This window comes from Calypte anna, chromosome 20 (assembly GCF_003957555.1).
Source record: "Calypte anna isolate BGI_N300 chromosome 20, bCalAnn1_v1.p, whole genome shotgun sequence".
Taxonomy (NCBI): Eukaryota; Metazoa; Chordata; class Aves; order Apodiformes; family Trochilidae; genus Calypte; species Calypte anna.
In genome coordinates this window covers 12,156,100-12,217,047 of record NC_044265.1, presented here as the reverse complement: position 1 = coordinate 12,217,047, position 60,948 = coordinate 12,156,100, and the positions used below count along the sequence as shown (strand labels likewise).

Here is a 60,948-nt window from a genome sequence, read left to right as displayed (position 1 = left end):
TGAACTGCTTCGTTTTTCCCGTGTTAAATGAGACTGAAAAAAAAAAAAAAAAAAAGGAAAAGCCTCAGAAAAGAGAAACAGAACTGGACTGGGTGACTTAAAAGCATAAACTCAGTTTATTTGCAGTTGCAAACTGATTTATACTGGTTGGGCACCTGGGACTTCAACCAGGCTCACAAATGCTCTACAAATTTCTATTTTCTTTCATTTGAAAAACTGATGGGTTTGTGTCTACCTGCCAGCCCTCTCTGGGGAGGATGCTCATTCTCTAGGCAAGGGAGTTAATCACTCTGTTTACCTTACTGTGCTGTCATCAGTGACCAGGTTAAAAATCCCTGAACCCTTTCCTTGTCCTAACCCAGATCAAGCCCTGAGGTTGGGCTCAAGTTCTGAGTCAGGAAACACCACTGGTTACACACAGGGCAGGGTCACAATAAATCTAATTTCATACTTGTGTTGATGGTAAAGGGGAATTCATCTTACCCCAGTTGCCAGACTGAAGGCAGTAAAAAAAAATGATTTAATGCAGTGATATGGAACTTTGTAAGCATTCAAGCTCTGTGTGGGAGCTGTGCTAAAGATTCTGTTGACAGTCTCAGCTGCTTTTCAAGTGGACAGACAACAGCACTGAAAATGTCAGGTGTCACAGCTTTCATTACAGCTCTCCGTGGCACTGCTGAGGTTATTCCCACCTAATGGGCTTTGTTGCTGCTTGGGTGTATTTTAAATTCCAAACACAATGCTTCACCTCCTCCTGCAACCTGTATGAAGCAGCCAGCAAGGATAACACCACCACCAGGAACACTTTGAAAGCTGCCAAGTGCCACGCCGAGGTTGTTGGTGTTGCTGAGAACCAGTGAGAAGCTGGTTTGAAATGGTTGAATGCTGGCATGTTGTGCTGATACATGTGTTAGGACAGAGGGTAAAATAGCTCAGGGACTACCTCCTGAATGAAGGGAAAGATGAATCAGAACTGACTGGGCTGGAAAGATTTTCAGCTCTCCAAGATTTGATGACACTTCTTGAGTGGGTCCCTTGAGTTCTCTGGAGCTCCCAGGACATGAGCACCCATGGAGGGAGGGAGGGAGCATGTTGGGTTAATAGTAATGTAGTAATGCTGTTAAATCTTGGTAATGCTGGCTGGGACATCTCAGTTGTGTTCATGTTGGGGTGCTGTGAAGGTAGAGGATGGCAGAAGTGGCTGAGGTCAGAGCAGCAAATCCACAAAAAAATGTGATTTCAGAGGTGGTGCAACCCCCATTCCAGTTATTCCATGTACCCACAGCATTAACCAGGCTGTGCAGCTGCTTTCCCTTCACCTGATTCTGGAAAAAAAAAACAAACCCAAGAATCTGACAAATGTCCCATGTAGCTTTGGGTGTTTATTTTTATTAAACACTCCCTTTGGGTGTTTATTTTTGGCAGGGAGATGAAGTGCAGAGATGTGTGACCTGCTGGGGGTACCTGCTCAGCCCCAAGACATTTATACAGAAAAAGTGATCCGTGGATGTTTTCATTGGAGATGACATTGTTAAGGAGTAGAGATGAGCTACAGAGTAATCAGACATCCTGACTAATTATGATGTGCTTCAGTGGGGCCTGAGGCTAAAAGCTGCATTGCACAAGTCCCCTTCCTACTGAGCATTTTCCAAAGACAGGAGAAAGGGAAAGGACAGGCAGAAGAAAAGAACAAAGACATCCCAGGCTAAGTAGCTCAGCCTTTCATGTGACTGAAGCTGATGCAATGGCAAAAGATGCTATATTCATATTTTCATATTTTATTGTTCATATTCTAATGCCCTTTCATTTTCATGCTGCATTTCAGCAAGCTGAGAGAGGGGGGAATGGTGCAGCCCAGGTGCTCACCAGAGGAGTTCTTTATTCCCTCCACACCTTTGCAGATTTCCCAGGCTATGTGTTCAGAATCCTTCCCTTATATATAAAAGTCCTCAAGAAGGAAACAATTCTGTTTTCTCTCTTCAATACCTATGGTCAGGGCTCAGTTGACCTGTCTGAAACTTTCCATCTCCATCCTTCCCCCTGGCCTTGGGCTGGTGGGGACTGGGCAGGCTGCTGCTTTCTCTTTTTCTGTTTTGGTTTTTTTTTTTTTCCTTAGGAAGCAACCCCAGCACTTTGGTTTGGCCACCCCTCAGCACTCAGGGCTGTGTCTGTTCAGGTGCTTGTGGAGGGGTTTGGCACTCGAGTACCCAAAGTTGTTTCATGCTCTGTTTCCTCCTGCACAGCCCCCAGAAGAGATGGAATAATAACGAGGATGCTCTGCCTTATTGCTTAAATACCCTCATGAATATACTCCAACCTCATCTACAGCTCAACCAAATTCAATAAGGCAGAGGAGGATTTAAAGACATCTTAAATAAATTAACTTCTGGGTGGATGTTTATTAAGTTTTAGGCAGCCATTTACTAAAATGTTGCATTTGTTTCAAAAGGCGCCTGAAATTTCCCTCCTGTGAGCTATGGAAATTACTTTTATAGCTGCAGTGAGAGGCAGGGGCCCAATTGAAAGCATCCCTCAAAGCTCCAGGCACAGTCCTGGTGCCTCCCTAAAGGAAAAAAAAAGAAATTAATTGATGGTCCCCAGCCTTTTCCTTTCCTTTGCACTGGTGGGGGCTGATGTGATGCTGGACTGTGGGACACTGGGTGGGAGGGTTGGATGGGAAGAGCTCTGCTTCCCAGGAATTTTGCTTTTTCCTAGAGCCAGCCCTGAGCTGGAGGAGTCAGGAGCAGAGGGCACCATGGGCAGGGGCTCTGCATATGCAGTGGAGACTCCACTTGGAGCATCCTGCCCTGCACAACCATCTCCTGCATCCAGAAAACAAGGGTATTGCTACACACTGAGGATTTTCCTTCCTGAAGACACCAGCTGCAGATCCTCAAGGCAGTGGACTCAAAAGATACCTTTTAGGAGAGCAGGGCTGAATGCCAAGGAAAAAGGATCCATGAAATAAATGATTGGATTCTTAAATAATTGATGGTGTAAAGGCAACAGAGGCTCCTGCTCTTCTCATCTACAAGCAGCACCAAAACTCTTCCAGAGAGGCAATGCACTTCAGCTGGGTTTTAGAAAATGGATTTTCTAGGCATGGATGATTCCAAATATTTAGATAGGTTGGTGGGATTGCAGTGGTTCAGACCCTGTGCCCATAAACAGGCAAAGCCACTGCTGCCACTTCAAGCATAACCAGCCCGAGCCTTAAATTTGGATATTTATTTCTTAGGATCAATAAATGAGAAAATAAAATAAAATTCCATACAGTACAAAGGCTATATCAGGAAGCAACCGTTTCATTGCAGTTTGATCAGTATCAATAATAGCATGTTACACTGATAGAGTGTTTCCCATTGATACACAAAAGGATTTCACACCCTTTTCCTTCCCTTTGTCACAGAAAATATCACAAAGGAGACGTTGAGACACTTTTAACATTCATTTTTTTTCCCATTGCGTGACAGGCCACAGAAAATAAAGCACATCAACAGTTTGTACTTCAGAAAAAAGAAGAATAATAACAAAAAGGTGCACTGTAAAAAAATAGTTGCCATAAATACAATATGTGCAGGGCTGTCAGGTGGCATGGCTGGGGAAGGACTCTTGACCACAAAGCCAGGACACAGCATCATGAAGTTTTGGATGAACAATTCCTGTTTGTCTATGAAAAAAAAATCCAGACTGTGGACAGAAGAATTTGTTGAGCTGGAATGTGAAGAACCAGACAGAGCTCTAGGCAGATACAGCTTTAAACAGCCACCAAACACCACAGCTGGGAAGGTACCAGATTAACACTCAAGGCATTGCAGAGGAAAGCTCCAGCACTCCCATTCCAGGGGATGTCCAGCCCTCTGGGAGGGCTGGCAGTGGTGGCACCCATGGGTGGTGGGCTCAGAGCTGCCCCATGAGCTGTCAACAGCATCAACATTGCTGTGGTTGGATGCTGGAAATGCAAAAATCCTGATTTTCTGTTTGCAACACATCCTGCTCAAGCTCCTCACCAGCTTCTCCATTGAGTTCTCTCCTTTAGGGGTGCAGCTGAAGTGAGGTCTTGTGCACTTTACCAAAAAAAACAACCCCAAGCTCAGCAAAATGTTCCAACACTGATGGGTGCTGAGATTTTGGGGAGAAACTCCTGCCTGGGAGAAAGGTCCAAATAGCCTATTGACTTTGGGATCTTGGTGGATTCAGGTGGCCCTGACAAGAGCACTGTGCTGAGAGACAAAACCTCAGGATGATCTCTGAAGAGCTCACTTGGTCCTCACTCTTTCAGCTGGGAATTTCTCTGGATCCATCTGGCAGTACTTCTCATCTGTGGCTTCAACAGATTTATTTTTTTTTCTTCAGTCAAAACAAACAATTCCAAACCCTTAGAGGAATTGCTGAGGAGGATGCTGCCCCAGCCCCTGCCCAGGGTCTGGACAAGGCAGGAATCAAGAGGACAGGAGGACACCTTGTGTCTAATGGCAAAAAGCTACTTATACCCAATCAGGTTCAAAGCTAAACCTTGCCAAGTTCAACCATTATTTAAAAGCATGGAAAGAGCCATTTTTCCAGGCTATACCAGGCAGTTTGTACCTTTTCCTTCCCTACCATGCTTTCCTACACAGAACTCAGGGTCTGGCAGAGAGCAATCCTCACTGCTTTGAGCTCTGGGGAACTAAAACCCCAGGTTGAATGTAGCAAAAGCAGGTGAGGGAGGGGAAAGAGGATGAAATCAGATTTATCTTCCACTTCTCAGCTCAAGCAGTCAGATTGGATCAGTGGAGGAGGCAGCTTTGAGCTGTGATCTCTGCTTAAGGCCATGGGCTCAGCTCTGCTCCTGTTGCAGGACCAGAGCTGTAGAAGCCAGCAAACCACTTGGATAAACCCCTCAAATAGCTCTCCAGGCTTCAAGCAGCCCAACAAACATTCAGGAAAGAGTTTTTGATGAGTTTGTTTTTACTCCAGCTTGTTCCTGTTTTCATGTCAAGCCAAAAATAACCCTGCCACTTTCTCTGAGCTGTGATCAAGTGTTCCGTGAGCTGCCAGTGGGTCTCAGTAAGGAAAACCTAAGCCAAGCATCTTCTGTGCAACAGCAATTTTTTTTTTCCTACAGTGTTTTCTAAGATAATCAAGCACATTTCAGCAGGTTGGTGTTGAACAAGAATATTAATAATGCTTAACATTTCCAAAGCAACACGCAGGGTGTTAAATCTTAATGAGACTCAGCAGCACAGTTCCAGCTTCTGTGGGAGGTTTCAGAAACCACCTCCCAACCCCTGACTTTATTTAGAGGGGCTGTTAAAAAATTTGGGTCCTCTCCAGAAACATTTCAAGTGTCTTGGCTGGGAGGCCAATGTTAAGTGTGTGGCATTCAGCCTCCTCTTCCTCTGCTCATTTTACCTGGAATTTCCCACAAGGTGATGTGTACAGGTCCTCTAGAACTTCTTCTTCCAACCTGCCCAAGCCATTTCTAACACACAAACTCTGGTCAGGTTTGCTGAGATTTCCTCTCAGAGAGAAGCCAGACTCCTTTTTGTTTATTTTTGGGTGTGCTGTCACCTGCTTTTCTTGCCAAAGAGGAGTCAGCTGTGCATGAGCAACCAAAGTGCTTTGTCAGATACAATCTCTGCCCTCTGCTTGGTACAACCAGGGCAAGGGACTAAAGAAGGCATGACAGGGCAGAGCCTGTGGTTTGGCTGAATCAGATGAAACCAAAGCCCCACTGATTTCTATTTTGAGCCCTTTCTTTTGGAGTGGTTCTGTAATAGGCATTAAAATAATCTCCCAACCCTGGCAGGTGTGGTTGGAGGTTGTGGCTGATGGTAGCCAGGACTGCCCTGGTTGTTAGCCAGGCTCTGAATGCCTCAGAAGCAGAAAGCTATCACAATTCACACCTCATTTGTGTTTCTTCCATGTCCTCAGCCCAGGAAGACCTAAACCACAAGTCCAGGCATTTGGAGTCCATGATCCTTATGGGTTCCATCCAACTTAAGATGATTCTGTGACCCCATGATACCACAGCTGGTACCCAGTGGATCAGTACCTGGTCTCATTTATTGTCTGATGCTTCACTGAGGCCAGAGATCCACATCTCCAGCATTAAGACTTCTGTCATGTACCAAGAGTGCTCATAAGTGACATGGGATTGACAAAGCCCAGAATGCTGAAAATTGAGCCAAGTGACACTTGTAGGTCACTGTGATAAAGAGGCAATTCCTGCTCTCCTGACAAAGTGTGATGTGAAAGGGGACACAAGGTCCCCACCAGCAAAATGAGATGCCAGCATCTGAAAATGCTGAGGAAACAAGTAAAACCAGAATAAGAATGGGAAAAATCTGAAGGTCCCACAGAACTGGGACAGGTTGCTCTCATCTCAGCAGCCTGGAGCTCTCATGAGCCTTGGGTTTTCTCACCTCTTCCTGCAGGCCAGCTCAGTGTTCTCCCTGGTGGACAAATAGGATTTAGCTGTATGGCAAAAGTAAATTTTTCCCTTTCTGTTTGTTTTCAGCACCCCAGCTGGGCACAATTTCTGCATTGCTGACTTTTCCAGAGACTCTGTTATTTGTTGGTGTTGCAGTAGCAATAGCAGTGAGAGAGGGGGGTCACTGGGCCAGGCACTATAAATGCCCTAAAGTGAAAGATGACCCATTCCCCCAGGCCACAGCCACCCCACTCTAGGTAAGGCATCATCTGTTGTTATTTAATTTTAAGGAGCCAGAGTGGCTCTGTTGAGCACCTAGGTCACATTAATCATCATTTAGATACATTTCTAAAATAACCACCTGGCTCCCTGAGTTTTCACTCCTCATTCCTTGAACATCCCATAGATGAGCACGTCCCTTCTCCAAACCCTTCCCTTTCTGGTCAGAACTGCTTTCTCCTCATCAGACTCTGTGCCACCACGAGAGGGGATCTCAGCCCTGGGATGTGAACGTGGCATCTCTGCATGGAGAAAAGGATGGGATGCAGTAGGATTTTGCTGAAGTTTAACACATTTTGGCTTCCCAGTTAACACCGTGCCTGGATTCACACCAGACTGGAGTTACAAAACGTGTAGACATCACTCACAAAGAGGCAAGGCCAATGCTTGAAAATAACCTCAAGGTTACTAGCAGGACGAAGCCTATTTCCCCCCACAACAATGACTTGGCTAAAGACATTTGTGTGATGTGAATTTGGAGACCATGAGGCCTCTCACAAGTTTTGACTCCACGATGAAATTCATTCCCCTTCCTCCTTTGGCTTCAGTATGTAGTTTCCCTCGTGACCTGGCTGGAAAACGTGTGGTTGCTGGAGATGCTGTTGGATTTCCTGGTGAAAGCCAAACGTTTCTTCTTCTTCCTCCATGGCAGGCACAGGATTGTGAGTGTGGAGAGGAAGATCTGTCTGAAGTTTGCAGACACCAGGTTGTAGAGGATGGGGTTGATTGCTGAGCTGACGTAGAAGAGGACGTTTGTCAGCATGTAGAAGTAGTGGTAGAAGTTGAAAAGGAAACTGGAAGAACAGATGAACATAAAAGTCTAAGCAGAGTGTGGAGAGCTGAAATAATTCAAAGGGTGAGATAAACATGAGCTGGTGGGTTTTTTTCAGCTAACTTTTCTTGGCTGGGGGACATGAGCTTAGGAATGGTGCATGAGCCACCAGGAAAATATTTATGTTTTTATCTGGGACTGGACAAGTGTAGGTCAAAGGGCTCTACAGAGCTCTTACCCCAATCCCTAGCAGTCAGAAGCTTATATATGCCCTGGGTCTGGATGTGAGAATCATCCCATGCATTCATTTTGCCTTTGAAAATAGACATGCTTGGAGCTGAGAAGCCAGATGGCAATTTGTTTCTGTGTCATGCATATACATTAACTTGACTTTTCTGGCTGCAGTTCTGGTCTACAGAGCTTGCAGAAGAGCCAAGTTCCAGGAGCAGATTCAGCTTTCTCCTTCTCCTCCCTGCACCAAGAGCTGCAGCACCCCATGCAATGGGGCTGTTCTGTCACCCGGGATAGCATCCTGGTTTGGGACATCCTCTGATGGTAGCATCCATGTGAGGTATTTCCTGATCACAACTGTAGTGATGAAAATGCTCTGTTTGTTTGCTTGTTTGCTTGGGTTTTTTGTCTTTTGGAAATCTCTTTCTTTGGGACAACAGAGATCAACAGCTTGGAGCTGGTAAAGTGTTTCTGAGCACCGTGGGTCTCATTTTCAGGAAGATGCTCCCCAGGATCATTTATCTGTGGGAACTTCAGACCTTTTTGTTAGTCTGAGCACTGCCTACCAGAAGATAAATTGAGGTGTGCTGGAGAACATCACCAATCCCTCCACACCCCCTCAGTGCTGCCGAGCACCACTCAGCCCATCCAGTTCCTCTGTGTAGCTGTGAAGAATTAATACAGCCAAAATGTTTCTTTTTCTGGGGCAGACACATGCATTTATAAATGAAGCCATCAAGTTGCTGTGAGGTCTTTATTAGCTCCCACACTGCTAGACCACCATTCATAATATGGCTGTGGATTCAGTGTTTTCCTAAAATTGCTCGTGGCTTTTGAAAGGAGGAAAAAAAACATGTGAATGGAGGCACAGTGCATAAATTCACACTAACTGCAGACAGACTTCTCTGCCCCTCAAAGGAAATGCAGTCATTCCAGAAATGATTGCTGCTTTAAGTGCTTTTCATATAGGAAAGCAAACAAGAAACAACAGTTTAGCCCAGTGTGTGCCTAGAGCTCTGTTCTCATGACAAGTTTGGGCTTTTACTACGCATGGATGTACAATTCCATTCAGTAGGCTGTTAGATCAGAAATTATTATTTTTCCTACTCAGAGCTTATGAATTTTTAATGTCTCCTGTTGCTTTTCTTTTTGGTATTGCAGATTATTTTTTTTCCTGTTCATTGCAGGAAACAGATCCAGTCCTGGAGAGATGTGACACCACAGAAGCAAGGACATGTTTTTAACTGAGCCCATCTCATGGCATCTCAGGCTATTTGGGTGAACATCCTCAGACACCATCAATGCTTAATTGTGTATTTAAAATTAATAATCAGTCCCATGGCTGCTTTGCTGAGGAACCTGACCTGACAGGGCAGAAAGGCCATGGAACAGCTCAGGTGTGTTCAGTGTGGGTGAGCAATTATCCCCAAATTTCTGAGAATCTGGACATTTTCTGGGCAGTGGCAACTGCTAGGATTTCAGTTTGATCCACAGCCTGCAAAACCTGTAAATAATCTGCCCCAGACCCAGTGTAATCTCTGCTGTCACTAAGGAAATGTGGTGCTGTAGAGCTGCTCCATCTTAGGGCCAGTGATTGATGTCTCCACCGTGGAGACAAAGATTCTCTTTGGGTGCACAACCCCCCTGTCCCTGTGTCACCTCATCAAGGGTGGTCAGAGGTGAATATCCATCACCTCTGTTACCATGGTCACAGCTCCAGGAGAAGGGGAGGGGTTGATGATGCATTTTGGATCAAGTTAATCCTTGCTTCACCCACCCCTGGAAGATGTAGATGAGTAAACTTGGTCTCTTCATTTCTTTGATAGAGAATCCAAACCAACAGGTTTTTTAACCCCTCTCATGGACAATCATAGAATCATAGAATCATAGAATTGGCTGGGTTGGAAGGGACCTCAGAGATCATCAAGTCCAACCCTTGATCCACCATTGCGATTGCTAGACCATGGCACTCAGTGCCACATCCAGGCTCTTTGGAAATATCTCCAGACACGGAGAATCCACTACTTCCCTGGGCAGCCCATTCCAATGCCTGATCACCCTCTCCAGAAAGAAATTCTTTCTAATCTCCAACCTAAACCTCCCCTGGCACAACTTGAGACCCTGCCCTCTTGTCTTGCTGAGAGTTGCCTGGGAAAAGAGCCCAACCCCCCCCTGGCTCCAACCTCCTTTCAGGGAGTTGTAGAGAGTGATGAGGTCTCCCCTGAGCCTCCTCTTCTCCAGCCTGAACACCCCCAGCTCCCTCAGCCTCTTCTCATAGGGTCTGTGCTCGAGTCCCTTCACAAGCCTGGTTGCCTCCTTTGGACCTGCTCCAGGACCTCAATCTCCTTCCTGAGCTGAGGGGCCCAGAACTGGACACAGGACTCAAGCTGTGGCCTCACCAGGGCTGAGCACAGGGGCAGAATCCCTTCCCTGGACCTGCTGGCCCAGATTCCCACCTCCATCCCTGGCTCCAGGCTGACCTCACCCCCTGTCCTGCTATGGGGGGAACTCATCCCCTGCTTAGGACTCACTCTGTCCAGTGACTGGAGGGGACATAGCAGAACATCAGCCTCCGGATGTGATAAGGGAGCCAGCAGACCACAAAAGCAATCACCACAGCACCTGCAAGGGATGAAAAAAAACAACAACTTTTACTTTTTTGTGATCAATTCTCAGACGAGGGTGAAAAGAGACCCGACTGTGCTGTGTTTATTGCCCTGAACCTTTTCCCCTAAAGCCTCACTTTGTTCTGCTATTGCCTTGGTGCCAAAAGATTAATAACCCCCAGGGCCAAGCTGCCTCCAAATGTCTGCAAGCCAGGCAGAGCAGCAATAAGCACAGGGGCAGTGGCACTATGAACACCCTGCAGATGAAGGACAGATTGCAGATTGCATTTGCATCTCTTCTCTGTGTCTCATGCCCTTGTGGCACTGGGTATTTTGTCCAAAATACCTGCAGGGACAATGTGTATTTTTCACCAGAATCCCATTAGTTTGGGATGTGGAGCCGTGGCCCCTGTCCCCATGATGCTGAGGGGTATTAAGCAACCTCAGGAACTGATTTCTGGTGCTTGTCCTTTTGTTCCACATTTCTACAACACCTGAGACAGTGACTACAAGAACTTTGGGTCTGGACATTTCCATAATAAAAATGATTAATTAAAGGGTAAGCAGAGAAAGATAATATGTTTGGTTGGGGCTTTTTTTTTCAGATTCCTGCTGCTGAGGGACATCAAGCAATGGAAAATGAAATCATAGAATCATAGAACTGGCTGGGTTGGAAGGGACCTCAGAGATCATCAAGTCCAACCCTTGATCCACTCCCCCCGTGGTTCCCAGCCCATGGCACTCAGTGCCACATCCAGGCTCTTTGGAAAGATCTCCAGACACGGAGAATCCACTACTTCCCTGGGCAGCCCATTCCAATGCCTGATCACCCTCTCCAGAAAGAAATTCTTTCGAATCTCCAACCTAAACCTCCCCTGGCACAACTTGAGACCCTGCCCTCTTGTCTTGCTGAGAGTTGCCTGGGAAAAGAGCCCAACCCCCCCCTGGCTCCAACCTCCTTTCAGGGAGTTGGAGAGAGTGATGAGGTCTCCCCTGAGCCTCCTCCAGCCTGAACACCCCCAGCTCCCTCAGCCTCTTTTCATAGGATCTGTGCTGGATCCCTTCCCCAGCCCAGTTGCCTCCTTTGGACCTGCTCCAGCACCTCAATCTCCTTCCTGAGCTGAGGGGCCCAGAACTGGACACAGGACTCGAGGTGCCACAGCTCTGAAGGGTACAAGTGCTGTTGATTATTTGTCAATCTAGCTTCAAATGTAGCTATATCAGGCAATTAAAGGGAAGATTTGTTTCCTTTTGTTTCCTTTTGCAATAGGTATTTCAGTGCCTTTATGAAATGATTCTGGCAGAATCCCAGCAGGAAATAAAGAGATCTCAGTTAAAACCTAACACAATAAAAGACAAGAAGAAAACCGAGGCGAAATTAAATAATTGCCTTAATTTTTTTTAACCCAAATTTTGCTCTACAGAGAATCAGGGCCACATCACTCTTGTCCTTTGTGTGACCTGGGAAGGGCTGGGAAGCAGCAGAGCTCTCACAGAGCTCCACACCCCCAGTGCAATGAGGATTTGGCACCTGGAGGCAAAAGCTGCTTTTCCTTTTGCCTTGGCAGCTGGAAATATTTATGTGGACATGTTCTAAACCCAGATGCTGTCATCCCACAGGGACTGTGCTGCAGCTCGTGGAGGAAATCTGCAGGAGATGTTTTTCCCTTGAAGAATGTGGTCCAGGAGGAGCAAACCTCTGGTCGTGGTTGCACCTCCCCATCACTTTTAATCAGCCAAGAGGCAGAGAGAAAACTTCAGTGATGTACTGAGGAGGGAAGTGGCTGTGCCCTGATTTTGTGGGTGTCACCACTAGCAAAGCCACTGCCTATTTTGGCCAGAAATTAAATAATTCCTGCTGCCCAGCTCGGTAGTCACAGCATTACTTCACCTCCATGTTCAATCTCTTTTATTAAAGACATAACTGAGTGTGGAGATGCTGATGTTCTTTTGGTACCAGCCTGCATGATGCACGAGAGCATCTTTCAGCTGCAAAAGTCATTTATTCAATAAAGTTTTAGGCAGCTGAAGGGAGAGGTTTTGGAAAGAGGGCTGGGAGGTCTGGTTTTATTCTCTTGTCCTAGTGAATTCATAATTTCAACCTGACTATTTTTTGGCTGTGTAATTGGTCACTGGATGGCTTGTAGCTCTTCAGACACCACCCAGAGAGTGAATTTGATCTGTGTCTGATCCTGCCCTGAGGAGCTTTGCTGGGACTTTGTTGGGGACAGCCCAGAAATGGCACAGGAGAAGCTGGGAGATCCACAGGACAGCTTGGACCAGGGAGAGCTGGATGCTGATTTCTCCTCCCAAAATTCCACGTGAAAGTTCAGATGTTAAACTCAGGCTTTCCTGATGCTAAAGGGGTTTTTCTAAACCTCACTTGGAGCTGCTCAGACTTTTTACTGGGGCTACAAACTGCCATGAATTTAGTTCCTTTCTTGCAAAAAGACACAATTCATTGGCAAGCCTGATGCTTTGAAATCATAGATATTAGGAAAGGCAACTGTTTAAGGAGCAGACTTTCAGGCTGATGGTCTTCTGTGTATGGTGGCTGCAAAGTATCAGCAATTTGGTACTCCTGATGGCAGGATGGATGCATTAAATCTCACAGTAATGTTTTCCTCTTCAAACAGATAGCTCTGACTTGGAATCTTGGTGGAAAGAAACAAAGGAGCCCTTCAAAATGTTTGTTCAAAAGGGAATTATTCATGCAGCCCACATGGATACTTTATTAATACTTGGCATTTGCCTAATATTAGTTGAAGAAATGCAGAGATCCCAAAATCATAATTTTAAAATTCTGAAATGCTGAGTAAAAAAATGTGGTTTGACTTCAGCTCCTAAAAAGCATCATATGGAGGCATCACCCAGCCAGCCACGGGAGGCTGAAGGAAATCCTTTTAATTAGTTAAACCTCTCTGAGTGCTTTATAATTGCTTTCACTAAGCAGCTTCTGTAAAGAAGTAAAAGCTACCTGGAAGTGCTCACATTTTAATAGGCTTAAGCAGCATCCACCCAGGGACACCTTGGCTTGGATGGGCCAATTCCTTCCTTCCTTCCTTCCTTCCTTCCTTCCTTCCTTCCTTCCTTCCTTCCTTCCTTCCTTCCTTCCTTCCTTCCTTCCTTCCTTCCTTCCTCAGCACCCAAGAAACTTCCCAGCACTACAACACAGCCAAGGAGTGATAACAAACACCACTGGAGATGGCTTCTAATTGCAGAACTGGAAGGAATATCAGCTGGATGCAATCCCATCTCAGTCCAGACGTTGCCATTATCCTCACAAAAAAGCTGGGAAGCTGCCAGCACCTCTGAATTTGGCTCCTCACACCTGGTGGATGCTGACAGCAGAGAGGGAATCACAATCAGCAATCACACAAGGCATTAAGGAGCTGGTTCCCAGGCAGGAGGGCTGATACCTTCCTTATTCCTCATCTCCCTAATTACTTCGTACAAGCCCAAAGTCAGACAGAGCCAAGAAAATGCATAAATGCTCTCAAAGAAGAGAAAACTGATGTTGTGGATGTGTCGGAGGAAGCTGTTAGCCTGACTGCTTTTAGCTCCTATTTTAATATAAATAAATACATGATCTCTGGAGGGAGGAAGGAAGAAAGGTGTTTGCTGTCCTGATCTCATCCAACTGCTCTGTGCACCAGGAACTGCAAAAACATCTTCTGAGCACTGGTTCTGAGACATGACACCTTTAAAATAAACTCAAGCTCTCTGTTCTTCAGACTGAAGTTCACTTTTGGAAACGGAAAATACTTTGACACCCATGAGGCTCTGATTTTATGCCAACAGTTTTATTAGTGTGCACAAGTGTAGTTTTTCTTTTCCCATCCTCTTCCATAAACTAACCCAGACTGTGTACAGGGTGTTGGCTGCCACGGATAAATCATCTGCAGCCTTAGTTAGTTTTTGCTGGTTTCCAGCAAAACCTGCTCAGAGGCAGGTTTGTGAAAAGAAAAAAGTTGCAAGGCAACAAAAGTAAATGGGAATCAAGCATCCCCTGGTAACCAAGTGCAGCTGAAAAGTGAAATGAAGCAGGATTTCACTCATCCTTGCTAGATAAAAAGACCTTTCTGCATGGTGTAGTGAGAGACAGATAAAATGATGGGGGGTTTCTTATTTTCTGGACATTCCTTAGCCCAGAAAGGGAACAAGTGGCCACTGTCTCAGTGTCTTTCAAGCAGGGAAGGGTGCTTCATCCTGCTGCTGGGCTGGCACTGCAGAGATTCACAGAACATCTGTGCCTGGCTGCCCATGGGGACCATTTCAGGCTCCAGATGGAAACCCTCACTTTCAGTAACTTCTCTCAGTTTTTGCAGTACATAACAAAAGAAAAAAAAAATTCCCGGAGAAAAAGAAAAAGAATAAAATTATGCTTATTGTTCAGAAAAAAAAAATAATAAAAAGGCTGCTTTTCAGTGGCTGGGAGGCAGCATGGAGCTGTCTGTGAGGGATCCTCTTCCAACACCACTGAGTGATGCTCAGGTGCAAATTGAGGTCTCCCTGTGATCATTTAGGAAGATCTCTCTCTTCTTGATGCTGGGAGTATACAATACTAATAAGACAGAGGGGGAGGTGTGAAATGTTGTAGCATGAGTGAGGAGAGGAAGCTTCTTGCTTCATGGCAGAGAGCAGAAGCATTAAGGAACAGGAGGAGATGGTTGGGAGCTGAGGGACTTGCATCCTTGTATGCTCAGTGCTTATCCCCCTGTGGGTGATGGTTAACCAGGGTGCAGAGACAACAAATAACCTCAGACCAACAAGATAATGACAAGGAATTGAATGTCTTCTGGGTTTTTCCTCTCCTTTTTCTCAGCAGGCACTTCCCAGTGCAGTGCTTTGCCCATGGGATGTATCCCTCGTGCAAAACAGCTGGAAAAATCTCAGGGAGGTTCTTGGTGCCTTCTCTAGGGATTTCTTTTCTTGTTGAAAATGTGGCCTGGGTCAAAGTCCTTTGGTTACCAAGAGCTTTGCCATGGAAATCACTGCTCAGGAAGATTTCTGCTACCAGCCTCTCACCATCTAAGGAGCAAGGACCCTTGTGGTGTATAACCAGGACCCACATACTTTATTAGATTTCTCTGGGTACTATTTTTGATCATCTTTTGCTTTATACTCTGTCAGTTTAAGCTACCATGTTCCTTGTTTTATTTTTTTTTTTCCAGCTTATTTAATTAAGCAGTACAGCTCAGTTCCTGGGTGAAGCATCTTTTATTTAACCTTTGTCTGAACCAAAGCTCTGCAGAAAAATAAAAGGAATAAAATGATATATCCAAGGCTTAAATTGCTGTTGGCAGAATCATTTAACTGCTGGACCAGCTCTGTGTTTTCAGAGAGTTTCTGTGGGTCAGCAGGTCTGAGTTTTAGCTGTGTCCATTACAGGGGACCTGCTCAAACCTAATTCCACACAACAAGTTTCATTTTAAAATTACACCAGTCCCTCAGTCACAATCAAAGCCTAAAATCAACACCAGGAGAAGGAGATGTGTTCAGGCCAGAGATGGCCAGAAGTAGAAATAGAAACAGGAAAGGTTGATGTTATCAAGTTCTCTCTGTTTCACAGAAATACATTTTTTCCTTAAATGTGAAGTTTTCCATTTACCAGCTTCTCCCTTGCTGAGCACAATTAATTAAATGGCACTCAAGAATTCTCCCTTTCTCTATATGATTTTTTCTCCCTTATCCTTTAAGGGAAGATTAAGATTCAGAAAAGTGACTCCGGGAGGAAAAGAAAAGAGTAGAAAACAGATGGTAAATTCCTCAGAAAACTCTTGGTGACTCGGCAAGGAATAGATGAAGAAGGAAAGACACCAAGTGAAGAAATAAATTTATCTCCCCAAATTCCAGACAAGGACTGAACAATTTACACCAATGCCAAAGCACCTGGGGGGCAATTCGGATTTCCCAGACGAGTTTCTTTACATTTCACTTGTGTCAGGGGGGAAAGCATTTACCAGTGGCAATTGAGGACTCTTGAAATCAGTTTTTTTGAGGCACCTGGGGCCAGTCCCATCCCCGGGGAGGTGAGTACTTACGTAGGACCCTGACTCCGTGCTTCAGGGCTTGGACACGGTTGGGTTCCATGGACATGCTGAGCATCGTCTGCTGCCCACCAATGGTGCAGACCTGGTTGTCCTGGGCTGCCTGCTTGAACATCACCAGGAGCTGGTTGGCAATGATGGTGTTGAGCACAGAGATGACAACCATGGGGAAGACGAAGGAGATGAAAGTGTTGACCTGCAAGGGGGGAGATATGGCACGGACAAGTGAGGAGAAGGACTACAGCACAGATCCTATGAGGAGAGGCTGAGGGAGCTGGGGGTGTTGAGGCTGGAGAAGAGGAGGCTCAGGGGAGACCTCATCACTCTCTCCAACTCCCTGAAAGGAGGTTGGAGCCAGGGGGGGGTTGGGCTCTTTTCCCAGGCAACTCTCAGCAAGACAAGAGGGCAGGGTCTCAAGTTGTGCCAGGGGAGGTTTAGGTTGGAGATGAGAAAGAATTTCTTTCTGGAGAGGGTGATCAGGCATTGGAATGGGCTGCCCAGGGAAGTAGTGGATTCTCCGTGTCTGGAGATCTTTCCAAAGAGCCTGGATGTGGCACTGAGTGCCATGGGCTGGGAACCACGGGGGGAGTGGATCAAGGGTTGGACTTGATGATCTCTGAGGTCCCTTCCAACCCAGCCAATTCTGATTCCATGATCCTATGAAGGAGCCAGGGAGCAGCTTGGAGTTTATTTCTCACACAGAAATCACCTTTCCCTTCCTCTTGCCCTGCTGGTTTGGGATTTTGAAGGCTTATGGCACAGCAGGGAAACAGAACCACCACTGACAGGCATCCATTCGTGTGGCTCAAGCCTCAAAAATGGGAAATTTATTCACATCCTATTGTGCTGTCTTCTACTTGGTTCAGTTCATTGCCAGAAATGTCCTGACTGATCTCTGCCATCCCAGACCCAGCAGGCTGCTCTTAGCTTTCATTATGCATGACTTGTAAATAAGAGGATGATATTGTAGTGTTTTCTTCATTATGAGCACTCCTTGCCATCTTTCTTAACTTGCTTTTTTTCCTGTGTGTGTGTGTTCTGTCTCTTCCCTGCAGATTTAATGACAGCCTTTTGTTATCTCACAATCAAATTATCCAATAAACTTTGTGTCTTAAAGGATTAAAATTGATTGGAGTAAACAAGTGGAAGTTGTAATGTTTTTAGTACAAATTATCCGATTACTCCAGTTTTGATAAAATTAAATGGAGGATCAAATTAAGCAGTGATTGAATCAAGAAGAAGTCACTGTGTGTGTCAAATGAAAGCAGGAAAAGCTTTGTGAGAGCCTTCTGTGCTGTCTAGACACCCTGCTGGAGCTGGGTTTATCAGCTGGAGCCCAGGAAAAGCAGAGGCACTGGGAGGATTCACTGGGGGATGGGGAGGGCTGGGGCTGAGCCTTCCCATGGGATGGTGGGAAGGGGTTTGGCTGCTCTGCTGGATGACTTGGATGGGCTCAGCACATCCCTGAGGTGGCTGCAGGGCAAGTCAAAAGCCCCTTGGGATTTTAGGATTTCCAAATGTTAACAAGAAGTAAACTGTGTTCTCCAAATCACAGTTTTATTAGAAAGGAGAGTGACAAAAAGATAAAACTGCTAAACCCAACAGGGACCTTTGCACTGGGGTAGGGTTAAAAAAAAAAAAGATAAAAAAAAAAAAAATAAATTAAAAAAAAACCCCAAAAAACCCCCAAAACTACCAAAGCCAACAGGGAACAAGGCAAGTTAACTTCTTCCTGAGCCAACCACTTATCTCACACCTCACTGCTATAAAATCCAGAAGCAGCCCAGCACCCCAGGGCACCCCCTGTCCCTCTGCAAAGCCAGGGAAGCCCCAGCTGCACCTGGGAGCTGCTCTGATGGGGATGTGGAAATGTCCCCTTCACACCCACCCAAAAGAACCATTGCCTTGGGGCACCCCCCTGTCTGGTCCAGATGTGTGACCTCTGTGTCCTGTAGGGATTCAAAGAGCCCAGAGGTGAAGGGAAAGGTGGAGAAGGAATCCAACCAGATCCCCAGGATGCTGCAGGGGATCCATCCAAGGAATAAGAAGTGCATGGAGAGGAGGGGCAGTGGCCATCAGAAGCACTTAAGTTGCTTCTTTGTACACTTGAGAAAGATGCAGCTCCTCTTCCAGGGGATACAGGCAGTGGTGGAGTTGCCAGAGTTTTCTTTGGATGGATCAAGTCCCTACAACTTTCTGCTCCAGAGCTCCAAGCCCTTAGCAGAAGAACCAGCTGGGTTTTGTCTCTTGAAGCCCATGTGGTGAGAACATAATTTCTCCTTTTTGCTCCTAAAATGACAGAGTTTCTCTGTGGAGGGCTGAAATTCCTAGATAAACCCCAAGCTGCTAATGATCTCCTTTGGTCACTAGATAGCAGTTTTCTAAGCTTCCAAAAGATACCACATCTCACAGCCTCTTGCAGATAAAGGATTTCTCTTTTGGAATCTCCTCAAAAGCTGCAGAGTAAGATCATTAAGCAATAGGGACCAGGTTCTCAGCTGCTACAAATGACCTGGTTTCACTCAGAGAGTAATTTCTGCTTGTAAAGGACTCACTTATTTAACCTTCACTACAGGTGTGAAATGACCTGCTCAGATTTCCCAGATCAGACAAAGAAAGGAGCCCTGTATTTCCTCATTAGTGCTTTTGGGGCTTTAGCTGCTGAATGCCCTTCTTGCCTGCTGCTGAACCTTATTTGCCCATCAGCCCAAAGAAATGCTTTGCTTTGGAAATGCTTCCCTCTGTCACCCTCAGGGTTTATTGGCTTCCACTCAAAGACTTTGCCCTGCCTACAAATGAGTTTTGCCTAATGTAATTAAGCAGAACTCTTTAGAAAGTCTTTTCAGAGCTTCCTTTAAAGCTTTGATTCATTTCATGCTTGTATTGTGAAGTTTTGGAAGAGCTTGGGCAATTATCTAGAATAGCATTTACTTTTCCTTTTATGAATTGGTATGGCAAAAGTGTGAAAATTGTATGTTTTCTATGAAAGGCTGTTCTTAAAAATTATTTCCATGACTTGAGTTGTTCCAAATCCCATGTAGTTAGAAAAAAAAATTAAAATAATTAAAAAAAAAATCAATATTTTCCTCAGAGGCAGAAGGTTTTAATTTGTGGAAAGGATTATTTGCAAACATAAGTTCTTGTGGACCATAAGGGCTAGAAAAAGGAATCCTCCTCCTCCTCCAAACCCTCTGCATTCTGTGTATTTTCCAGCAAGCTCCTTGTGCAATAACACTTCATTTCCAGGTGATTTTGAACACTGCTGGAGCTGATGCCTCAAACACTACTTCAAAGCCAGAGAAAAAGTTCCCACCTGCTTCCAGAGGTGACCTGGGATCCCAGGACTTTACATTCAAAGGTTTCCAGGAGGAGGAAGAATTGCCTAAATGTTTCATGATTTTTACAGCACTGAAACTCCTGACATCAATGGGAATAAAAGGGCTTTGGCTCTCAGTGAGCACCCAGGGGAGGCTTTGTATCTGGATATATCCTTACAGATTGCTCTGCCTCCCAGGAGGGAAGATTTAGACCATGGCCAGGTTCATCTTTGACCCCAAAGTCTCAGCCTTTCTGTTGGCTCACCATGGGAAGGAAAACTTTTGGGGCACTTCTGTGACCTCCTGCTGTTCTCAGGGTGTTTGGATGGAGGAGCAAAGTGCTCTGGGCATCTCTCAGCTCTGCCCAGGTGGGGTTCAGGCTGCTTCTCCTCTCCATCCAAATAGATCTTTTGGCACCACCATAAACCCAGCAGGTCCCAGGTTTTTGGGCAGCCCAAAGCTGAGCACAGAGATGTGCAGGGGAAGGTTTGGCACTGCCTGCTCTCCAGTGGGACCAAACACAACACCCAGCACTGCAAACCCTGTGGCTGTGCATTAAATCCTCATAAAAAAAGAAAATCCAGTGCTACAGTGGTTGTCATTGGCAGGAGGGAATGAATCAGTAACCCCACTGCTGGTGCTCCCACACTCACTGGAAAGCCATTCCAACACCAATCCTGGGGGTGGGATTTGGTCCTCAGGACCAAACTGTTTTTTGTCTCATCCAGAAACTTCTCTCCCAGCACTGAGACCCAAGTGAGTCCTCTTTGTGTCCACTGAGCAGGATAGTGATGCTGTGGGTGCCAGCTGTGGGGGTGCTCCTAGCAGAGATGTCTGCCTGACCTTGTCCCCATGAAGGTGTCCATGGCACAGCTGATCCCCCAAGGGATGCCAAGACATGGCAGGGACACTCAATTTTCATCCCAGCTTTCTCTTAGCCCTCTGTTGCCAAAGGTGGTTTTAATTATGGTTGAGACAGGAAGCATCAAAACTGTGCAGAGGTTTGCAAGAGCCAGAGAAAACCTAGAGCTGGGGCTTCCTGAAGAAGACACATGGAAATTTATGGAAATTAATTCACACTCCTGGAAGGGAAATAGGTGCAGTTATCAGGCTCCCTCAGCCAGCTCGACAAGCATCAGAATTTGCATGACAGCAGAGAATTCAGTGTGATGGGAGTGACACTGAAACAGGATCTGATGCTTTCAGAATCAGGAGCCTGGGAGAGACACAGGGAAAGGGACCAGAAAAACCAAACGACACAAAGGCTGAAGCCACTGCTTGGGTTTGTGACTCTCCCTAAACCTTTTTCATAGAAAACTGCTCCCCTGGCTCTGCTGAGCTCCATGCTGCTCTGCTTTGCTTTTGCCAAGTTGCCCCTCATGATTTGGCTGCTGTGGTTTCCCTGGGTTACCACTAAGAGCAGACACCAGCTCACTCACAGCAGTGATGAGGATGAACTCACATCTGCAAGCAGGGACTCCCCAGAGGCCTTAAGTAAGTCCTGTAAACCAGAAGTTTTATTCTTTCGTGCTCTAAGGTAGCTTCTGGAGGAACACAGACTCAGAAGGCACATTTGATTGGGGTTTTTTTTCACCCTTTCTGTAGAAGGAAGGAAAAGAGGGATGCCCGGACTCTTGCCTTATGTGTACCTGGAGGGGTGGAGGGTAAACATTACATATTCCAAGCTTTCACAGGTGACCTTCATTCCCAGCAAAACGCAGTCCCCTGGGCCACCTGGAGCCATCCAGCCTGTCCATGAACATTTTCAGGGACTGGGCAGCCACAGCATCCCTGGGTACCAGGGTCTCACCTTCCCCACAGCTCACCTGCCTGTTGGTGGGAAACCCTGGGGAACAGCTTTCCTCTCCTCTGCTGGGGAGGATTTCTCCTTGCAGGCTCCTCCAGCCCAGCCAACCCTTAAGGAAACACCTGGGGACACGGTGGAGAAACCCAAAAGGAGCTGACAAGAGTCAGGGGAAGAGATTTCTTTGCTGCTTTCCTGGGAGCGTTGATGGAGAGGAGGTCCTGAGGCTGCAGGGTTCAGTTCCTGGATTGGAGCAAAGGAATTAAACCCCAGAGCTGGGTTTGAAGCATCTACCACATTCTGGTTCACCTCCTTGCCAATGGAAATGGAGAGCAAATGATCCTCCCCTTGGCTGGGGAGGTTGTGTTGTCAGCACTGTCAATCAGAGCAGCACATCCTGCTCCACAAACATTCAGCTGCCAAAAAAAAATCCTCTCTGAAGCCATGTACTCTGCAAAATCACCAGTTAGTTCACTCAGGGGCTGGAACGAGCAATTTTGTAACCACCCAGTGGCTAATTTCAGCCTTTCAGGAATGTCACATTCCTGGATAGGGCAACCTGGAGAAGACAAAGCAGAAAGGGGAAAGACCCCCAGGTGCTGCCATGCCAGAGGCACTGGGCTATAGCATTTGTGTTTGATGTTCACAGGATGGAGCTGATGAAAAATACAAAGATTTTGGTTTTTTTTTTTTTTTCCCTTTAGATAAATTACCATCTAATTAAAGCTCATTGTTGTGCAGCTTCCCAGAGTTTCATGCCAGGGGTCCAGCAGTTATCAGCTCAATGCCATTGCTTGGATGCAGCAGGGCAGGAGAGGTTTGATTTTGGGAGTTGCTTGGAAGGCAAGAACAACCCCCACCTGGGACAGGGAGGGTTATGGAAGCCAAAAAACCTGCAGCCTAGCAAGGGAGTTGAGCTCTTCTGGAAATTTTTGAGGAATTGTACCAATTTCAGAGTGTATTAGCACTAGATTTCAGTAGAACAGTCTTGCCTCTCTCTGGTCTTTCATGTAATAAATATCTAATTTATATCTGCAGATTCAAGGACAAAGCTTGAAAGAGTAAGGGAGTGAGGGAATAAACTGAAGAATCTAAAATGCTCAACTGGACCTTATCTCAGATAAGTGCATCCTGGTGTGGGAACACAAATCCTTGAAAAACAGGAGAAGGGCCAAGTGAGTGCAGCTCTGGAGCTCTAGCAGCTTGCAGGAGCAGGAGCCTGGTCTTTAATCACTGCTGGTTTTAACTCAGGCAGGTTTGTTTTATGTTTAATTTCTGGTGGCTGTTGTCTGGAGCAGCCCTGACAGTGTGACACAGCCTGGGACACAGACTGGTGGTGACAGGGATGGGGCAGCCTCACTTGGCCCCTGCACCATGGTGCAATCAGATCCTGCATCCTGGTAGATAAAGTGACCCAAAGCACCCTGCCTGGACACACCAGGGGGCTTCAGCAGCTCAAGTGTCCCTTTTCTTGCCTCCTAACCAGGAACAGCACATGGACAGCTGATGGAGGGGATGGGACATCAGAGTCCATCATCATCTTCATGGCTGACCAAAGACAAGATGCCAAAATCCAACTAATATGTCCCAGAGGACTTGTTTGGATGGTGATGGGCAGGAACCCCTTGCAGGCTGGTGGTCCCCCCCACCTTGTGCTGCCAAAAACCAGACATGAACTCAGGGCTTCATTTGGCTCTGGTGCTGAGATCAGGAGGATCTATCTGCTTGAGCTCTGTTTTCATGAGCAGTGATGTTCTCCTGGTAATTCTCCTTCTCTCTCTGTCCCCATGGCCATCATGACACTGTGACCAGACACTGGAGATGGAGATATTAAGGATAACCCACACATAACATTTTCAGCCCTGTGTGGGGTCCCACACTGATGAACTATGATGGGAATGAAGAGCAGCTAATGATCTTGAGAAGTTAATCACATACTCTGCAGGAGTTAATCAGATAAGGAACAGATGGAAATAAATTGCATACTGACAACAACAAAAAAATTATAATCCATTGCATCTCTATGGCAAAATATTCCCCCAGGTTTCCCATTCATAAATCTCCCTCCATGGAGAAATCATTTGCTCATAAAAAACAACATCTGATGCAGAACAACTTAAATAAGTCTCCTGCTCACGATGGGGTTGGCAAAGATGTCAGAGGCTTGAGTAATGGTGGCATTCCTGAGCTTGGCTGGATACCTGAAGGGATCATTTAACCTCATTTTTATGCAGAGTAAAAATCCTGTGGCCTAAAGCATTTTCAGATTTATCATAAGCAACAGCAGAAAGGTATGAATCATACATAAGTGCTTGATATAAAGCTTCTTCCTCCTAGTTGTACACCAGGGTAATACCTCCATACCAAGTTCTCCGGGGACCTCAGAGCTCTTCATTATCTTGCTAAATGCCAGAAAACCATCAACATCATGAGTATTTATTAGAGGAAATCTCCTCCTCTTCTGATCTTTGGCACAAAGTCTCAAACCTGAGTGGCTCTCCTGATTCCAGCTGCCAAAGAGAGAGAAAAGCTGGGAAATTTCAGGGAACACTGGGGAGAATGGGGTGGAGAATGGGTAAATGGGAAGGTTTGAAGGTTTGCCACGTGGGCTGCAGAATAACTTGTTGGCATTGTATCCAGCATGAATATTCAGCTTTCTCACTCAATAAAACTGAAGGATGAAAGAAGGTTTGTTTAGAAAACTGAAAGAGTGAAATAGTTTAAAAAAAAATGTCTACCCCCAAAAAACCCCAAATCCTCACTAGGATTACACTTGATGATGATGATGATGAAGAAGGGGATTTGTATTTCTCAATCTCTGCTCTCCTGCCCCTGATTTAAGGACATCTGGAAGCTGAAAGGGAAGGTTCTGGCTTGGGATGGCTGTTGCCTCCTCATACCTGGTGACACAGTGACACAGTGACTCAGTGACAGAGCAGCTGTGATGCTTCTCCATCACCTCACTATTAACATGACAGCTTCAAATCTTCCCTCTTCCTCCTACAGGAAATCCTCCTTCTTGATTTCCTGAGACTGAGTACATTGAAATACAAGGTAAATTAATTAAATTTAACCAATTTTGCTTGCAAACAGGAATAAAGTCAGTATGTGTGCTGCCAGTTCACTGGCCTCAGCTTTGTTCCTCAGATCTAGTTATCCATAATCCTATTTAGGGCAATGGTTTTGGTTGAACAAAAACTCAGTGAATAATGTTCTTTTGAACATGCAGACCTTTGTTGCTATTTCCCCCTCACCCTTCCCAGCAGCTCTATTCTACCAAAGGGGAAAGAATATTTCAGCTTCAAATGACAAGTTAGAAATATGCTTTAAATAATTTACTGGTGGAGTTGGGTTTCAGTTCTCACCATCTCCTGGTGTCCTGGTTCCTACTTAGCTTCTGGCAAAGGGACATTGCCCATTGTCAATCACAATTTATTTCATTTTCTCCACTTCTGCTGCTTGTCAGCCCTCTAAATAATTGAATAGATGTTCATCCAGTGCCTAATGCTCCTGACAGCTGAGTAATCCTAATCCAGATCCTATTCCCTTGCCTATCTTCTTTTCTACCAGCTGTGATGCCTCATGTTGTGGACATTCATCCAAAGCAAGAATTTGGTGCTTCCATCAGTATGGACTGATGATGTCCAAGAAATTCCTCCTTTTCCCTGTGTTATCAGCCACAATTACACCATTCCTGCTCCTGCTGTGTGGGGTTTGCAGCCTGGGATGGGTGCAGGGTTGGATCACCAGGCAAATAAACCCCAGCCCTTGGCTCCAGAAGCTGATCCCAGGATTTTTCCTTCTCCAGCAGATGCTTTTTACTCTGTGCTTCTTCAGCTCATGCTTGGGATGGTTGTGCTGAGACTGTTGTGCTTGGGTATCCTCCCACAGAGTGTCAGAAAAGAAGCAAAGCAGAGTGACAGTCAATTTTTCTGCAGCTTTTCTTGTGCTGGTAATATTGAGTCACTTCAACCCTGATAATCAAAATTGAGGGCTTTGCCTACATGGGTCTGAAGTCACTCACAGAGAGCAAACCAGCCTGGGTATTTTTAGACAGTATTTTAGGAGTAAAATAAAGCAAAAGGCATAAGATGGGAGTATAATAAGCAAGGGTTTCAAACCTCCAGGAGCAGCAAAAAGTTCAACCAAGTGATGCTCACTTTTTTTCCTGCAAATAAAAAAAAAACCCAACAAACCAAACCACATTGAACCAGATTCTGGTTTTGCACTTTCTGCCAGGTGAGGAGGAGGTAGAGGAGGGTAAGAGGTGCTCTAGATGTCTGAGATCTGAGCTTGTGGCAAAGAATAGTTTATTGATTGAGTTATATTTTAGGATCAAATTTTCTGAACTTATTTGCAATATTCCACGTGTGCTGAGAAGTCACCTTATATATAGCTGGTAAAATAACAGCTTGTCTGCTTAAAATAATTAGTAGTTGACAAATGAGTTGGATTTTAAATCCATGAGCAGCTTTGGCTAGCACAGATAAATGTTAAGGTAGCAATTAAAATCCAACAATCTCTCTGGAGGTCTGAACTTTACAGCTGAAGTTTGGAGCATTCCTCAATTTCCAGTTACATTATTGAGCTGTGGCAGTGCAGATTTTGTGTCCTTATATTTTTCCCCCACTTTCCACCAATTCATTGCAGCCTAAAGTACTTCTCAAGAGTCAGGACAAGCAGCCAGCACCCACCCCAGTCCAATATCTGATAAAAAAACCCAAAACCTTGAGCAAAGACATTGAGCAGTGGGAGGCTGTTGTTTCCCCATGAGTAAGCAAATGCTGTAAGACCCCCTGAAGTCCCTATTTCCATGGCAGAACCTGTCCCTTTTTTCTCCTCAGGCTTTAAGAGGGCTGGAGAGTTTTCTATCTCTCCTTTGAGATGTTCTCCTGCTTTGGAAATGTGGCTGAGCTCTCAAAAATCAGCCAGGGCTGAGTGTTCACTCCTCTCTCTCTCCCATATCTCCCTCCTGCTGCTCTGAGAGACCCAACCATGCATTTATTAATCAGGATGATTGGATGAGGTACCAAAAAAAAAAAAAAAGTGTTGACTAGGTAGTGTCTTGAGGAAGCCTAAAATAATCTCCCTCTGCTGTGCTTCAGCAGTGTGGCCAAAGCAAATCAAGAAGCTCGTTGTTGTTTCGAGACTTGTTGCACTGATTTATCATCAGGGGACTGTTCATGAAGCTCTGAGGTTCTTTGTGATCTTACAAAACCTGAGAAAGTCTCAGTCCCTTGCCTGCAGTTTTCTATTTTTGAAGCAGAGCTGCTCTGGGCTGCTGTGGAGACATCATTCTGGGTCTTGAAGGATTATTCTCTGGGGAACCCTGAGTTCCCAAAGAGAAACCAGGGTGATAATTCACATGCAGACTTCCAAACTACTTCAAAGGGTCTATTTAATATTTTTACAGTAATACTGTGCACTCTGCTGCTCTTACTGAAGAATTACAGGTGTCACCCTGAGGAGGTGTGTGTGTGTGGGGGGGGTTGTTTTGGGAGAAAAGTAATTTTGCCAAAGGGATGAGACAAAGAGAGGGGCTGCCCAGAGAGCTGGCATCTCCCAGGAGCTCAGGATCCACAAGTTTTGGAGTGTTTTGCCATCTCCCAAAGCCATGAGGGGAAATCAACAGATAAATACCCACAGGGGCAGTGGGGAAGTACACCTGGACTCAAGAGCTGAGCAGGGATGGCAGAGAGAGAAATCCTAAACCTAGGGATGATAGAAAGGGAAATGGAGAGCCATCCTTCCATGGTGACAGTGGTTCTGTGGGATAATGAAAACCCTTTGCATGGAACAGGACAGGTCCCAGAGAGCTGCAGGTCCCTAATGGAACCCCAAATCCTCAGAAAATGATCCCAAGGCAAAACCACAGCAGGAAAATCCCAGCACCAGAGGAAGGAGAAGCCCTGATGGCATCCCCAGTGCTCAGCATTGATTTGGTTTGGTTTGGTTTTGCTTTGCTTTTAAAGGAAAGTGCAAAATGAACCCGTTGGACCAAATGCTGTGGGGTGAGGCTGCAAATGAGCCTAAGAGGGCAAATGTCAGATTGGGTTCTGCTGTAACTGCTGAGGAGTCATTACTGACCAGTCTTTATGTAACCTACTTTGCTTTAAGGCATAATCCAGCTACCAGATGACCAGCACAAGGAAGATGCTTTGCCTGTGGGCTGGCTTCTTTCCTGTTATAAATTTCTTTGCATCTCACCCCAAAGCAGCTGGCTGTAGGCAGATGCTGAGATTGGCTAAAAGTCTGAGGGATGAGGCAAAGCCCAGGTACTGGGTTAATTGGGAGTTTGGCTTCTGCATGGAGCCCTGGCTGCCTGCAAGGAGAGAAATTGCTCTGCCTTAACTTCAGATTCTGATTGCAGGTTTAGAAAAATCTCTATTTCCCCCACAGCAGTTCCAGCTCCTGCATAGCAATTTGCAGCCTGTTAGCAGTCAGGTTGGGTTTCAGATTTACCTTTCTCCAAGCTACACTGGGCTGGGAAGAATGACTGAAAATCTAGACCTAAGAACTGGAGGAGAAATCATCTCCCAGCATCCTGGGTGTGAGAAGCAGGAGCTGAATCTCTGCAGATACCCAGTAACTCGTGGTCCTTTTCAAGGCCAGATGTTGCAGCTGATGCTGTGCATTAAGAAAACTAATTTCTTTTTTAAGCACAACAATTTCAGAGCAAAAATCACTGCTTTTATCCCTAAAGCAGGCTTCCCAGACACAAGACTCAGATAGAAAGCATTCTTCTCCAGTGATAGATGCAGGGTCCTTGCAGAAGGGGAGGTGAGTTAGCAAGATGAAATAATCAGTGTGTCTTGAATACAACCAGGATTTCCCTGTTAATTACCTAACCAGCTAATTAAGGGGCTATTTTTTTATTAAAATTAATTCTCATCTTTGTAAAATACATGACTTAAAAAGGGGATAGTACAGAAGTGTTTATCACTGGTGCCCTAAGATGCTAATTTCCTGATGTTATGACTTGTAATCAAGATTAATTTTCTGTGACTTACCCTCCAAAGGGAAGACTTTACACCAGTTTTGACATTTAAATTATATTAGATTTGCAAGTCCAATATTGTCATAAATATTCATAGCCACGAACTGAGTATTCAGTATTTTTTTTTATTTAATTTTTAGTTCCCTACTCAAAACCAATTCCAGAACAAGCACAGAGAAATTTCCAAAAAAAAACCCCTGCTTTTAGGCAGAAATTATTGGCCAGCCCTGCTATTGTTTTAGCTTTTGTCCTGCCCATCACTGCATGGAACAAGGAAAGGTGACTGTCTCAAAATAGTTTGAAGATACTTAATTTTTCTCCAGGATTTTCTGGGAAGGTGGTGGGAGGGGGGTGGGATGGGAAGAGGCACGGGGGACATGGAGGGGAAGGCTGGGTCCTGCCAGGAGAGCTCCTGAACACATCAGTCCCAACAAAGGGCAAATTCTTTCTAACAAAACCTTGTCCTCAGTGCAGGGACTGATGACTTCTTTCTTTTCTTTACACCTGAAGCCTTTCCAATGCCATTCATTGCCCTAAGTTTTGGGTTTATGGCATCCAGGAGACCCCCAGCTCCCCCCCACCCCAAGGACTGTCTGCCAGGCACCCAGGGGTGTAAGAACCCTTTTCCTGACAGCATTTTTGCCCCACAAGGGCCAAGCTATCTCCTTGCTAAGCTCTTATCAGGCCAGTTACACTGGGACTGATTTTCTAATATATCCCTGAGGTGTCTGCTCCTCCCTGAAATCAAAGAAGAACAAAGAACCCAAGAACTCCCCAAGATCCTTTGTTTTCTTCCTTGTTCAGTTTAATAACTGGGATTTCCTCCTCCTACAGTGGGTAACAGAAGCACTTGTGATATTATTTACCACTTCCAGCTGGAAAGAAGCTGCTCAAAATGAAGCCCCAAAGTATCAGAGGGGTGACCTGCTCAGCTGGCCCCTGAGTGTCACCTTAGGAAATGAACCCTCCAAGCTTTGAAGATGTAAGGAGGGTCAGACAAGGCCTGGGATTCCAAAAACCTGGACTGAAAAATGTAAATATTTGGTGGGGTGATGTTCTCCATGGTAAACACCTAGGAATAAAGGGAATGCAAGGAGAAGAAATGTAGCGGGAGGAGCCATTCTTGCTCCTGAAGCTCGACAAGCTGCTGGTCTCTTCCAGGACTCCAGCCACCACACAGCACTTCCAGGGTAGAAGTGTAGCAGGAAGAGCCTTTCTTGCTCCAGAGGCTCAACAAGCTGCTGGCCTCTCCATGCCTCACACCAGAGTGAGCTGAGCTGCCTTCTGTGGGTGTGTGTCCCACCTTTATTGGCCCCCTGGTCTTGCTCATGCCCAATAGGGGCCTGTCCTAATCAGGCACAGGTGGACTCACACCCACTCTTTGGCAACTCAAGGCACCTGGTTGACAATGTCTCTCTACAAAGAAATCCAGATTCCCTGAATAATCAGGCCTGAGCTGTGTCCAGTTCTGGGCCCCTCGGCTCAGGAAGGAGATTGAGGTGCTGGAGCAGGTCCAAAGGAGGCAACTGGGCTGGTGAAGGGATCCAGCACAGATCCTGTGAGGAGAGGCTGAGGGAGCTGGGGGTGTTGAGGCTGGAGAAGAGGAGGCTCAGGGGAGACCTCATCACTCTCTCCAACTCCCTGAAAGGAGGTTGGAGCCAGGGGGGGGTTGGGCTCTTTTCCCAGGCAACTCTCAGCAAGACAAGAGGGCAGGGTCTCAAGTTGTGCCAGGGGAGGTTTAGGTTGGAGATTCGAAAGAATTTCTTTCTGGAGAGGGTGATCAGGCATTGGAATGGGCTGCCCAGGGAAGTAGTGGATTCTCCGTGTCTGGAGATCTTTCCAAAGAGCCTGGATGTGGCACTGAGTGCCATGGGCTGGGAACCACGGGGGGAGTGGATCAAGGGTTGGACTTGATGATCTCTGAGATCCCTTCCAACCCAGCCCATTCTATGATTCTATGATTCTATGAAGGGTGAGCACCAGAACTGGTGAAGATGAAGCTCTTGAGCTCTGAATTGTTTGAGGGACTTGAGCCACAGTTGTTTGAGGACACATAAGATATCTTGGGCTCTTTCCTCCTGAATAACTCATTGCAATGTAGGAAAAGAAGTTCCTGTTTCATCCTGGCAGAGAAAAAAAATATCAACAGCCTGAAATTTCTTAATTTCTGATTCAGTAAAAACTGGGAGTCTTTTAAGTGACAAGTTCTCATAAATAATTCCATCTAATGGAAGATACTTTGGTAATTGAAGTATTTTAATTTCGGTCCTTTAAGTGCAGATAATTCTCATTAAGGCTCAGAATTCAGGTACTGTGATGAATTTTCATGTAGAGAGAACAGCAAACACAGCACTGAAATGGTGGAAGGATGAAATAAATGGTGAATTTATTCAGCATTTTATGGGCAAAGTCATTAAATGACTCATTAAGCAAAACTGTCCATTCCTTTCTGGGTATGAGAGTTTTTATTATTCCTGCTTTTCAGGTAAATAAACAGCAGTAAAAAAACCCAACAAACTAGATCTGATTTAAACCTCTTCTTCACAAGGGTTTTCAGGATCACCTTCTCTTTTTTCTAGCGAGGTTTATTTTTAAATGAGGTCTTAAAGTGACCCTGGGAAGCCTGAAGTGGCCCCTCAGCCAAACTCCTGTCTGATATTGCTCTGCCTAAAGGCAACAAAACCACCCCTGGGGGAGCTGAAAGTCCAGGGAGACAGGTTGAGTACATGGATATTATAAATATAAGCCAAAAATTTAGATTTCAGGGAGAAAAACCCACACTTGTTCAGCAATGCAGGGAGAATTTGCCCTGCTAGTGATGTTCAGGATTGCTGAAAGGAGTTTGTAGTGCCTTGGAGAAGGGACTCTTCTCATTGCCTCGTGCTGCTAAGTCAGAAACCAAGTGATGAGATGAAACCACTCACATCCCCAGTTATTCCACTGGCACTGGAAATGCTGAAGGAAAAGGGATATTAAAGCAAGAATGAACCTGAGTGCTTGTTTGCCACCCAACTCTCCTCCTTCCCCAGAAGGGATGGGCTGTGGTGTTTATGGCTCCATGGGCAAGAAGGGTGACAGCACATTTTCCTACTGCTTCTCCTTTACCTTTTACAGGGTTGGAAAAATACCTACAAGGATGGAAAAGCTCCTTCCTGCATCCCTGCTGCAGTCAAATGGAGCTGGGAAAGGTGCAGAAGTGCAGGGGAAATGGGAAGCACCAATGTGAGTCATTCCCTCCATTTAGCTTGTACTGAATTCCCAGCTTGAGGAGGCATCACTTGATTTATATTTTTTTTAAGATAGAAATTAAACATTTTCAAGACTCATCTCCCTGCTGAGCTCTTGTTTACAATCTACCCCTGAGTGCCAGAGGAGAGGACACTCACCCAAGCAGAGCCAGATCTCCACCAGCCCAGGGGATTTGCTGTGCATCCCTTCAGCCCTGCTCAAGATGGTTTCAGGGGCTCTTTCAGCCTTTCTGCTCCTCCTTGTTTACACAGACACGGGGCCACAGCTGGGTCACCCAGATCCATCCAGGTGTCTCCAGAGCAAAGAACATTTCTTCTGCTTTGTCATCCCTGACCACATCAGGCTCACAGGGGTTGCTGCTGCTGCTTGCTTCCATTTCTCCAGCTCTGCTTGCTGTGCTCTTTTATATCTGTTGGGATGGCAACTTTCCAACCACACTGCAATCTCTCTGGGATGGTACCCAGCCTGGTTTGAAGCTACATTGCTTCTCCATGGCTTATAGTTCTTATTCCTTCTAGTTCCTGCAGTGCTTAGTTTGAATAAAAGCATAGCTAAAGGACAGTTATACCAATTTTGAGCACGTTAGCAAACTCACAGCTTCCACAAGGATGCTGAGATGTGTCAGTCAATCCTCCCTCCCCCCAAATCCATGGTTATCCCATACATCCAAGTCTTTGCAGTTGCTCCAAGCAGCCAGGACCATTGGCTTGGTAGCTCTTGCAGGGTAATTATGATCTGATCTTGTTTCCTTTTTCATGAGGAAATGGCTTTTTTTACGGGGGGAAACCTGTGTGTGTGTGATAGCAGGACCAGCTTTAATTCTCAAGGTAGAGTTCAAACTTAATTTGAGGGCATCCAAACGTTTCACAGGACCTGTCTGGGGCTTGTCAAAGAAAAGGCATTCAGCAGTTCTGCTCTGCTGCAGCTGTGGGTAAAGAAAAGCTCGTGGAGGTGGGGAAAAAAAAAGGGCTTTGTTTGGTATATAATGCCACAGCCAGTCTCACAACCTGAGAAGAAAAATAAAGAACCTGAATCAAATATAAAGAGAGAGAGGTACAGACCATTTGAGTGCTGTTTGGATTATAATGTTTAAGCTTGCCAGGGACCTATTTAAATCCTCTCCTTGGTATATACCTGGTACAGACAAGGAAAAATATTTGGTCTTTAGCAGTGAAGGAACATGGACAGACTGGATGATAAAAAAAATCTCACTAGAAGATAGGTACTTTAAACAGAAGGCATGAAGAAAGAATGCCAAGAAGATTGTGCCTAACTTATAGGGGACAGACAATGCTTTGCTTATTTATTATGCATTCATTAAAGTGCCTGAAAGAAGTGGAGCCTGGAGCTAAATCAGACATGCTTTGAATCATGGCAATGGAGCAGGGAAAGCTGCACAAAATAATGTTTGTTTGGAGATTTAAAAGCTTTGTGCATGTAAGGATATATTACACACTGCTGTAAGGTGATGAAAAGCCCAGGGACTGAGTAGGTGCAGCAATACAAGGTATGAGAATAACTGGGAAATGTTTTAGTCCTGTAAGGAGTCCTAATTGCCATCATTAAGTGAAAGAGGAAATTTTGTGCCCCTTGTTATACCTGGGCTGCCAGCTCTGAGGAGCTGCTACATCCAGCCCTGCTTCCAACTCTGTCTTTTAGGCTGAGGCAGAAGGATGGGGAGTTACAAGCCTGGAGCAGAGGATTTGCCCTTGCTTAAGTACAGAGCAGTTATAGACAGCTTGTCTTTTTCTGAGAATGGGGAATCTGACCAAAAAAAAAAAAAAGAAAAGACTTTTTGGAAGGAAATCAAAATCTGCTTGAGGGTTCCTGTTAAATTCACTAAACAATATTGACAAAAAAATAGGGGGGAAATGTTGAACTATTGCAGTGTTTTCAAATAAACACTTGTCTCCTCTCTGGAAACACTAACACATTTCATTTCAAAATATTAGATGAAAAAACATGCTGAACTTCTGTTTTGTTTCAGAATTGTCCTAAGCTAAAAAAAGAAAGAAGAAAAACTGAGCTATAAGCCAAAAGCAAAGCAAGGTGATTTGCCTCAGCTTGGACTAAATGTTTTACTTGCTATAGCTCAACCCCAAATGAATTACTTTGTTTATCTCATCCCTGGTAAATTTCTTAATTCATTCTTCTTGGTTTGACCCAAACATTTATTTTTTTTTTCCCTTTGAAAATGAAATCTTTCACTATGAAACCACAACCCCTGGTGTTGTCCCAAGTGCAGGAGGAACCTTTCCAAGAGGATGAAGGAGAAACAGTGACTCCAGCCCATGAGTCCTGGAAGCTCTTCCCATGGGCAGATGCATCTCCAGAGGCTTTGACCCCAGTTTTCCTGTGACTAGCACTAAAAAGCAAAGAAGAACCTCAAGGAAGATCAGCTTCTCCTGCTACAGCCCAGAGGGACCACACCAGCACCTGGAGAAAGGCAGGGCTGAGATTTATCCCCCTCCTACACACCCTGGGGTTATTTCTGGGTTCTGTAGCAATGCTCTGCTGGGCAATTTCCTTAGAAATAAGAGAAAGAGCTCCAGAAGCACATCCATGGAAGTGGCAGCTGACTCCTTGGTAATGACAGCTTTGGAGACACTGATGACAGGCAATTGTTTAATAAGAACTGACAGCTTTTCATGAAAATAATTATATTGATGAAGCACGAGGACATTTTAGCTGAGTCTCTGGGTTTTCAGCCAAGCTCATCTTCATGACTGACAGCCCTAAGTACCACACCCTGATTAACCACCTCTGGAACTACCACACCCTAATTAACCACCTCTGTAACTACTTTATCCTGACCACATCTGTAACTACCACACCCTGACCAACCAGCTCTGGACCATTTTCACCCATAGGAAGCATTGTTTGATATATCATCAAAATCTAATTAATGCAATCAGGCTGGAGCCCCCATAAGCAAAAAATCCTGTGTCCTCTTCTGCCAGAAAACCCCCATCAGACTTCAGAATCCTCATCCATGGGGTGGGTGCTTCAGGGCTTCACAGCCCTGCAAATTCCCTCCCTGACAACTTTTCATGCCTTCCTTCTATTCAAGGTGACACTGAGGGTCATCCACCTGCTCTGATCTCATCCTGGGTTCTGTTTATCCAACACCTCTCCAGGCACCACAGAGAAGGTTGAGATTTCTCCCCAAACATCTGTGCTTTTGTCAGGCTTAGAAGTTGGGTGCAGAGGCTGTGAGCAGAAGACTTTTTTTTTTTTTTTTTTCCAATTGTGAAACCAAATGGCATTCAGGATATTTTGACCTCAAGTAAAAGGAAGGAAAATCTAGTATTGGAAGGAAAAAAAATTGATCTGGACTCAAACAGTGGAGAATGAAAACAATTTGTGTTGGTGAGGAGCCCCAAAAGCCTGGAATATATTAAGCACAGAATAAAATCAAGGGTTATAATGCTGACACACCATTTGTGTGCTACCTGAAAAGAGCTCATATTGGGTCACTTCAGTATTGCCAAGGGATTTATGAACATTTCGTGGCTCATTACAAAGCCTTCTCTACATCCTAATTAAATGGGGAATTTCATCAGACTTGGTGCACAGGAGAAATGAAGGGGTGGGAGTGGGACACTGACACCCAACTAAGACCCAACTGGGACTGGGCTGGGCTGTAGCTGGATGGGCTGTCCCAGTAGCTCCAGTTGTACCCATCCACTGTCCCTTCTTCCAACACCTTGTTGATGAGAAGCTTCCCTCCTGCCAGTCCTTCTTCTGAGCTGGGAGATGGCACTGGATTCAAACCAAGGGAAATTGGACAAAAATGAGAAAGGAACAGACACCTGGAGGCTTGCAATTGGGAATTGCTGGGGCCCAGGGTTTCTCCAGCACTTTTCAGGCTTTGAGAAATAATTTCCTTCCCCTCCTTTTGGCCAGAGCAGTGATGCTGTTTGTGGATTTGGACAGTGAAAGACTGGGATGTTTTGGAAAGAAAAAAAATAAAAATACCTGGGAACATTTCCATTTCCCTCAAATCTTGCTTACCTTGTTTTAAGGTTTTATTAAGGACAGAGAATTGTGGACAATAAAATTATTTCCTGTGCTGGGAGAGGTAAAGCAGATTGTTACACACAGAAAAGAGGGAGCTGACTGCTCTCATAAATAAGTCAATGTGTTACTCCTGCTAGACTGGAGGTGGGATGACAGCTCTTCCAGAAGCTGATGCTCTACTTCTCTGTGACCTTTGGTAAACACAAATTGGCTAAAAATACCCTACAAAAACACACAAGCCTCGGGGCTACCCAAACACCTGGAGCAGGGGAGATTTTAAATGGTCCCCTCGACACCCAGGTGTGCTGAGCATGGCACCTCTGGTCCCTTTTAACATATCCAGATCCCCATCCACCACCTCCCCCTTGGCTCATGATGGGTTTTGTGTCCAGGGAGCAGGGATGGAGGTGCAGATGATTTAGGAGCATGGAATACCAGGGGGGAAAGGGGCTGAGTCCCACTGAATCCCTCTGGGAGAAGATGCTTTCAGGAGGTGTTCCCAGCAGGGCTGTTGGCAGTCCCCCTGCTTTTTCTCTCATCTCTCCCTCAATTTTGAGGGGAAGAGGCATGGGAGTGATGGAACAGGCAGGGAAAATGAAAAGCAACAGGAGATGGAAGAATATTAAATTCCAAAGTAGAGTTTTGGGTCAGGATGAAAAGTTCCTCAAAATGACGTGCAGGAAGCACCTAACCCAGGGCATGACACCAACCCCCTGGGACCCAACAGAGGAAACAAATCCTCTCATCCAGACCTTTTTTTCTCCCCTTTGTTTGCAATGTGATGTCTGAGAGGCAGAAAGAAAGAGAAAGCAGGAACGGGACAGGAGTGGGACAGGGATGTGGATCTGTACCCAGGCAGAGAGGAAGTTCCCAATCAGCCACCCTGTCCCTGGCTCCCTATTTAAAAGGCAAACTCACTTTAATGAGAAAATACCATTTTCATTAGATGGCAACAGAACAGCTACAGGAGAACACCAGCAGGCTGTGGTTCCCAAGTCACCTGTCAGGACTTGGATGAATTACACACTGGAAGGAGAATTACACAGCAATTTCCACAAAGCTTTTTGCACTCTGTGACTCCTCACTCACAGTGACAGTGACAGGGTGGGAAATGACTGTCCTTCCAGTGCCACAGGGACAACCTTTTGGAGAGCTGACCCTGCCCACACTCTGCCCTTTCCTCCCTTGTTACCTGGCTGGCATGGAAAGAAAACTGAGCCCCAGAGCTCCAAACCAGGGGATGCCCAAAAGGTGTTAAAGGAGGGGAAGAGCACATAAATAATGATGATGGAGGTTTGGGGCTCTGGGAATATGACCTGAGCCATGGTGATGATGAAAAGAGGAGCTGGGTCATGTTGTCAGTGTGGTATGGATGAAAAATAGAAGGAAAATAAATAAATAAGTAAATAATGATAAAAAAGAAACTGTCCACAAACACAAGGATCTACTCTGAACTACAAAATGTAAGTAAAACTGAGTCAGCTCTGCTGCTAACTTGCACTCCAGGGATCAGTCCCTTTGTAGCCTGTTCCCCCAGGGTCCCTGCAGCTGGGAGTACAGATTTTGGGGAGGCAAAGCCTGGAACATGTGTCCTGCTGAGCTGAAGCCTTTGCCAACCCAAAATGTGTCACCCTGCATCACCCAGGCACCAGTTCCAAAGTGCAAAACTCTTCCCTGCACCGTGGTGAAAAGCACAACAGTTCTGCTCTGAAAAAGGAAACTCACTGACTGCTTCTTGAGCCAGAAATAGGGGGGAAAAAAAGGTTAGGTAATTTATTTGCCTGGGATAATAAGCATTTCAAAGTTATCTAAACAGCACTAATAACAGGGAAACTTCTGTTTATTTAATCAGCCTGTTCTTGCTATGGGATTGATGTCGGTGCTCCAGGCAAGCTCCTCTCATTCTCCTTAAAACAATTTAAACACAAACCCTTGCCCAACAGCTGGGAGAGGCTGGCAGGGCAGCAGCTTCCCTTCATATCTCTGCTACTGCCTTAACCATGGGCTCCTAAAAAAAAAACCAAACCACAACTCAGTTTTGTTAAATGCTAGGCTGTCAAATGCTGCTTTCCAGCAGGAAGAGTGGCTGGAAGCATTTTGTGGGTAAGTCCTGGATCAAGCTGAGCTTTTAGGGACAACCAATTCATGTTTCATCACTGCTATGCCCCATTTCCAGTCCAGTCAGCTTGGCTGGGACCAGCTTTCTGACAAGCTGCAAGAATGATAAATGCCAGAGCCATGTTTCTTTGCAGCTGAGTTTCTTGGCTCCTTGGATAGCAAGTCTGCTTTCCTCAGTAATCTTTGCAATTCACTCTTTGTGGCTGGACACAAAAGCCCTGTTTTCTATGAGACTGCTTATCTCCAGCAAAGCTTCGATGGAATATCTAATGAAGATATGAAAACTCTGTCAAAACAATCCCTGTCCCAGCCTGGAAAGTCATTTTTCATTGCTTCTTCCTTGTTTGCTGGTAATCATAGAAAGAGTGGGGGATTTTCTCCCCATTAGCCCCGAAACACCCAACAGCAAAGAGCTCTCTGATGGCCAAACCCATGCTTGGGGGATTCCCAGGAATCTCCCTGTAGATCCATGAAACAGAATGTTGGTGTAAGCCACAGACATAAGAAAATCACTCTTGGCACATGGGTAGGGGGGAGATGCTGGAAGGATGAGGCTCACCCTGCTCCAAGGATAGAAACAAGCTTGGGACCTGGTGTCTGTTTAGAAGTAAAAGCAGCCAGGCAGGAAGATTTCTTTACCACCTGAGTGCTTTTCTCCTTGCTGAAACATGGACCTGAAAACCCCCCAGACAGGGACTGGCTCTTGATATAATCCTAAGGGGATGCTGGGTTGGAAGAGGAGCAGCCTTGGTCAATGCTTCACATCACACAAGCAGGATTTGCACAAAATCTATAGGGTTAAAATAAAAAAAAAAGCCTGTTGCTGGAAAGGAATTAATACCCAGAAGATTTTCATCTGTGCTTCAGGTCTTTTTTTATCAGCTGTAGCCACAGGTCACAAATCATCTCTACAGCTGGATGGATGTGCATGGCCATAAAACCAAGGTGCTGGCTGCTGTCATCAGGGTGGCTCAGGGAAGGTGTTAGAGGAAATTTGTATGGAAATTCTGGGATTGCAGCCTGCTGGAAAGCATCCTAACAAAAGCCATGCTGGCCCTGTGAAACTGGAAAAAGGGACCAGTCGTGCAAATCACTCAGATCAGCTCCTGAAAAATCACCTGAAATGTTTTTTTGTTGGTGGTGGTTTGGTTTTGGTTGTATGGTTGGTTTTTTATTTGTTTGTTCAGTTGGTTGGTTTAGTTTGGGGGGTTTTTGTGTGTGTGTTATTATTTTGTGCTGAATTGAAAGGTCTGGCTGGGATTTCCAGCAGCAGAGAAGGGTCCCTCTCTCCTCTGAAAAGAGAGCTGGTATTTTTTTCCTTAAGGTTTTTTGTTTGTTTGTTTTAATTGAAACTGAGGAAGAGAAGCTTTTCCTGAAAGAGTTGGTGAGTTTAACAACATTTTACATTATTCCATTACTTCTATTATCACATTGGGAAGAAACCAGGAACTTGCAGAGGAGAAAAGAGAACCATGATTGGAACTGCTTTAGTGCAACAGCCAGGAGATAGAACCTTGCAGTCAAGGGGGTCCTTAAAAGCAACTTTTGCCTGGGCAATATTTAAGGGCTGGCTTTTAGCCCCAGCACTACACAGCCTGAGAAAACCTTGAGAATACACCCTGCAGGTTTCTCTTTCCCAGCCACCCTTATTTCAAAGGACTGGAGGCTCAAGGCAGTTTTATTTCTGGCTGTAACTCTGTACGTGGTGAAACATCTGCTGAAACATCTCCATTGATGAAAAGAGGGGCAAGAGGGAGAAGAGAAGCATTAATGACAGGGGAAGACCTTCTGCCTTGTCTCCCTGTGCTACAGCCATTATCTCAAAGCCTCTTCAGAGGAACTCAGGCCAGGCAGGCAGTGACAGGGGTGGGAGACCTCATTTGCTGGGAGAGACAGAGCTGGCAAGCAATAAAGCACTTGGCATCTCATTCTGGAAATAAATAGCTCCTGCCATGCCTCATCTTCCTTCTCTTTTCTTAGAGGACTTGTAGCATTAATATCACTGCTGAAGCAGATGTCTGGGCTGCCTTAGACAGGAGCAGAGTGGATCCCTCAGCCACAGCTCAGCCCCTCTATCCTGAAGCTCTGTCAATGCCTTGAAGCTGGAATATTCCTCTGCCAGCATCTCCTCTGGCTCTGACAGCATCAGGAACCATCCCAGAGAGGGGGAATGGGGAGAAGAGGTTGCTAAGGACTGCACCAAGCTGGAACCTCAGAGAACCAGGGCAAGCTGGGGGGAAGCAGCAAGGATGGGATTTGGGAAGGTGCAGGGAAGGTGCTGGTTTGTGGTGAGGAGCTGGGCTTGAGCAGCCTCTCTTTTTCATCATTATTGACACCTCTCTGCCCTGAACCCTTTTTTAAAGTCTCATTTCCTTCTGTAATGGTTAGTTTTGTTTCCACTGGGAGCACTGCCCTGCGATGATGTTGTCAGTGAGACCCTTGTTTGGTTTGGTGACAAACTGAGGGGAAATGCATCCCTAAGGGAGCTCTTTGTGGAAATTCTCTGAGCTTTTGGCTCTCCTAAGCAGAGTGTGCTTAGCAGTGAGCTAGAAGTCTAAGGGGTCTCTGCCACTTTTTTTTGACTCAGAAAAATTGCTATTTTGGCTGCTAGTTCTCTGTTTTCAAATTAAACTCCTTTTCCACTAAACACGGAAGAATAAATGGGATTTGGCTCCAGGATGCTCTTGGAAAACAACCAACAGACCTGGCAGTGTTTCTGGCCATGCTGGCATCACACTGATGTGTCTCCAGTCAAAGTTGGGCTGCTTAAACCATGTCCATACCCAGCACTGCCCTCAATATCTGCTCTCAGGCAGCTTCATCACTGCACAAAACCTTTCAAGGAAAAGCAGAGGGAAGGTTTCCCTTCCCCTTTGCAACAAGAGGCAATCTCAGTGTGCAACAAGGACACCAGGGACAGAGCCAGCATCTGTCCAGCACCACTGGCAATGAGTGGCATCACTCTGATGGTTATTTAGACTCTCAGCTCTCTGGCACATAGAATCCTGCAGTCATTCAGGTTGGAAAAGACCCTTAAGATCATGGAGTCCAACATTTAAACCAGCACTACCAAGTCCCCTGTACCTATGTCCTTGAGAGCCACTGCCACACATCCTTTAAATGCCTCCATGCATCTTCCTTTCCTGCAAGTTAGACCTGGAGTTTTTTCTCTTCCCTTGACACATCTCAGACCAGCAGCTCAATGCCCAAAACAAGCCCCAACACAACCAAGGTCCTGCAAAAGGCCCTTTTTGCATTATTCAGAGGGGTGAGCCCTGGAGAAGCTTCTCTGGGGAGCTGGGGTGTGAGCCTGAGCCCTGCTGAAAAGCAAAACTAAGAAGTTGCTCCCATTTCTCTGCCACCCAGAGTGATGCTGGGCAGGACATTCAGTTCTCCAGAGAAGGAGAGGGATGGAGAAGAACCCACACAGCAGATCAGGCACAATTTCATCACAGAGTTACACAGGAATAGAACAACTCCAGATAATTGCAGGGCATGAGAATATGTTCAGTGTCATCTTAAACTCAGGGAGATTAATTTTCCTGACAGCTTGTTTAAAAGGAAAGTGGGCTATATAATGAAAAGAAATAAAACCCTCACAGATGGCCCATGGTTTGGCCAGCAGTGATTACCTTTCCAGGTTCTTGCCTGAAAGGATGGCAGCATTTCCCAGAGATTTTTGTGCCTCCAGGCCTTTCCTTTGGATGTAGGGCCACAATCAGGCTCTCAGGCATTGATTTTTTTTGTTAAATGGCAATCTTAAAGATAGGTTTCTTGATTGAGATGTTCTTAACACTTGCCTGTGAGGCGCCAAGCACGGATCAGCACCGTATAAACCAGGGCAAGAGGAAAGCCAGGCTGTTAATCTTCATAATGTGCCTCTCAGTGGGGATTTCCCTTGAATGTTATTTGCATTAAATATGATGCTGAGTGCTGGATATGCAGTTATAAATAAATTAAAGGCCATATTTAAGTCAAACACTGTTGATGGCAGACTCAAGCATGAGAGCTGCTAGCAGGGACTGGACAGATTTTCTCAGCTGCCTGACTTGCTGAAGTGCTGAATCCCATCTTGGTGCCCTAAGAAACTCCTGTTGAGGGCAATTAAATCCCTTAGTGGGGTTTTTAGTGTCATCTAATAGTTCTGGCTGTGTTATGGACACTTTGGCTTGGCAAGAACAGAGTACAGGCTTGCTGGAGCTGCTGTTCAACAAAACACCCTAAGTGCATTGGTTTTCTCATTTGCTATGTAAACAGCTTAATTATTGCAGCAGAGTCAGCCTTCCTCTCATGGCAGTGAGGAAAAAAAAACCCAGACAACCCAGGTTTGTGCTAAACTTCACTGAGATTAATTAATTTAAGTAAATAAATGAGCCCCTCCAACTCTGTGGTGTGGCAGGACCCTGGTTTGGACCCTGGGCTGGAGGAAGATGAGATGGGATTCATCATCTCAAGCCAAGTGCAGCAAAAAAAGGGGTTGGGGTTGTTCTTGTTTGCTTCTGACTTGGTAATAACCACCAGGAACAGCCCCAATAGCTGTGGCAGGGAAGAGTATCTCATGGATGTGAAATGTTCCTCCACTCCAGGGCCAGACCACGAATACTTGGAGGGAGGTTACATGATCATGGCAAGGTCATGCCACATTTCTGTGCCCTCCCTGCTAAAGCCCTGACTTTATTCCAACCTCCTACAGAAAACAACAGCTCCCAGCCCTTTATTTTTCCTCTCTTCCTCCTCACACTCCACTTTGTGGGTTTCTTCACAACGATGATGAGGATGGTGCAGACACATCCTCTCCAACTGCTGGGGATGGGAGCAGAGAAATTCAATTAGACTTTCAGGGCAGAAAAAAAGAGCACATCCCAAAGGGGCAGAGAACATCTGGATGACTTCACTGCTGGTTTTCCCCAGTGCCTTTCCCCAGCCTGCCTCCTCTCAGCCTCTGGGAGCCTCAGGTATTACAGGATTTGTTTCCCAGCACAATTTGGGTCTCCAGGCTGGCCCAGGACTGTGGTGCTGGCTGTATGCCCTGCTTGCTTGGTGCTGATATCCTTTCTGACCAGATTCCAACCTCTTTTTTTGCCCTTTCAAGGGATTTCCCATCCTCCTGTGCTGGCTGGGAAGCATCTGCCAGCTGCCAAAGTGGTGTGAAGGAGACCAAGCCTGGGGCAGAGTTTGTCCCTTGGGTTAGTGACCACAGCCTATGGGGTGTTTGGGGCATTCACACCACCCCATCATTGTATCTTGAGGTCAAATATCTATTTATTAACCTGGCCCTAGGCTTCTCCTTCCTCCTACAATGCTTCATCACACTGGGAGTTAAGGAATAAGGAAGTGTGACAATGTCAGAAGCCCGTGACTGACAGTGATAAAAAATGAAATGTGGGCTTTAGGGAGGGAAACTCAATCCTGGGAGTTTCTCTTTTGAATCAAATGAGTATATTAAAATGTATAAATTGTCCCAGTGAGGATGAAATGTATGGTCTTTGCAGAAGGAATCAAGAGTAATGAGAGCTATGAGCTAAACCCTCCCAGTGCCTGTGTGACTTGCATTTTTATAAGATGGTTTTGGAAAAAACTGTAGAATAGGAGAGAAAATCTGGTTAATTTGGTACTGAACACACTCAAATAGTTGTGGACTTATTTAATCAGTTCTCTGAGGGAACAAGGTGCTACAAAAGTCCTACCATGTCCTCAGACCACATTTCTTTTGTTCAGCACTCCTGACCTGCATTGCTCTTGGTATTGTTACAATTAATAGGATGTGGCATTGACTGGCTGTATTAATTAGCTCCTCAGAGTGCTGATCAAAACCAGGGGTCTGCTGAGCTAAATGTCATCCTGCATCAAAGTGTCCCCAGCTGACAGGCAGCACCTTTCAGTCTGGGTGAAGCTGCTGAGCTGGTAGACCCCTTTCTTCAAGGTTAAAGGAGGAAGAAAATGAGATGGTTCAAGGATGAGATATTTCTGCCCCCCAGCCAGGGTTAGTACTGCCTCACCATCAAGGTTTCTAATCCAGCCCAAAGGACTTGTTTCCTGAATAACTCATCATCACATTTTTATTTTTTTTTTTAGTCCCACACCTAAGATGCTCTGAAGTTGAAGAGAAGAAATGGCATCCATGGGAGGCCAGATGGGGAAGCTGATGTTATTGGAGCATGATGAGTTAGTTAGCCCTCTCCCCCAAGAACTTAATTTAAGGGAAAATACCCCAAACCTTTCAAAGTGCTCACACCCTGGGGAGGGAGCAGGAGCTGGGGCTGCACTAGTCTCAGGTGGTCACACCAGATAAGCAACTGCAGGATGCTGGGGTCTGTGTGAAAGAAGGAAAAGGGCTGAGAAAGCTCAGAATTTATTATTTCTTGTTGCCTTTTCTCTGCTATGGCAGACTGAGGGTGTTGACACCCTGTGAGAGGAACATGGGGTATGGAGATAAAGGGAGGACAGGAGTTGGGAGCATCTCCAGCTTCACATGCTGCAAGTGGTTTATATCAGAGAGCAACCAGATGGGCTGGGACCAGCAGAACCCAGCTTCATCTGCTGAATGCAAGGGAAAAGAAGGATGTCAGCACTTGGGCCACAGGTTTTGCTATCTAATGATACCAGCTTTAGGCTGAGATGCCCACAATACTTGGACCTTGTCAGCTCAGCACCCCCCAGGCTCCCCAGTCCCCTCCATCTCTACTCACCCACGGTTCCCAAGGAGTAAACCCATAGCAGGGAAAACACATTGTTGGCACCATCAAAGCCTGTCCTGTCCCTCCCTGTGTGTCCCACGGGGGGATCCTGCCCATCACACACCTCGGGCAGGACACAGCAGCTTTTCAAATGTCAGGAAGCCAAAGTGCCATCTGTGAGACTCCAGCAGATGCTGCACAGAGACAATAGCAAAAGCCTTTAAGGAGGGGGAAGCAGGGAGAAGACAATTAAATAGCTGTTTTAAATGATCTGGCAGAAGATTAAAGGCAGCTGCAGGTTTTTTTTTTTTTGGTTTGGGTTTGGTTTTTTTTTATTCTCTCTAGGAAGAAGAACCATGAGATTACCTTCATCTCTCCTGGCTTTACAAACTGCTGCTAAGAGGAAAACCTAAAAGCTAAACTCATCGCCCAGATTTCCTCATTCTTTTGTTATCCCTCCAGCTGACATCTCAGGAAGAGGGAGGGAAAAAGAAATCAAGTGAATTACAACCAACTGGGGGGAGAAAAAAAAGAAAAAATTATGTAAGAACTGGAAAAGCACAGCAGGCCATGTGGTTATGTACAGCAACAAACAAACACAAGAGTTTATTTACTTCAGATTGAGCTGCAAGATGGACCAGAGTGTAAAGGAGCTGGGATTAGGCAGGCAAATGTTGAATTAAAGTCCTGGGTTTCCTGCACATCCCACAGATAAAAGGCAGATTTTTAGGGATGCTCAGGCCATCACAGATAGGCACCTCTTCTGGGGTGGGTGTCTTCATAACATGTCTAAAAATGATATATGAAGGTAAGAAAGTGAGCAGCCATAAAGGAAAAACAATCTGCATGGCCATCTGGGCATTAAAATTCAAACTGCTCTGAAAAAAACAGGGCTGAGAGTGTATGATGCACATTGAGCTGCATGGGGTGGGATGGGGTGTTCAGCAGGGGCCTGTTTGGGGGTCCCAGAGCCAAGAGCAAGGCTGTGAAGCAGCCAAACCCCCAGACACTGCCCCCTGAGTGTACAGGGGAAATATTAAATTCTGCCCCAGAGCTCCCTTATGTTGCTGAGTAACTTTTAAAACCCCCTCCATTGAAGTGGCATGAAAACATCAATGTGCTTGGGTGGGGATGGCTTTGAGAGGTGTTTAATTTATTTGGAAAAAAAAACCCCAAAAACCCAACAACCCTAAAACCTGCTGCAGTGTGGTTTAGAGGATGTCTGCCTTTTCAAGTTTTAACCTTAAATAATGTGGCTCTAATAAACTTCCTGCTGCCACCAGATCCCTCACTGATGCCAACACTCAGACCAGATATCCCCAGCTGACAAAAATAACAGGCAAGCTTGGCAGTGAAGAAGATGTGATAAACCAGGTTCACAGGTTGATTTAAGCAGCTACAAGGAGAGTGCTAAAGAAAGCTGGGAAATAGGACTGTTAAAAAATGTAACTATCAGAGGCTGCACAGGGTTCATGTCTGGATGGCACGAGGCAAGATGAGCAGTGCCTGGGCACACTGATTGTGGTGACACGGAGTGACACCCTGCAGAACAGCTCACAAACTGAGCTAGGAAGCTGTAATTACTACCAGGGTATCCATCATTGTGGAGATTACAAGGAATAGGAGCAAGAAACAAATAAGATGAGTGTTGTTTGAATTGGGGGTTTTGGTTTTTTCTTCTTATCAGGAAACCTGGTTGTTCACACACAGCCTGGTTTCACTCAGAAATGCCAAAAAAACTTAAATATTCAAAGCATATCATAGAAATACAGAGAAACTTTTTCAAAATCAGTGATGCTGAATGAATACACTCAAATATTCATCCTGGGAAGCTTGTTTCAGCCCAGGGAGGAGTATTCTCCTGCAATGATCCCAGCAGAACCAAAGCCCACATTGGGTTCCAAGTCTATAAATGCTACAATTGCTCTGGTCTGGAGCTGGTTTTCAATCACTCAATGAATAAAAACACAGAACCTCCGTTTGTTTTAGACACTTTGCCAAAGAGGAAGAGGAGTGAAACATGTTGAGTGATTTATTACACATTATTTGCCAGCTTGAGCAAGTGCATCGTTGCTCTGCTTAATTCCAAGACAGAAAATGAACACAAAGAGATGCAAAGACCTGCTCTGAAGCAGCTTGAACCCACTGCCAAACCTCCAGACTTCTGACCAGCAAGACCTCTGCATGTCCCTCTCCACATCACTCCTTCCCTTTCTTTTCAGGTCTTCCATTCTTTGTCTTTTTTTTTTTCTTTTTTAAACCTCTGCACACAGCATCCGATGTGAGGCTGGCTGCTCACAGGCTCTGCAATGCTTCCCATTAATGCACTTCAAACCTGACTTCCAGTTGCTTTGCTTATTCACTCTGGAGCTTTCCCCAGCCCAGAGCCCTGCAGCACGTTGTGTGCTGCTTCCCTGTGCTTGGAGGGATGGAGTAAAGCCATTAGAACAACCTCCCCATCTTAGAAAATCTACTTTAGTAGCCAAATCCCCTGAGAAGAAATGGGATAGAAGGGGTTTTGCCTTTTTTTTTTGTTTTGTTTTGTTTTTTTCCCAAGCAGCTGCTTCCTTCTTATTACTATTGAAGCAATTAAGGGGTGAAATCAACAAACAAACAAATAAACAAACCTGAGGAAAAACCCAGAGGTGAGTTTCACATCCTGTGCATTCCTATCTGCCTACTTCTTGCTTGGCTAACCCGATAAGGTACAGCCTAAATAATAGCAAGACTGTAAAAATCTACTGAGAATTGTTTAAACTGTAATCTCCAAAGACAGGGCTGGGAAATAATCCTGGTTTTAACCCTTTCATGATCACGGGTTTAAGCCTAAAAGGAAGATAACTGGAAATAATGCATTTCAGCCATGCTTTTCTCAGAAGATATTGGTCGTGTCTCCTCAGAGAGCAGAGAATTTGGGTTAAGTACCCTGGGCTGCCACTGACAAAATCCAAAAAGCACCTACAAGAGAAGTGCATCCCTCATCCTCTCAAAATAAAAGTATCAGGACAAAACACAGAGGGAACCCAGGGCTTGGGGGCTGGAGTTTGGTTTGCTGGAACAGGGGGAAACTTGGAGAGAACTGTCTGAACACCCACAGGCTCTGGGCTTAAATCTGTCTGTACCTACATCTGCTTTTACAGGCTCTGATTCTGGTTTGTTTCCATTTCAGTTCCCTCCCTTGAACTGTGGGAATATCTCAAAGCTTTTAGCACACGGGCAGCTTTAAATCCTAACTGGCTGCTGGCTAAACCCACCTGAAATTCGTGTTCAAAATAAAAGGCTGAAAAGCTATCACATGCAAGCCTGGCAGCAAAGGGACTGAGGAGGTTGGTACCTTGCTCTTACTGCCTCTCCTTCCGTGTCTTTTGCATTTTTCAAGCCTAATGCTCCAGTAAACAAATGCTCGGAGCACTGGGGCACCGCGAGTGTTGATGCTGAAATCCTCAGCACGCATGGGCGGGTGTGTCTGGAGCCTTTCTGAGGTCAGGAGGGGTTTGCTGATGGATTTCCCCAAAGCAGGAAAAATACCAGCCTCTGGCTTAGAAGATGCAGTTCTGGGGGGGATGCCTATGCTACAGCTTGGCCCCAAAACTTTCTGAAATGAAGCTCTGTGGCTAAACGGAGGAAAGGGGCTGAGGAAGCACACACACACAAAAAAACTGGGAAAGAAGGAGAGGTGGGTTTATTTCCCTCAGCCTAGCTGGCTGCTTTCCAATGGAAGGAAAGGAGATGCAGAGGATGCAAAGAAAGGGTTGAAGACTTTTTTGGTGGGTTTTTTTGGTTTTTTTTTCTTTTTTCTGGCGACAATCTGCCACATCTAGGAGGGACCCGCTGCCCCCCAGGAGTCTGTGGCTCATGGCAGTGCCGGTCCGGGACAGGGGGACACAAGCCCGGGGTCGGATTAAACCCAGTGCAGGGTCTCAGCCCGGCAGTAAGGGACAGGAGGGGCTGCGGGGTAAACTCAGACACAACCCCCCCAAATCTCGCCTGCCCACACCCCGGTCCGCCCCTTCACGGCTGCTCGGGACAACACCCCCCCCCCCTTTTCCAAGCCAGTCCCAGCCTTCTCCCCTCCTACTCCTCCCGTCTCTGCAAACTTTGGCCATCCCAGCCAGGCGGCTGATCTGTCCCTGCTTCCCCGGAGCCCCCGAATCCCGGGATCCTCACCTGGATGACGGTCTTCAGCGTGGAAGCATCCACGATGGCGGTGCAGATGAGGGAGTCGGGATCCTGGTCCTTGCCGTAAATTTCCCCCATGGTGAAGATCATGGGGATGGCGAGGAGGAAGGAGGCGATCCAAATGCAGCTGATGAACTTCTTGGTGCGGCTGCGGGACATGATGCTTTTGGCTTTGAAGGGGTGGCAGATGGCCATGTAGCGCTCCACGCTGAGGCTGGCGATGTTGAGAGCCGTGGCGTAGGTGCAGGCGTCCCGGAGGAAGTAGTAGCCCTTACAGACAGAGCCCCCGAAAGCCCAAGGGTGATGGACCCAGATGAAGTTGTAGAGCTCGATGGGCATACAGAGAAGGAAGATGAGGAGGTCGGAGAAGGCGAGGCTGGCCAGGTGGTAGTGCACGGTGCTCTGCAGGTTCTGCAGGGACTTCTTCCGCACCAGCGTGTACGCCGTGATGGAGTTGCCCACCGTGCCCACCAAGAAGAGAGCCAAGTAGATGACGGTGACCATCACTTTGGAGTAGATATCGGTGTTGACGTCCAGGTCCTCCTCGTCGGGTCCTTTGGGGAGCAGATCGGAGCGGTTCGAGCCGTTGGCATAGCTGCTGGGCTGGGGGTGCAGGGTCCCCCCCGGCACGGTCGTGGCCGTGGCGTTCGGGTGCATCCCGGAACCGGGCCGGGGGCGGCAGCACCGCCCGGCCCCACGGCAGAGCCCCGACGTGCCGCTACCCCCGGCCTGCAAACTTGGCTGGTTTTAATGCGGCGGGGAGGAGGTGCCTGCAGCTCCCGCGGGTGTGCGTGTGCGAGACACTCACACACCGCCCCCCGCATCCCCCCCCCCCGCCTCGCCTGGGAGCCGCCCGAAGCTCCGGCTCCCTCCTCCTTGCAGCTCCCCGGCACCCAGCTGTGCCCTGGCAGGGTACGAGCCCCCCGCACACCCCCTCCCCACCCCACAACTCCCCCCGCACCCCCTCTGTCTTGCACAGCTGCGCCCGGAGCCCCCGCCCCCTCCCCACTGCCGAGGACGGGGTGGGTGGGGGGTTGCAATGCCAGCCCGGTGGATGGTGGGGGCACAGGACCCCTCCCTGCTGGGACACATCCTTCTCCTCCTTCTCTGTCCCTTACAAAGTCAGAGGCACGACTGGAAGCTGAAGGAGGGGGATGAGAGCGTTGGCCCCAGTCCCCGGGAAGGGGAGAGGCATTAGGGATGCTCCATCACTCCTGGGCATCCATATGGCCTGCTGGTTCTCGAATACCCACTTGCTGCTGCTAGAAATTAATTTAAAGGATAGGAAAAGCACATTAAAAAGTCTTACCCCTGCCCTGACCCGCCTGGAGTCACTTCAGCAGGGTGGCACGGCCGTGAGCTGCTTTGCTTTGGTCTCCATCTCTTATTTCCATATCCTCAGATTTGGGCATGTGGGGTTCTCTCTGAGCTGCCCTGTTGCAGGGACAGGGACTGTGGGGTGATGCTGAGGGTGACAAGGGGATTCCCCACATAAAAGGACCCCCCAGGGGTGAGCAGTCTGTGGGGGGGGGTTACACTCTCAAGAGAAGATGCTGCCCTCCAAAGCTCCAGTGAGCTGGTTTTCTAGCCAGTTGTCTTTGTGATAAATCTCTTTACAGACACAGAGGGGAAATTAGGAAAATCTCATCCAGGGAATCACTGATTTATCCACAGACAGCTGTAATCCATCCCTTTCAATCATTAGCAGGTGTTGGGTACCTGGTTCCCTGCAGCCAGTGCATAATGAGGTCCTGCAGATCACTTTCTGATGCAAGAAGATACCTAATCCTGCAGTCTCCATGCAAACAGTGAATTTCCACAGCCATCCAAGAGTCAATAATTCCCCAAAACTTTCTCCTCTTAAATCCATCCAATAAGATCACCATGAAGACTAACCACAATCAGATTTATTTAGTCATCTTATTCATACAAATTTGAAGAGAAATGTTTCCCTGCACTCATCCCACTCTAGTTTAAAGAATGACTAATAATCTCTTAGCACCAATGTTCCTTCCATTTAAAAGCTTTTGCTCCAGAATTTCTATTAGCCAAGAGTTTTCTGGTCTTGGTGTCCCAGCTGATCTCATCTGTTGTTTCTTGTCCTTGGACAAGGTTTTGGGGTGGATCAAGAATATTTATCCTAAAGAAGGGAAGTGGAACATTCAACAAATGGTGAGTTGTACTCAGGTGAGTTGTCTGCAGGGGAGGTGCAGCTGGGATGCAAGCCTTGGCTTGGGTGCTGGGTGTCCCTGTTCCTCATCCCCCAAATTAAGGAAAGCTTACAGCCCATGGTCCAAGCACAAATCCATGCTCCTGGACTAAAACAGTTCTCCTACAGAGGCAGCAAGGTAGTTCCTTTGGGATCTTTGTCTATAATGAAGAGTTATTGTCCCTTCCTGCTCCTATAACTTCATTTTTAGCCTTGTGGAAAGCAACTGTTATCCCCACAAACCAAACACCCAACTGCTGCTCTGATTTTACAATGTGGATGTGCAAGTTTCTCTCAATATCTGTGTGTAGAAATACTCTGCTTTGGATACTCTTGCCTCCTGTTTCTGCTGCTAACAGGGAGACTCTCAGCATCTCCCTGCTCTGTCCCAGCAATCCTCCTGCTCCTGGGCTGCCTCCTCCACTTTTTCTGTGCCAAGAGCTGGCAGGAAATATCAAGAGATACAGTTAGAATGGAATTCTAATTACACACTGAAATATCAACCACCTGGAATCAATGTGGCTGTTGATTTATAAGCAACACTTCTAACAGGCTGGTGCAGTCTGGACCAGCCACATCTCTCCTTTCTTAAAAGTTCATTAGGAGAGTATTGACTGGCCAAAGAATGATATGGTTTCTCATGTCATGAAGGGCCTCAGCAGCATATTTCTATGAGATAATTAATTTCATAAACCAAATTAATTCCTTGGCAAGTTTGTCTCACATGAAGCATTCTCAGTAGGATCAGCAGGTAGCTCTGCCCTCTTCTTTTTCTGATAGATCTGGGTTTGAACCCAGAGCTCATTGCCTGGGGTGCAGGTCCCCATGAAGAAGTGCAGGTCACTGCTCATAAAGGAGAAAATAAAAGAAAGTCTTGTCCTTATCCATAAGGAAAAGGGGGAACATCTCTGTAGTGAAATGAGGCTACCAGGTGTCACTAATTACCAGGTAGTGGGCATGAGCTTTAATTGCCCCCCTAATCCTGCTCATGTGCAGTTGGGGCCTGCCCTAATTAGGCACAGGTGGGCTTAACACAAGCTCATGCCCACTGCCTGGTAATTAGTGTCACCTGGTTGCTTCATTTCACTACACATCTCCCTTCTTTTTAGAAAGCAGTTTGGCCAGGCAGCTTCTGCCTCCTCTCCTCACATGGCTCTTGCAGAGCTGGACTCCTACTGCAGGCCCAGACCTGAGGTTTAGCCTTGCCAAAGGAAGAGACACAGAATCACACAGAATTGTCATGGTTGGGAAAGACTTCAAAGATCACCGAGTCCAACCATCAACCCCGAAAAACCCCCACAATGCATGTCCAACCCCCCTCCTGCCTCAGGACACAGCACTCCTTTAGCCTCCCCATTGCTTCAGTGTGGCCTGGGGCAAGTTGTGAAGTCCCTTTCCTGGTGTGAGATAAGGAAGTCAATGCCCAAAGCATCTCCTCTTGCCTTCACTTCTGCTCCCTGCAAGGTTTAATCTGTATTCCCCTTCAAGCAAAAACAGAGCCAGGGGCTCTGGTTATGTGCCAAAGCCTCCAAACTAAATCCCTGCTGTTTGTTTCTGAACTATCTGACCTTTCAGCTAAGCTGGGCCCCTTTTAATATATTTTGTATATGTGTGTCTGTGGCTTAAAAAGGAAAAGAGTGATGGAAACCAAGAGAAGTCTGATCTCAAATGTTACAGCAAGGCATTTACTTAAAATCTTGCAGGAAAATGTCACCCAAAGACCTCATCTATTAAAACTGCCTGGACTTTGAGCTGAGGGTCCCACAGCTTGCCTCACCCTTTTTGTGTTGACTGAAGTGGTTTTCATCTGTGCTTTTTCCAGCTGTGATTGGGGACCACTCGGAATTTTTCAGATTAATCCTATTCCCATCTGGTTTCACCTGCTGGGATTTTTCTGAAGGGCACAGAAAGCAGCAGAGAGAAAGCTCTGCTAGAGGGAGGTGATAAGAGACAGCATCAACAACTTTCCCATTGAGGTCCAAGCACCCAGCCCCAAAAACCTATTAGAGAAAGTTTCCAATTCAGATAATGCTGGTTTGATTCAAGCTTTTAAATCAATTCCCAGTGGACTTACTACAGACAGGTTCTCCTTCACAGTCAGGAATGTCTAAAGGGAGCAAGGAAGGTAAAAATCCTGGGGTGTACAGTGTATTTTTAAGGATGCTGCACTTGAAAAACAAGGAAGAGAGGAAGAAAGGGGCCAGAGGGACATAGATCAGCTTTGCTGATGACAATATTGGCTGTATCATTAACTTACAGGCATGGAGGTGCATCCCATCCTACAGTTATCAGCTTGTAAAATAAAATATTGCTGCTTTGGATGAGCAATAAATGATTACCAATGGCTGCATGCTATTTACTGCCTTTGCCTGAAGTGATTTCAGGAGAGTGTTTTAAATCAAAACAGCTGATAAATGGGATATTTATTGCCTCTGGTTTTCATAGCAGAGGAACCAGCTTAGGGTCCACAGCGGGAGCACCTGGGAGGGGGTTGGCAAAGCAGGGTGACCATACCCAGCCCAGAGCAATGATCCCACCCCACAGGATTTGGGGGTGTGGAAGGCACAGCTGGGAAACGAGGTGTCCAGATACCTGTTACAGGTCCTGTGCATGCTGCACATTCAAGTTCAGAGCTTTACTTTGAAAAAAACTCCTTTAAAGTTAACAGATGTACCTGCTGATAGACCCTGCAAGATTTGGCACAGCAGACAGAGGCTGAAAAATGAACTGGGCACTCAGAGGAGATACCAACTGGGAAATTTAGAGATAAAAGCAATTTTTCAGTCCCCTGAGCTGTTACTGCAACAAGCCCAAATCAGATTCCTCCTGGCAATAAAGTCACTTTTATCTTGATATAAGCAATATAAGACACAGGCATCCGTGCTTACACTGCACACAGCATCTCCCTTTAGAAATCCTCTCTTTTATTCCAGGAACCAAATCTAAAGAAAAGGGAGTCAAAAGGGAGTGTTTATCCTTGCTGCAGCTGGGAACCTTCCCTGCAGCCCCAGGCAGCGTGCTGGCACCCTGAGTGTAGATGTAGAAGAGCACTTACTTTATTTCTAAAGGATTTAATCTGCTTTTGCTGCACTTCCAAGAGCTCCACTCAGTGGTGCCTGCTTGGAGCACAGCCTGGGAATGCTTCAGCTCTCAGTTCAGCACCATCCCATCCCCCCTTCACATCTCCCCAACATTTTCCAGGAAATCCCAGAAGGTACAGGTGAACCCCATTTTCTCCTGCCTCCAAGTAATTTCTGTTGTTTGCTTTGGTATTTTTATTTTTTTTTCAAAATTTCAGCCTCCTTGGCAATTGGAAAATGCAAAGGAAAAAGCAGCAGAGTGAAACTCCCTGGCAGCCAAACCCTCTGTACTGCCTTTTCCTTGGGACCTTCCCATCTATTTGAAATGCTCCCCAATCCTTATTAAATGCCTTGGATTTCAGGAAACACACAAAACACCAGGCACAATCTGTGCTCTTTCTTATTGTGAGTCTTTTTCTTAAATGCTGGAAATACCACGGGCTGGTAGGGCTTGTTCCTTGGCCATATATCACCCAAAACCCATGACAAGAGAAGCATCTCTCTATCCTGGTGCCTCCCACCACAAAAACCCTTTCCTGACACGGGGGAGCCCAGGAGGCAGCAGGGTCAGAGAGGTCCCCAGTGGCAATTCCCCTGGGATGCCCTACACTGGCTTGGGGTCACTCTGTGCCACTTCACCCCACTTCAAAACTTGGCACTTCACCTCTTCCAAAGCACACTGTGACCTGCTGGAAACACAGACTGTTTGTGCTCTGCAATCTTCCTTGTTCCTGCTATTCTTCCCTCTAAGAGCTCACATCCTCCCATTTTTTCCCTCACTGGCACCCTGGATCTGCCTGAGCCTGGATTTCTCCTGAGCCCACCCTGGCACCCATCTCACCATAGCAGGAGAGGATGCTAACACTAGTCTGGATCCCTCTGGGTGGCGAGAAGGTTCCTCCTGATTATTTCCAGGAGGTAATTACCCAATAATTAACAAGCTCAATCCCTTCCCTTGCAGCCAAGGGGCTCCTGGACCTGCTGCTCCAATGGGGAACATGAGAAAGGATTTTCATTAAAGGTCCCAGCCTGACAACCCCAAAGCCCAACCTCACACATAACCCTTGCTGATTTTTTTCTTCCTCTTGGCCAGATGATTTCTCAGCTGGAGCATCTTGGCTCAGAGGTGACAAAAATATTTTTAACCCTGGAAGAGTGGACAGAGAGTCCATGGAGAGGGATTTGCTTCTCCTTCTTCTGTTGGGGTTCAGGGGTTGTTGCAGCCACCTCAAGGGAAAAGGCTCCCATGCTTGGGAACCCCCATGCCCCAGGCTGCATTAAATTAAATTGTTAGAAAGCAGCCAAAGGAGGAAGGACATGAAAAAAAAAAAGAATATAAACCTACAAAAACTGGGCAGAGAGGGCTTGGTGGTGGCTGCATTCAGCTCGTGTGAAATGAATCCAGTGACTTTGGTTGTTTTAGTGGGAAGATGTTTACTGAGAAGGGGAACTCTCTGGCCAGTAAGTTATCTTTCTAAACTTCCTCATAACTCACAAACTGCTCTGACTCCACAGGCTGATATTGCCAACTATTTCGTTGTTAAAAAAAAATAAACTATTATTTCTGCACCTTACAGAAAACAAAACCTGCTCCTTTTGCTCCTGGAGAGTTGCCCCCTCTCCTTCTTGTCCCATCTAAACCACAAATATCTTCCCAAACAAGACCTAGTGCCCAAGCAATGATCCTGGGGCATCTTTGCTGGAATTGATCATTTGCCCCTGTGACAGGAGGAGAAGCTTCCCTTGTGCAGGACTGGAGGAGGGGGTGCAAAGAAAACCTGGAACAAGGTTTTTTTTTCCTCAGGCTCTTCTAAAATACCTTCTGAAGCAGAGCATCCACCTCAGAGCCCTTCACAATTCAAGAGAGGATTTCACATGCTGAAGCACAAGTGGTTTTCAATGGGTTTTAGAGAGCAGACAGAATAAACAGGAGTGCAAATCCCACCCTCACCATTCTAGAAATCAAGGATTCCTGATTTTTCCTGCCTCCCAGCTGACTCCAGGAGGTACCTAACAGGCTGGATTAGGATACCAACACCGAGGTGTTTCAGCTTTCCCATGCCACCACCTGAAGGAAATTAACTCAGTGTGTGTGTATCTTACTCCCTTGAGCTAATTATTACAGCTTGTGTTTATGTGGGTTTTGCCAACACAGAAAATAGCAGCAAATCTTCATGCTTGGCTTTGGCTTTGAGAAAAAAACTCCAGCACAGCCTTTGCTGACCTCGTGGCAGAAACATTTGGCCCTATGTGGTCCAAATGGTGTTGAGTGATCTCACCTTGGCTTTCCTGTGGCTCCAACAGCAGCCCCCATTCTGGAGAGCAGTTTCTACACTGGGACAGCTGAAGGCAGTAAATTGGGTGTGATTATATGCAAAGAAATGTTCTTGCTTTGGAATAAGGCAAGGAGGGAGCCAGCACCTCAGTTTGCAAGAAAACGACAGGTAAGCTGTGATTACTGCTCAGAGCCCCCGTTCCCAGCTTTGGGATCAGCACCTGCAGAGCAATAAGTCATGGAATTAGGGATGAGATGCATAATATATAGAATTCAATATATAACCTGGTTTGGTCAACACATATGAATTTGTGCCTGTGAGAGGAGCAGCTTTTCCTTTCCTTTCCTTTCCTTTCCTTTCCTTTCCTTTCCTTTCCTTTCCTTTCTTTCCTTTCCTTTCCTTTCCTTTCCTTTCCTTTCCTTTCCTTTCCTTTCCTTTCCTTTCCTTTCCTTTCCTTTCCCCTTTCCTCTCCTTTCCTTTCCCCTTTCCTCTCCTTTCCTTTCCCCTTTCCTCTCCTTTCCTCTCCTTTCCTCTCCTTTTTCCTTTTTCTTTTCCTTTTCCTTTAATTTCCTTTTCCTTTCCTTCTATTTTCCTTTCCTCTTTCCTTTTCCCTTTCCTTTCCTTTTCCCTTTCCTTTCCTTTTCCCCTTTCCTTTCCTTTTCCCTTTCCTTTCCTTTTCCCTTTCCTTTTCCCTTTCCTTTTCCCTTTCCCTTTTCCCTTTCCTTTTCCCTTTCCTTTTCCCTTTCCTTTTCCCTTTCCTTTCCCTTTCCTTTTCCCTTTCCTTTTCCCTTTCCTTTCCTTTCTTTTCCTTTCCTTTCCTTTCCTTTCCTTTCCTTTCCTTTCCTTTCCTTTCCTTTCCTTTCCTTTCCTGAAGTGGGATCCATACAGTCTCCTCCCATTTGCTCTGGAAATTTCTATAAATAAAGAGTTATTTCAGAAACCTCTGGCAGGGTTTCACCTGACCAAGGAAGGAGCTGATGGCTGGAGCAACTCCATCTCCAGGTGAGAAATCAACTTCTGAGGTTGGAAACCTCAACTTCTGAGGCTTTGCAAACAAAAACCAGCATGAAAACCTTCAGATAGGAGGGAAAAACCCTCACAGTGAGGAAATACATCCTTGGCTCTGATGCTGAGATCTGGGGTACATTAGAACAGAAGTACCAACATAAAGTATTTTTCTTTAACCTCCAACACTGCCACTTCTCTGTGCTTTATTCTCCTTGTTCCCCAGTAACCTCTGAACCATTGGAATAAACTCTGCTTTTGTGCATTTCAGGTACATAACCACAAAGCTGGGAAGGAAAATGCCATGTCCAGACCCACAGATCACATCTTACATCTCAGGAAGATGCAGATCATGCAACATTATCCTAAAAGGGTCACTGCTTAGATACTTCTTGGGCTTTTTTATAAAGCTGATAAACAATGACAGGTTCATGGGACTGTTCATGTGGGAAGCACAGAGACAATTGGGAGGAAAGGAAAAGAAAAAAGATAAAATAAAAAAAAAAAATCTGCCTAACAGATGGTGTCCCTCTGCTCACCATTTGTAAAGGAATAAAAATCCCCCCAGGCTCTCAACCTCCCTTCCCTTGCCTCCTGACTGACACATTTGAAGCTACCATCAAGATTCTATAATCAGCCCTGAAGAGAACAACAGACAGAAAGGCTGAGCAAGAGGTAGGGTGGGCTTGACAAGCACCTGCAAACCCCCTTCCTGTGCTCATTCCTGTCCTGTCTGGACCCAAGGAGCAGCCAGAGATGGATCCAGCAGCCAGAAAAATGGCACTGGGTCCTCTTCTTGTTTCTCCAGCTCCTGGGGGATGGTGGAACCTCTGGGATGCTTTTGCCCACTGGCCCAGCAGCCTGGAGGACTGGGAATGGTGGGGTTGGGCACTGGTGGAAATGAAGCTGCTGCAGGTTCGTGTTTAGGACCTCTCCAGCTCTGTTCCAGGATCTGACCAGTTTTTCTTGGCTCTCCACTCCCACCCCAGCCTCTCCCCTGGCTGATGGGCATCAATTCCTGAGCTTGCAGAAGGACTGGAGGGGCTGGGAAGTGCCTGAAGCAGAAACTGAGTTTGCTGCATGGTGCTGAGAAGCTACAGGAGAATTTGGGGTGTGTTGGAGCAGAGGTGGGAGAACAGAACCTTCCCTGGCAGAGCAGCCACATTGGCCTTGAAGGCTGAAGAAGAGGAGCCCAGGACCTGCCAGGCTACTGCTGTTTAACCCCAATCTGGCACTGGTGTTGATTTGGGGTGAGAATCCAAGTGCCCAGGCAGGGCTGGAGGTAGAGCAGCTGCTCAAAGGCTTCTGAGGTTGTGTCTGCTGAACCCAGGGGGTTCTCCTGACCTCTGGGTTGCAGCCCCCAGGAGCTATTTGGCTTTCTGCTGCCCCTTCCCATGGCTGAAAGGAGATGAAACCAGAGGATGGGAGCAGGATGGGGACTGTCCCCAGCCTGGGGCAGATGTGTAGAATAACAGGAAAAAAAGCAAAGGTGTGAGGGTGCTCTGATTTCTGTCACCATCACCCACCTCAGGGACCTGATCCACCTGGATGCTGTGCAGAGGGTGAGTGGACCAGTGAGAGCTGGTGCTATTTGGAGCCTTGGACTGCTTTTAGTCTGAGAATTAGATGCATCTCACCTGATCTGAACCATCCAAGGGGTCCTGGGGTGCTGTGACCTCAGGCAGACTCCACACCATGTCCACCCAGGTCCTCTGAGGCTTTGTTCACTTTTTTCAGGAGGTGGGAAGAGGTGAAAGCATCAGAATTGCCCAGGATGTTGTTGTTATTTAATTTGCCTCCTTGTGAAAGTGATTACAAGCTTGAAATTTCGTTTTACTGATGACTAAAAGCAACATATGATTACCACAACATTTGGAACAAAGTATCAGTAAAAAAAATCAATTAAAAAAAAAAAGAACAGGAAAAAGAAAAGGAAAAAGAAAAGGAAAAAGAAAAGGAAAAAGAAAAGGAAAAAGAAAAGGAAGAGAAAAAAGGAAGAGAAAAAGGAAGAGAGAAAGAAAGAGAGAAAGAAAGAGAGAAAGAAAGAGAGAAAGAAAGAGAGAAAGAAAGAGAGAAAGAAAGAGAGAAAAAGAAAAGAGAAAAAGAAAGAGAGAAAAAGAAAAAGAGAAAAAGAAAAAGAGGAAAAGAAAAAGAGGAAAAGAAAAGGAAAAAGAGAGAAAGAGAAAAGAAGAAGAAAAAGGAAAAGAAATAGAAAAAGAAAAGGAGCATATGAGGCAACATATGGTAAATATGTATTTAGAAACACAGAAAGCAGACAAACTCATTTGGGTCAAGATTTAATCAGATAACGTTTGGTTTAGACCCAGGACTAATGCTACTTAGGAAGTGTATTACATTGGAATCAGTATTTAAAACTCTGTTAAGGGCAAGTGACAATAAAAAGCAAGAGGGAAAAAAAAAAGAGTGGCAAATTTATGGCATGGGAAATAAATATTTCTTTGGCAATGAGAGCAGCAAGTCTAATTCATCTGTACACACTCACTGCCCCCACATGGCTTGCAGAAAGGGCTTGCCTGGTTGTGTGGGTGTGAAGTGGGTAACAACTCAGTTCCTTTATTAGTTTCTTCTTTTTTCCCCCCTTTTTCCAGGTTCCAATGAGACCCATAAATACCAATACAAGCTCCTGAGATGGGGAGGAAGTCAGGCTGTGACAAACCTCCTCCTATGTTAGTGAAAGCCCTGCTGGTTCAGCAAGTTCTGCAGGTTTTTAAGCATAATATTTTCCTAAAAAAAAAATAAAAAAATAAAAAAATCCCAAAGCACAAGCAGTAGTCATGGCTTGGGGCAGTGCTCAAAGGGCCCCACGCCCCTGGGCACATGGAATCCTCTTAATGCTTCTGCAGTGAGGGTGGCATTTCCCAGCCCATCGCTGTTGGGAAAGGGAAAGGGAGGAGGAATGGAAAAGGAAAGGGGAAAGGGAAAGAGGGAAAGGAAAAGGAAAAAGAAAGGGAAGGAGAGGGAAAGGAAAAGGGAAAGGAGAAGGGAAAGAAAAAGGAAAGGGAAAGGGAAGGAAAAGAGAAATGACAAGGAAAAAAAGGAAAAGGAGAAGGAGAAGGAGTTGAAGCTGCTCCTCTCATGGACACAACTGTCTCTCTCTGGTTCATTCTCTGCTCTCCACCACTCCTTTCCCTCCAGGACCATCCCATGGCTGTGTCCAGAGGTTCAGGACCCCTTGTAGCAAGACAAGTCCCACCACCAGCAGAGCTTCTCACATCTGCTTTCCATCACCTCCTGCTGGCAATACATATACCTGGTGTTTATCCAGTGTTCTTCTGCTGGATTTCAGCCAGGATGTGATGAAATATTCACAGACTCTCTGGTGCCCTCCCCAGCTGGCATTTACAGGTATGATTTTGTTCCCTTAGTGAGCACTCACCTGAGATAGGAAGCACAGAGTAAAGATCATGGACTGCAGAACAAGTAAGGTCCAGAACAAGACATTTCTGAGCAGGCAGAAAAACCTGAGCTCTGAGGGGCAGGTTGAAGTTAGAACCAGGCATCTGATGGGGTCTCTGAATTTTTTCCCTATTCATGATGAGGAAAGTTGTCAGTTTTGTACCCTGAGAGATGCAATGGGAGCAGTTTGAGGTTTGTTCCTCTCTAACAAAGGCAGCAGGTGCCTGGCACAGCAGCTCTCGTGCTC

At 46.1% G+C, this 60,948-nt stretch overlaps 1 protein-coding gene across 1 annotated transcript; it reads right to left on the bottom strand.

Moving 5' to 3' along the window:
• Positions 1-6,119: 6,119 nt before the first annotated feature.
• Positions 6,120-49,438, bottom strand: NTSR1 (neurotensin receptor 1). The gene is made up of 4 exons (XM_030463026.1): positions 48,703-49,438; positions 16,348-16,549; positions 10,229-10,319; positions 6,120-7,488 (listed from the first exon to the last, which is right to left on the bottom strand). Exons 1-4 carry the CDS (start codon positions 49,369-49,371, stop codon positions 7,239-7,241), a joined length of 1,212 nt encoding a protein of 403 aa, XP_030318886.1. The 5' UTR covers positions 49,372-49,438; the 3' UTR covers positions 6,120-7,238.
• Between the last annotated feature and the right edge of the window lie 11,510 nt (positions 49,439-60,948).

Bases quoted from the DNA above. Each gene is read 5' to 3' on its own strand.
- NTSR1 (XM_030463026.1), bottom strand. From the start codon at position 49,371: ATGCACCCGAACGCCACGGCCACGACCGTGCCGGGGGGGACCCTGCAC. The intron at 16,550-48,702 runs GTGAGGATCCCG...CCCCCCTTGCAG, and splicing joins CGCTGAAGACCGTCATCCAG to GTCAACACTTTCATCTCCTT. The intron at 10,320-16,347 runs GTAAGTACTCAC...CATCCCTTGCAG, and splicing joins GCACGGAGTCAGGGTCCTAC to GTGCTGTGGTGATTGCTTTT.